The sequence below is a fragment of the Chinchilla lanigera genome, unplaced genomic scaffold, assembly GCF_000276665.1.
Source record: "Chinchilla lanigera isolate Chin_1 unplaced genomic scaffold, ChiLan1.0 scaffold00005, whole genome shotgun sequence".
NCBI classification, from domain to species: Eukaryota; Metazoa; Chordata; class Mammalia; order Rodentia; family Chinchillidae; genus Chinchilla; species Chinchilla lanigera.
In genome coordinates, this window is record NW_004955406.1 from 10,240,873 (window position 1) to 10,295,408 (window position 54,536).

General features: G+C 40.4%; 1 protein-coding gene across 5 annotated transcripts; it reads right to left on the minus strand.

Moving 5' to 3' along the window:
- Window positions 1-8,108: 8,108 nt before the first annotated feature.
- On the minus strand, window positions 8,109-35,335 carry Exo1 (exonuclease 1). 5 transcript variants are annotated; one of them, XM_005374814.2, is made up of 16 exons: window positions 35,057-35,169; window positions 34,240-34,650; window positions 33,153-33,330; window positions 30,311-30,430; window positions 29,747-29,870; window positions 28,496-28,633; window positions 27,250-27,462; window positions 25,306-25,493; window positions 24,646-24,742; window positions 23,574-23,799; window positions 20,824-21,070; window positions 15,601-16,177; window positions 13,068-13,169; window positions 11,450-11,643; window positions 9,353-9,529; window positions 8,109-8,474 (listed from the first exon to the last, which is right to left on the minus strand). In XM_005374814.2, the coding sequence occupies exons 3-15, from the start codon at window positions 33,311-33,313 to the stop codon at window positions 9,394-9,396; spliced, it is 2,523 nt and encodes an 840-aa protein (XP_005374871.1). In that variant the 5' UTR covers window positions 33,314-33,330; window positions 34,240-34,650; window positions 35,057-35,169; the 3' UTR covers window positions 8,109-8,474; window positions 9,353-9,393. The 5 variants fall into 5 exon arrangements, with proteins under 5 accessions (XP_005374871.1, XP_013375951.1, XP_005374872.1 ...); XM_013520497.1 differs by lacking the exon at window positions 8,109-8,474 and having other exon boundaries at window positions 8,984-9,529; window positions 35,125-35,335; XM_005374815.2 differs by lacking the exon at window positions 8,109-8,474 and having other exon boundaries at window positions 8,984-9,529; window positions 20,824-21,067.
- Window positions 35,336-54,536: the final 19,201 nt, after the last annotated feature.

Sequence of the window (54,536 nt, forward strand, 5' to 3'; positions counted from 1 at the left end):
CACATTCTGCACTGGGCAAGTGGTTAGGAGGTGTTAGACGGACAGGAGCAAATTCCAAGTATATGGTGACCCATGAGGAAGGCTTTGCAGTCACAGCAGTTTGACAAACACTGGAACAAACTGCATCAGCTTTCTTGATTCTGGCTGCTCTGGCTTTTCACATGCAACCTGCACTCATAGCTGGCCACAGAACCCGTTTTCATGGAGCAACTTGGAGGGAAGAGAGTGTCTTGAATACCCTTGGAGAAAGAGTGAATTAGATCACTTTGAAGACCCTTTCTGATGTGTCACTGAAAAGCTGTGAGTGTCAAATACAGTGATGTTTCCTACCACTGTTTGGCGAGCCCTTGCTACTTGTCAGGCACTGCATTAATCACGTCAGATAGCTAACGTCAGATGAGTCTCACAACACTAACAATGTTAATATTATCCCTTTTGGGCAACTGAGAAAACAGAGACTCAGAGAGGTTAAGCGGCTCGTGTGAGATTATACAGCTAATCCATGGTGGAGCCAGGAATGTGACCTTGCCTCTCTCACTGAAGCCCTGATCTTCTTGGTCACTGTGCTGTTGTTCTACACAGACTAATTCTTTGTATGTCATGGGGCCGAGTAAACACTGTGCAGAATATCTGGGTGCAGAACAAACCCAGTGTGGTGATTGGCATGACTGTAACAGGGAAGAGCACAGAACTGGAGCCAGGAGACCTGGACTTGGACCCTTGTCTTGTGGCTCCAGATTTTCTGCCCTTTGTAAGGTCCAACACTGGAGTCGGCTCATCATGCAGGTTGTGTTATTTTTGTTTGTGTGTTTTGAGACAGGATCTCACTAGGTAGTTCAGGCTGGCCTTGAACTCACGGTGTAGCCCAGGCTGGCCTCGAACTTGTGGTGGTCCTCCTCCCTCTATCTCCCACGTGCTGGGATTACAGTTGTGCACCACCACACCCTGAGGGCTGTGCTCAGATTGTTGGGAGAATTCACAGCAACCACTGCCGAACCAGAAGTGAGAGTGCGGGCTCTGCCCTAAGTGTCCTCAAGCACTTGATCTCCATTGCTAGAGCTGTCTGAGGCGTGTTGGGCAAAAACGAGGCCTCGGTTTGGGTGAAGCCTGACACACGCTCTTTACCTCCACCTTCATCGGAGACTGAAGGAGAGCAGCAGGTGGAGTGGGTTTGCTCTCCCCCTTCCGGTCCCACTTGACTGCCTGTGCTGTGTGGCTTCCAGGGACCCCTGCGCGCCCGGGGAGTCACAGGGAGGTGAGGCCTGCTGGAGGGAAACTGGGTCACTGTGGTGTGTCCTCAACCGGGGCACTGGGACCCCAGGCCACCTCTCTCTGTCTCTGTCTCTCTGTCCCTCTGTCTCTGTGTCTGTCTGTCTGTCTTTTCTTTCCAGGCTGCCCTGAGGTGAGCAGGTTCCCCTCACAATATGCACACTCCTGCCGTGATGTGCTGCCTCCCCAGAGGTCCCAAAGCAACAAAGCCCGTTGACCATGGCCCAAAACCTCGGAAACTCTGCGCCAAAATAAGCCTCTGCTCCTCTTCAGCTGTCTCTCTCGGGGACCTTGCCACCGCGATGGAAGCTGTGTGCACCAGAACAGCGGGACGCTTCGGGCCGCCTCCCCGAAGACAGCGGCAGCAAGGGCCGACCCCGCAGGTCCCAGCCCAGACGCCAGGAAACAGGCTTCTGCGCTCAGCTCTGCACAACAGGGCGCAGGAGGCATTCACCCCACGGGAGCCCTTGCTCTGGCCTCGGGGGACGGAAAAGCAGCTCTTCCCTGCCGGCACCCGAGGGGAAGATGAGCCTGGGCATGCGCCACTCACAGAGAAGGGCTTATCTTTTTTGTTTCTGCGGCGCCACAGGCCAAGGACTGTGGGCTTTGGATGCTGCAGGCTGTTGCAGGGAAGCCCCGGCATGAGGGCCCTGGGCTCACGGCGGGACCTGCTGCCCCCGTGTGGCCAAGTTGGTGCAGTGCTGACAAGATGGGACACTCAAGGCGGGCCCCAATTGGAAGCCCCCAGAAGCAAGCAGCCGCCTCCAGGGCTCCGCTATCCGCAAATTTCCGGGTCTCGGGATGTCTGTACACCGCAGACACTACTGAGGACGCCCAAGACCCTTTATTCGGTGGATTAATTCTGTCCTACTTAAAAATTACAACTGAGAAAAAATATTTGAAAAATCATGCATCAATTACTTCCAAAATACTTAAGAAACAACAGCTGCGTGTGTCGGGACGCGCCTGCAATTCCAGCGCCTGGGAGGCTGAGGCAGGCTCGGAGCAATCTCAATCCCACCCTGGGAGACTTAGCAAGGCTCTGTCAAAATAAAAAACATAAAAATGGCCCGAGGATGGCGATGGAGCTCAGTAAGAAAGCCCCGGGTTCAATCCCCAGTACCGCAAGAAGAAAGAAAGCAGAAACAAGGCAGATCTCATGGAAGGGCCGGGATACAGCTCAAAGGCACAAGCGCCTGCCTGGCAAGGGCAAGGTCCTGAGTTCGGTACCAAAAAACCAGAAAGGAAGATCTCAACGTTACAAAAGCACCAGCTATAGGAAAATAGCTATCTGTTTGCAAAACAAAAACGACAGTTAGTGCAGTTCTCTTCTGAAAGAAGAGAGCTGGCCTCTCCTCTCTGCTCTGCACTCAGGCCCTGCACATTGCAGACGCGTCTCCAAGCGTGTGTGGAGAAGCCCCAGCTCCTCTTCCGCTCGGCCCTGACAATCTGGACACCAGGTCCGCTGCCTGCAGCCAGGGAAGGAGGCGCCCTCGCTCCTCCGGAACCCGGCCCTCCGCTTCCTTTCGGCTGCATGTAACACATCTGGACTGGAGACGCGAGGCAGAAAACACCTGGTGAGGATATTGGTTAAGTCGGTATTTCCCCCTGGGAGAATAGGACTCCATTTTCCTTCCTTCCAGGCTGGGCTTGAACCTACTGTGTAGCCCAGGCCTGCCTTGAACTCAGAAATTCTCCTGCTTCAGCTTCCCCAGGTGTGGACCACTATGCCTGGCCAGGGACAAGATTTCTAAACTCTCTCCAGGCTGAGAGACAGGGCAGAAGATGAGAGATTGGCAAGGTGAGATGCAGGCCTTGGGTCTCAGGGAAGAGCTCAGGGGCCTGTGGGCCTCTTCTCCTTCTCGAGGCGTCCAGAAGGGGGCGGTAGAATCCCAGGGGACAGAGCCGACCCGCCTGCCCTTCCCTGAGCTCCTTGTGCAGCCACCGCACAGGGGCCTGTGCAGAAAAACCCGACTCCGGGAAGTCTGTGCTCCACCTCCCTGAGCGGGCAAGAGGGTGACACTGAGAGATCAGGTCCCGGGGTGTGTGAGTCCTCAGTAGAGACCACATCAGGCCAAATCACAACTCCATTCACAGCGGCGCCAAGAACTATACTGTACTTAGGAAGGCGCATAACCAAGGTGACAGACTTGTACCCTGAAAACCACAAAACACTGCTGGAAGAAGCCGAAGAAGACACAGATAAATGGAAGGAGACCCTGGGCCCCATACATTAGGCCACTTAGACTCTGAATAGGGAAAACGGTGGTGGAAAGGATCAAAGATGAAAGCCTCACGCTTTCTGACTTTGAAATCTACGAATCTACAGCCGTCAAAGCAGCAGAGTACTAGCGGAGTGAGGGATGTGCGGATCCATGGGTCAGAACGGAGATGACAGAAATGAACCCCAAGGACCTCAGGAAGGGTGTGAGGCCAGTCGGCGGGCAAGGCGAGCCTCTTCGACAAGTGGTGCTGAGGAAACTGGGTGTTCATTTGCAAAAGAGGGAAGCGGGACCCAATCTTTACTCCCAATACAAACAGTAACTAAGATGGGGTCAAAGACCTAAATAGAAGACCCCAAACTACAATATTCCCTGAAGGCAGCAGGTAAAGAATCGTGACGTTGCATTTGGTAATAATTTCTTGAACGTGACACCCAAAGCTCAGACAACGAAAGAAAAAGACAAATGGGAGCTCATCCAGCAAAACTGTGAGGCATCAAGAGCAGAGTGAAAAGTCCACCTAGGCAACGGAGAAGATATTTGCAAAGCAAGTATCTCATAAGGGATTAACATCCAAAATACATAAAGAACTCCTACAACACTGCCGTGCTCCAGTTTGTCCCCAGCATTCAATGGCTGTGTCTCCTGCCACAGCAAGGGGTGCTCTGCTGATACACAAGACCTGGCCTTGTGTGGTCACAGTCCTGGTGGCTGTCCTTGCCTCTCTGCTGCACTCACGGCTGCTTCCCAAGGACCCAGAACCCTTGCTGTCAGTGTGTTACCCTTACGGTTGATACACTGATCAACTTGAGTCTGGAAGCTTACATAAGTAACTCAGCAGTTCTACATGGACATCCCCTTACCACTGCAGAATGTTGCTGTGTCATCTTGAAACGTGTACAAGTTCAACTAAGTGATGCAGCAGAGAGCCAGGGTCCTTACTTTGGGGACATCCTCAGCTTGTGGAGGAGGGCACGGAGATGTGGGTGTGGGTGGGTAGCTGGCAAAAATATAAGTGAGGAAAAGAGGCTTGTTCCTCCCTTTTGCTCTTGCTTTTACTTTTGCTGTCTTCTGCCACCTTGGACTGTTGCCCCTCTGCCATGCCACCCTGCCTCGGAGCCAGATGGGCATGGACCGAAATCTCCACAAACTGAGCTAAATAAACCTTTCCTTCCTTAATTCTGGGCGTCGAGTATTTTGTCTCAGCAACCAGAGAAAAAGTAACCAAGACAGACCCAAATCTTGACCCTAACCCACCTCCCAGCCATCTGCCAGAGGGTCCACCCTCCAGAGGCAGCCAGGGATCTTTTGTAAATAAGGAGGGAAAGAGGGTTTGAAGGGAGTAGATGGGAATGGGGAAAAAAGAAGTGAGACTTATTATGCACAGATACAAATTTCCTATGATGAATGTGATCATTATGTGTATCTAAAATGTACCAATACAATTACTTTTTAAAAAAATTATAGTGTCCTTGATATGCAATACAAAACTTATTGGATTGAAAAATCAGCATCTGGTTCTCTTACAAGTGATCTGATCCTCATTTTTATTTTTATTTTTTTCTCACAGAAAATAAAAACACCAGCAAAGATGAGTTCTCCAATTTTATTGAGGATAGAGCCTGGCAAAGTCAAGGCCTCAGGGATGAGGTAATGGGTTTCCCTGTGGTCAGTCATTCACTTTTGAATGCATCCCTACTCAGAGCTCTAGGAGGGCTCCTTAGTTCTAGCCTTGACCCATTTCAATGCCAGCCTGACCTTCCCTGGTGCACCTGGTCCAATAGGCCCACTGGAGTTACACTGGGGACACAGATCCAAGATGGCCCTAGGGCTCTGGACAGAGCTTGAGACCAGAGGTCACCCTTAAACCTCCCTGAAGGTTGGGATCTGGTTCAGTAAGATCCAGGAAACCATAAATGTAAGGCTGCAGCAGATCTTTTAAAAACCACGCAACTGCTCATGGTGATTTGGTAAGCAAATGACTTTTGGCTTATGTAGTTATGTCAAGCACCAGCCAGATATAGCTGCCTGGGAGCCCGAGATATGAACATCTCAAAGTAGAGGCCAGTTTGGACAACTCAGTGAGACCCTATCTCAAAATTTAAAAAGGGCTAGAGATGGAGCTCAGTGGTAGAACATCCAGGGATTCAGGTTCTAGTAGTTCAAAAAATGAAGAAATAAAGAAACCTTAAAAATGCTGGAGCCATTTAGCAGGTAGAGTGGGATGGGGGTGGTGGTGAAGGGATCTAAGCACCAGTCCACTGGACATCCCGGCTTCCTCCCAGATGGTCAGCTTGCTTCTCTACTGGGGAAACTGCAGCTCAGGTAAAGCAGTCCGGTCAGGCAGGTGCCTTGGCCCGATGGGCTCTGGTCTTTTTTCTTGTTTGTAGAGGCCTTGACCTCCATCCACATAAATAACACCTCACCGAAGCTGGGAAGGAGAGGACTTCAGACCACAAGTGCTGACTGCCATCTGCACACACAAGGTGCTCAGGACTCAGACGGGCAGGACTCCAAGGGCATCAGTGGCCAGCGAGGGAAACGCAGAGGGAAGGGCCGCACGGGGCTCCCTTGTGGGGACTGGGCCTGCGTCTGCGCTCCAGGCAGCAGTGGCCCTGGCAGGCGTGGCTGTTCCTTGATGTGGGGTGAGGAGGCAGCTGGCTCAGCCTGGGCCCCTGGGCAGGACAGAAAGGGCTTTCTAGAAGCAGAGGGGCCAGAGCCACTATTCCAGGGGAAATCAGCCCCACCCACAGGGAGACTGGGATGGCAGCCTTCCAGGGAGGCGCATCTGCCGGGAGAGGGCCCGGAATCAGGCTGAGGCTTCACGGGAAGGGACCGCAAGGCAATGGCAGAGAAGGCCGCAGGGACAGGAGATGGGGACCAGCAGGAGGCTGGGTCCAGTCAGGCTCAGGCTGGAGGCCTGGGGAGCAGAGGGAAGGAAGGGGTCCCAGAGAGGACAGCGGCAGCCAACGGACAGACATGGCCAGGAACAGGGAAGACGCCTGGCTGAGACCCGGGACAGAGAAGGGCCCTGAGTGGATGCCAGTCTGCACCCGAGGTGTCGGCCAAAAGGGGAGGGGCCAGAAAGGGTTTTACTGAAGCCCACCTGGACCGGAGGGAGCGGGCCGAGGCAGGAAGGGGCGACAGCAGAGGGGCAGCAAGTCCTGGTACTTTCCAGCGCTAAGGCAGGCATGGGCCCCAAGGCCGAGGCTCCCAGGAGGTACAGATGCTGTCACGGGAAGCCAGGGGCCACTGGGGGCCCGGGGAACACCTGGGACTGACACCTAGACCAAGTGCCCCCAGGCACCCTCACTCTCCCGAGGGTGAACGTTTCTCCTGCTTCAGCTTCCCAAAGTGCTGGCATGTGCCATGCTTGGCGACAAATTTTTCTTAAAAGAAATCCCCACTTGTACATATTATTCCTTTTCAACCATCATCTATAGTGTTCGTGTTCCCTCTAGTTTTAGCTTCGAGTTTTCTCCCCTACTGTTTCTTGAAAGCTTGCCTTACTTGTGAATCTGTCTAAATCTAGATTTCCTTCGCATCTGTATTGTTTTCTTTCTTTCTGAGACATGGCGTCACTACGTGGTTCAGCCTGGCCTTACGCGTCTACGGAGCCCAGGCTGGCCTTGCCGACAGCGATCCTGCTTCGGCTGCCCGGGTAGCACCGTCAAATAAAATCGCTTTCACCCCCTCTGGAGGCTTACGATTGTTACTTTCATTGTGTTGATGTTCTTTCTTTCTTTCTGATTAACTTTGTGTGAGGTTAACCTTCGGTTTCGTTTTAAATTAAATTCCCCTAAACTTGATGAAGCATGGGGCGCGGGAGGCCTCCCCTTGACCTCCCTATCCCGCCTGCGCGTTCAGCTTCTCTTCACGTCTCACCCAGTTCGCTGTTCTTCAGAGATCCGGCCCTGCAGGGGAGCAAGCTTGGCGCACGTGTCTCGGCTGCTGCGGTTCACAGGGACCCTTGGGTTTTGGGGTCCGCAGCCGCCAGGCTGCCCCTCGCCCTCGGCCACTGGAACCTGCGGCGCGTCTGCCAGCTCCAAATCTCGGCCCGTTCCTCCAGGTCGGCTGCCGTCTCCTCCCTGCTTCACGTGAACACTGCCTCCTTTTGTCCCTGGGCTCATTTTTAACCCTTGTATTTTGGGACTGACATTATGTCACCAAAACTTGAAACTGCGATCTGTCAGCTTGATTTTGCTAACTGCTGCTCCGCTGGAATTTGGAGACTAAGGACCGGCACTGCTCTGTCTCCCCTCCCCACGTTACTCTTGCCAGGTTTCAGAGCCCATCCGTTTCCAGCCTTAGCGGTGCCTCTGGCCTCAGTGGAACTTCAGTGTCTCCCCTTAGTGAGCCCGTCTATAGTTTTTCCTTTTGTTGGCTTCTGCCACTAGGAAAACCATTTAAAAAGTGGAGAGATCATTCATCCCTCATCCACTGGTTTCCTCGTTCACGCTGTTAACCCTTGTGGATTTATGGCACATTTTGTTCATTTCCTGACATTTACTTGGCATTTTATTTTATTTTTGTCTTTTGTGAGATGGGGTCTCACTATGCAGTCCAGGTTGGCCTTGAGCTGACTTTGTAGCCCAGGCTGGTCTCAAACTCACAAGGATTCTCCTGCCTCAGCCTCCCCCAGGGCTGGGATTATAGGCGTGCGCCATCACACCCGGTTTACATGGCATTTTAAATAAGGAGGCAAATATTTGTGCACAATGTCTGATTCACATTCTTAATTCATCTATAGCAGTAAACATTTACAGGGAATCAAAATCTGCTTTTGTTCTTGGGCTAGGCCTTTTCCAGATTTTATATTTATTTTTAGTAATTGAAAAATTAATACACTCTGGTCCTTTCCCTTTATTCCATGTATTACAGATTCCTTCACCACCTTCTTGTCACTCTGGATCTCCACGTGGCGCCTGTCCTCTTGCCAGGCATGTTTCTTCGCACACTGTGCCCATCACAGACCCTACGGCACTTTCAAACAGAAGTCAAGGAATTTTCAGTTCACACCGAAAATACGTGAAGAAAACCTGAGGCTCTTTCAAAGTCTGAAGAACGTTAATGACATAAGAGATCATCTCTTTACATGAAAACAACTATCCTTTGTTGTCAACTCATCACCCACGCACACTCCTGGGGGACAATAGAGCACAGCAGCGTTTGTACAATGATCTTTAACCTTCTAACCACCCCTCCCATCACAGCAACTTCATTTTCAGTTCCATAGGATACACAGGGAAGGCAGCTGGAAAAAAAAATTGGGGGCGAGGGTACTAGGAATCGAACTTAGGACCTCACATGTGCCAGGCAAGAGCTGTGCCACTGAGCCAAACCTCTTGTCAGCTGGAAAGATTTAAAGCCCAGAGAAATAGTGATTTCTTACAGTACAAAAAGATTATAAAAATGTGGCCTTCTATTTACCATCCTTTTTTTTTTTCCGAGGGTCTCATTATGTAGTTCAGGCTGGCCTTGAACTTGCTTATGTAATCCAGGATGGCCTCAAATTCATGGCGTTCCTCTTGCCTCAGCCTCCCAAATGCTGGGATTACAGGCGTTCGTCACCACGTCCAGCTCCATTTACCATCTCATACTGGACATCATCACACAAATGTTTAGATTTTCATACACTCCAGGGAGTTAGCCAATTAAACACTTTTTAAAACTTCCAACAGATTGTCAAAAGACAAAATTATTCTTCTACTTAGCTTTTCATGAAAATATAAAAAGCTGAGCAAAAGAAACAATTACACAGTCAACATACAAAATGTGTTCTATCTTTAAAATGTCATCTAAGAACCAATCTTTCAGGCTGGTAATCGCCTCACTTCCACACAAGGAGTTCCAGTGGATACGATCTTCCTGCAGGCAACAGCCTCCCGGCGGCCAGGTGTGCTTACTGGAAAATCGCTCTCTGAACACGCACACACTCGGGTTTATTGAATATATCCTCTTCTGCCTCTGGAGTTAGCTGGATGTTATCTCTGACTGGAGACAGGGGCTTTTTACAAGAAGGAAGCTTTTCGGAATCTCTGCAAAATAAAAAAGTAAATTTGGTGCTTTTAGGGTACTGATTACTAGAGAAGAAAGAGTCTACTTGGAAAGAAGCAGAAATAGGTATAGGAAGTTATCCGCTTTAGGGTGAGATCTGTCTCAGTTCACTATGGTACACGCTCAGGTTCTCCTCCAAGTACTTCCCAAACATTCTGAGTTTTACTGTCTCTTTATACTTTCAAAATCACCTTTCAATAAGGTGCTAAGCCACTACTAGATACACACTAGCTAAGGCAAAAAGATGCCAGTGAAGAGATTCTAAGTCTTCTTTCATGCAAGAACTCCAGATTTTCAAGTCCCGTTTAAGGTGTTTGTAATATCAAAACTATTTGCACAGTAATACCTAGGCTTTACGTGGCTTCTCCACTGTGCTGACGTCTGTACTGACGCAGCTAAAGGAGAACTGGGGAGACCTGCCAGCAACTCTGCACGAATTAAGACAGCAGCAGGGACAGAGCCAGGGGCGGTGGGGCACACCTGTAATCCCAACCCTTGGGAGGCCGAGGCAGGAGCATCACCTCAAGTCAAGGCCAGCCTGGGTTACACAGTAAGTTCTAGGCCAGCCTGAACTACATAGTGAAAGCCTGTCTCAAAAAACTGGGAGAGAAAAAAAAAAAGGGAAGCAGCACATAAAAACGTGTGATACCACGGTCATTCAAATTTAGATACTCGGAGAAGGCGTCTCTAAAACGAACAAAGACTGCCTGTTATTTCAAATGAAATAACTAACAGTACTTGCTACCAATGATAACTTTAATGTTTTTAAGTTAAAAATTAGAATTTTGGAAAACTTGTACCTGCCATTTGATAGTTTTCCAAAGTTTGAGATTACTGATTGTGATTTTTCCTTATAAATAGGTCAATATTTAGACTGTAAATACAACTCATACATAGTATTTCAAAATCATGGATAAGGAAAAGATGCATTGAAAATGTACTACTGAGCCATATGTGGACCTGTAATCAGAGGACTCTGAAAGGCTGAGGCAGGAGGATCTCAGGTCTGAGCCCAGCCCAGGAAACTCAGTGAGAACCGCCTCCAAAAAAAAAAAAAAAAAGAAAAGAAAGACTAGGGATGTAGCCCTACTTTCAATCCTCAATACTTAAAAAAAAAAAAAAAGAAAGAAAGAAGGGCTTATTGAACTCTGGTATAATAGCGAAGAAGAAAATTAACAATTATGTAAAAGTATATCCAAAATATATACTTTCCAAATACAAATGTGAAGCCAGGCATAGTGGCGCACGCCTGTAATCCCAACACTCAGGAGGCTGAGGCAGGAGGATTGTTGCAAGTTCGAGGCCAGCCTGGAATACAAAGTGAGCTCAAGGCCAGCCTAAGCTGCACAGCGAGACCCTGTCTCAAAAAGACAAAAAACAAAATAAATACAAATGTGTGTGGGGCTATATGTCCTTCCTGTACTGTACCTTACCAAAACAGCACGTCAGAACAGGTGAAATGCAGAAGCAGACATAAAAATCCAGATGAGTTCTATGAAGACAAACAGTAAAAATTTGCAGTATAAAACAGTGCCAATCTTTTTCTTTTTTTTGTTTTGGAAAAGATAACTATTTTGTATAAAATTATATAGTATTCATATGTAATGGCTTATTATTGTTATTTTTAAAATGGAAATTATTTAAATGTCCATTTTCATTTCTAAAATGGTTGAAAGTATTGACAAATACAACTGACATAGACCTAGGTGTTTTGGGGCTTTCAATAATTCTTCAGAGTGAAATTCAGGAGGCCGAGGGAGCAGGATTGCTGTGAGCTTGCGGGCAGCCTTGGCTACATACTGAGTCCAGGCCAGCCTGAACTACACAGTGATGGGAGAAGGGAACTGGAATTACTGAAAAGAAGTTCAACCCATTTCAGAGTAAGGAATGAGGCAACTCACTTTTTAAACCCAAAATTTTTCCAGAGCTCGCTGATTTTTATTTGTAAACCCAGCTTGTTCTCGGCATTATGATGATTCTTCCTCGGGATGCTCGCTGGCTTCTTGCTCAGCCCGCTGACTCTGGCGGGAACCAGAGCTTTGATCTTGGTGGTCGAAAGAGAGTCCACAGAACTAGATTTATACAGACCAGGAACCTGAAGAATAAATGTCCATGTTAGTAATACTCTGTCAAATCAACTACCTTTCAGTTAACTTCAATATTCTTTACACCTTAGAACAGAAAAATAATTAGTAAGCAACATGTAAAAATGTATTATTTACAAATGCCTACTACAGAAATGATAATTATATTAACAGATAATACAAAAGAATAAAGACAAAGTGAGTCTCATTAACTCCCTCTTTGCAAATGCTGTTAGGCTTCCCCATCCACTAAATCTCTCTCTCTCTCTCTCTCTCTCTCTCTCTCTCTCTCTCTCTCACACACACACACACACACACACACAAAACTGGCAGCATTCTACACAGTTATTACTTCCTTTCTCTTGCTTCTACTTAATGATACATCTGGAATATTTTCCCACGTCACATGTGGAACTGAACTTTATTTTTTTTTTTGGTCTTTTTTGAGACAGAGTCTTGCTATACAGTTCAGCTGGCCTTGAGCTCACTTTGTAGCCCAGGCTGGTCTCGAACTAGCAACGATCCTCCTGCCTCAGCCTCTCGAGTGCTGGGATTACAGGCGTGCGCCACCACCCCTTGCTTTGAATTTTATTTTGACTAAGTTTCCTGTCCTTCCACTGTATAAATGTGGCATAATTTCCTTAAATCTCTACCGACATTTTTGTTTCTATTGAAGGATTGATTTTTACCTTGTAGACAGTGTGGAGCCATTTAAATTTTGCTGTTTTTTAGAGAAGAATGAAATACATAAAAAGTAGTTCTAAAACTGATTACTTTGGCTGGGGTTGTAAAAGAATGGCAAAGTTTTAAAAATTGGCTTACTGTGGGATAATTTTTAGCAGGCTTTTTGGCAATATATACCAAGGCTTTAAAACACACATGCCTTGGGACCAGTAATATCACTGTATGGAATTAAATCCTACAAATCAATCAAGAATAGGTATTCAAATATTTACTCGTAAGATCTTGGTAGCAATGCTGTTTGCAACAGCATTTTTTAGAGTAAATAAATTATATAAACCCATCTGATGGGATATTACAGTCATTATAAGTCATGATTATATAACACATGGAAACAGATCTTCACAGTGCAAGAGAAATAGGCTTCAACTTAACACCTTGAATACCTACAGTTAAGTACAAATACTCTATTAGAACGTTTGAAAGCAGAGTTTTTTTTGTAAACCAGATAGGAAATATTTCAATTTTGTTTGTACTTCTTTTTTTGTAATAAGCACGCACAAAAAGCACATACTGCTTCTAAAATTAAAATTTTTTTAAAAACATAGTTGGGTATACTGAAGGCTTCCACATCTTTTATTTTCTTTGTGGTGGTGGTGCTGGGGACTGAACCCAGGGCCTTGTATACACAAGGCAAGAATTCGAGCACTGAGCTAGCCACACCCTGAAGCCCAAGAACATTTTAATGTTTTACCTTATTCCTTAGAAGTGTCTCTTTCTTTGAAAAATGAAATGAATGTTGCTTGGAGTTCTGATTACTTTGATTATCAAGTGACTTAATATTACAACCAGATTCCTAGATTCCAGAGATCAAAAAATAAAGTAAAATTAATTTTTTTTTTAACTGTGTAATTTCTGTGACAACTAACCAATATTTAACAAAATGGAAAATAAGTAAAATGAGAACAGTGTAAATAAAATTTCAAGGAAAGAAAATATAAAAAAAATAGGCTAGAATTAATAGAAGAAAATAAATCTAATATGCAAAGGATGATATTTGCCAGTTTCACTGAAGATAGCAAGCAAGATGTTTTAGCTAGAAAAGTAAACTGCTTATATAAAGTATATTTTTGTAGGCTTTTCTGAACCATTTGCGGAGCTTGTCAAAATGCTGATTCAGAGAAGACTGGTCTCCTACTGTAATAGTTTCACCCAGTGTTGGTGATTGTTTTCATAAATTACTAGGTACAAAAAGCACAACCAGTGCAGCTCCAATGCTATTCCTTTGTGTAACAAGTTCAACGTTAAAGAGATAAAAAGCACAATAAATGAAAATTCAGAAAACTTTACATTTCTCCATTTTTCCAAGGGGATTTAAAAATTATTTAGATTTTATATAATTCTATTATTCCTTGTTCAGAGCTAACAGTGGTGGTGAACCTGGGCTAAATCATTACTTACAATAAAGATCATAAGATCCTAAGATTACTTCAACCTCCAGTGGCGTCAAAGAACTATGGCTGCCGCTTTTCACAGTGAACCAACAGAAGGTTCCAATACGGAAACGTTTTCTTCAGAAGCATATAATGAAAACTGACACTCAAAATAAAGCCTTTGGACATTTTTGCTTTCTGGAACATTTTCTAAATCAAAGATAGATTAGCATTCAATTGTTTGAGAATTAATAATCTATCCTAAAAAGAATTTACTATTAGGCTACAAGAGCAATGAGTTGATGAATGATTCATAGTTTAGTTCATATTCTGGGTGAGGCTTCACATCTCAGTGGGAGATTAGTACGAGAGACGGTTGGCCAGAAGACAAGAGTGTGCCTGTCCCTGTGCCCTGTTGGTAGGACCAGCCCAGCCTGTGGCCGGGCGAAGCTTCTCAGGAAAACGTGACCAAAAGCTTGTAAAGTAAACAAAACAGGAAGATGCACCTTGGCAAAAGACACACTTCAAGCCAACACACTTAAGCCATCCTCACAAATAGATGTTATTATGAATGGCATTCAAGAGACAGCAACTGTGGTACCCAGATGATGTCAAGAGGAAATGCATCATGCAGCACGGTATGAGAAGATGAAGAAGATGAAGATAATGAAGATGATGGAGGAGGACCAGGAGAAGGGGAGGAAGGGGAGGGGGAGGGGGAGGAGAAGTAAAAGGACACTAAAATGCAAAAGTATATTTAAAGAATCAGGGTCTTCTAGATCAGTAAGAACAGTATTTAATATGAACGAACTGAAGGCAAGCCAACACAAAAGGAAAAAAAAAGCAAAAATGTCAAAGGTAGCCAGAGGTTTAGCTTGAGATGTTTCTAAAAATTAGAAGATGTTACAGAAAACCTCAGGGCTTAATATATAAACCAATTTCAGCTTCCTCTAAATGAAAACAATTTACTTCCATATGGTAGCTTGGCTTTCACTTCAACCTGAATCCAATATAACTCGTTTTCTTTGAGAACTTAAATATTTTCTTTTTGATAAATATAAGCTATATACTGATTTATTAAATGGTGCTCAATATTCAGGATTGTCTGACATTAACATTTTGTCAACTATTACAGTGGTTACAAGTCTTTTCAGCTTGGTGATATTTGGTGAAGATGAAACAATGTTAAATATTAAATCTGAGATAATGTCATTATGGTATTTTAAAATGTCATTGGATCTTATGAGTAGTATTTATTTGGAGTTTTGATTTTAGTCAAATCAAACCCAGAAATAAAAAATCAAAGTTAGAATAAAAGACAGAGAAGAAAAAACTGGTTAGGATGCTAGCATTAATTTAAAACAGTAACATAAAATCATTTACATTATTATTTTTTTGTGAACTAAAGGTTAGCAGAAATAATGAAAATGCTTTTGAAGTTCTAAAACTTAAGACGGACAACAGCACATTAGTAGGGCCATTTCTTTATAAAGTCATATCTGAAGTCAAAGTTATGCAGTACTAAGGACTTAAGTAGTAAACTTATAATAATTTTTCATTTCATACACTATCATTCTGCTTAGGTGCTAACTGTGCCACAACTCAAGTTCCTATCAATGGAATACACAGGGATTCAGGAAGTATAATTAGTTTAAATGTACAGGAGTTGAACATATGACATACAGAAAAGTCCTTCAGAAGAATAAAATGTTAACTTTTTACATAGTAGGACTTAGAATAAGATGTTAAGATAGCCAGTCATTTCCATACTGCAGGCAAAATATCTGCAATTGTCTAACACCTTATTTTCTCCTACACATACACTGAACACAAAGGCGTCCTGATTTGACTTACCTCTGAATCGGAATCCTTACTAGAAGGCTGAGAAAGCTCTGATGCATTTAAACTGTGTGGTGATAGCTCTATACTGTTCTGAGACTGTGAAGGCAAATCCACTTCACGTAAGGGCTGAGATTCATCACCTGACTCATCATCACTCTTCGACTGAGACACATCACACAGCTTTCTGTCTTCAGGCAGAGAGGAGGGGGAATCACTTTTTCTTCGGAACTGCTGCAATGCTGTGCTTGGGTTTGGAGAGGTACTCGGAGAGTTTGAAAACTCTCCAAGACTTCCAGACCAACTAAAACAACTTCTTAGTGTCCCCAGAGTGGGTGGTGAAACGGTCCTTGTGAATTTGCCGGTCTTGAAAGGCTGGGGCTCTTCACCAGTAAACAGAGTCACATCATCTGCAAGGTGATCACTTGAATTATGTGCTGCATCTGTATCTACCAGCTTCCTGCCTTCTAGGTCTGGACAATCTGAATCCCTGAGATCAGTCACTTTTCCTTGGACAGCTGTTTCATCTGGAGCCTGGCTGCTTGCCTTTCTCGACACACAGTCAGCAGAATCCAGGGAACTGCAGAAAAACCTAACAGAACCCAAGAAAAACGGATTATTACAAATATAGGATGTCAAGATTCAAGATGGAATTACCCCTAATCTTTAAAAAGTCTCAAAATAGATAATCTCATAAATAAAGGCAATACAGATCTTTAATTATAATCAAAGTTTAAATTCTGATTATGATAAAACGCACATAATTAGAAATTTGCTTTTACGGTGAAGTTGTAGACAAGTTCATTACATGATGTTTTCTCCCCAAACCCTTTCAGCTGCCAAACAGAAAGTAAGCTCTTTGAGGGCAGGTACTGACCATGTCTTTGTATCCTTTGTAGCAACCAACACAGCAGCTAACAGATAGTTGAATATATTAGCAGATATGGAAATATGGCACAGAAATTACCATTTTAACTATTCTCTCATATTTTACCGGAAGCAAAAGTTAGCTATTTACTCCACTGACTGATTTTTTCTGGAACAGGGTCTCCTGGTAAAGTTCAGGCTAAAGTCACTATGAAGCGCAGGCTGGCCTTGAACTCACGGTGATGCTCTTACCTCCACCTCAGTGCTAGGATCTGCTAGCATTACATGCTTGTGCCACTACGTGCAGGTGACAAATACTGAGACAGATCCAAGGAAGAGCTTTTAGATTTAAAAAGAAAACCCCAGAATACCCAAAAGGTAAACATGAAACTTAAAGAGAATTTACCTCCCTAATAAGTACTGATTCAAATCCAAGAATAATAATAGAATATTTACTAAATGCTGGGAAGTACAAAATCCTCATCACATCCCCAGATAAACCTGTGACTACATACAGGCTTGAAGAGAAACTCTTTATTAGGCTTTTTGTTCAACACAACACATAAGATCCTAAGAGCTGATTACAAACTCACCTTTAAATTCATGGTAATTTCTTTCTCTTTCTTTTTTTCTGGTACCGGAAATCAAACTCAGGACCTCGCGCTTACCAGGCAGGCACTATGCCGCTGAGCTATATCCATAGCCCCAATTCATGGTAATTTCTATGATGACCAACTGTTCTCCCATATGTTGCTTCATGGGTAAAGAGAAGTACCCAGGGTTATAAAATTAATCAGCTAGAGAACAGAATTGAAGCCTTTCATGGCTGTTCCTTCTTAATTAGCCTACGGTGCTATTTAAATGATACTGCTAGATCTCAAGGATAAACTGAAATGTTTCTAGAATAAGCATTGACATAATAAAAATAATTCAGGCTTAAAACAGGCTTAAAACAACAGATTAGAGATATTTTGCATGTTTAATATGTTGTTTCAGTTGCACTGTATTAAAAAGAGAGGGGGAGTAATGAATGCTTGCATGTATGTCACTGATTAGGCACTGTGTCGGTGCTTTATATACAGAGCATCCACTGATCTTCCCCACAGCCTATGCATATTCTTGTCCATATTTTGTAAAGAAAGGCTGGGGAAGTTGAACGGCATGTGAAAGATCACTCAGATGATAAGGTGACAATGAAAATAAATTCATGCCTGTCAGGTTGTTCCCATCAACAATAGAATTCTCTTTCCTATTCTTACCCTGGGAAAACGTAACCTTTCAGAGCATCAAACTCTGAACTTGAGATAGTGAGAATAACATCAACTCTATGCTACCTCATAGCACTTTTGTAAGGAATAAGAACATGTAAAAGCATTTTGAAAACTAATAATTGTTAGCTATTATTATGTGGTGCTACATAACCCAGGTCAAAAAATTATACATCATAAACTTACTCCCAACTACTATTATTATTTTTACTCCCAACTGTTATTTCACAGGAAGTTGACAGAGAAAATATTTCTCCAGGCATGTCTTAATGCCCACCTCAACAGTTTACTAGCAAAACATCCAAATAAGCTATATAGAGCAAGTAAGCACAACCTCAAGCTTGGAAATTTCCTTAAACTCCTTCAGTGATTAAAAAGGTAAGTGCTGTTAGTCATCTTCAAAGACTAAAACTAAGCAGCATAAAGGGGAAGCTTGAGTCTCACTCAAAAGGAACACAGAAACCAAGCTCCAAAAACGTCTCCAAATGAAAAAGGTCAACTTTCGGTATATGAACCAGTATCCATCTTTTACAACCTACTTTTTCAGAATTCCATGCTAAAGAACATCCCTATGAGGTGACTAGCAAAACAAGAATCAAATAATCATTTAAGGGAATTGGATTTTGACTTCAGAAGACTTGAGAAGGGTTTGAAACATCACCTAAGGGGAGGCTGAAGCGTTCCCAGGGGCGTATTCTCTCAGATCCGCCTCTCAATGTGCAGCCTCATTTATTGAACACGAAAAACAAAGCCCCAAAAGTATTTATTCTAAGTCTTCCAGAAGAACGGAGGTGCTGGCGAGTTTTCTTTTGTAAGTTACTATGTTTTGCCTAGTTAGTGTCTCACGTTTACATTTCCTCTTACACACTCTGGTACCTGCTGTGATTTCAATGTGTTCCCCCAATTCCTGAATTACTTTGGGAGATAATCAGGATTAGATGAGGTCATGAGGACGGGGCCCCCTTGATGGCATTAATGGCTTTATAAGAGGGGTTTGAGGTAGCGGCTGAGCTCTACCTCACCATGCGATGCCCTCTCCCATCCCATGCTGCAGCAAGGCCCACATCACACGCTGAGAGGATGCCACTCCACCTCTGGGACTTCCCTGCTTCCAGCACTGTGAGCCAAGCAAACATCTTTTCTTCATAAATGACTCAGTCTGTTGTATTCAGTTAAAGCAAAAGGACTAATGTACCACCACTCAAAGCCAACAGAACAAGAACTATCCACTGTGTGTTTATCATCTATTATCTATCAGGCACTGTCTCAGCAGTTCTCTCAAAGACCCAAGGTTGTTACAACTGTTAGCCTTTTCTTCTTTTCATTTTGTAGGCTGGGAGATAAGTGAATAGAGTAATACTTTCTATCCAGTAGTTTCCTCCAGCCCATTTCAATGTCCCAAAGTTTAATTGACAGAACAGGAAGTTGCCTGAACTGAACTCAACACTTTGGAAAGCCCCATTTTTTACAACAGGAGAGCAAAACACCCAGAAGGTAACCTGCTTAAGGCAAACATCTCATAAATGACCATGACAAGATTCAAACTCAGGGGACTGGGGATTTAGCTCAGGGGCACAGCACCTGCCTGGCAAGTGCAAGGTCGTGAGTTCGATTCCCGGTACTGGGAAAAAAAAAAAAAAAACCAAAAAAAAAAAAAAACCACCCAAACTCAGTGGGTTTAAATTCCTATCTCCAAGTTATACTAAACTCTGAATCTGCAAGTCATCATCATTTGCAGGTGTTATGACAACAGCATCGCTGATCGTTGTGCTCCACCTTTGGCCCTGTCCAACCCACTTTCACCGGGTGCTCAGAATGATCTATCCATATCAGGAACTGAACCATACGCCTCCCTTGGTTAAAACCCTTTAAATGTTTCCCAATATCTTTAAAGAAGGCTATAGGTTGTGAGTTTGGCATATGTGACCTCCATGACCTGGTCTCCTGTCTCCATCTGTCTTTCCCCAATTTGCATTTTGGAAGTAGCAAGGACAGCTGTGATCAACAGGAAGTAGCTGCCCCAGGCTCCATGCTGTCCCCCACTTCACGCCTTTGCTCAACCTGTCTGACTCCACTGAGAGGAGACTTGGCTCCAGTCTTGGTCTGCTTTGCACCATCATTCATTTAAACCTCACTAGTGACATTCAACATCATCTCTTCCCTCTCACCTTTTCCAACCACTGCCTCAGCATTAGATGCTGCCTTAGTCCCCTCAAAAATCTGTGTATATGTCTTTCTCACTATACTTACCATACTACCTGGAAAAATTGCTCATGCACCTACCTTTCCAATTGTACTGGAAGTATTCCAAGAACAAAAACTCCGTCTTTCTTATTTTTGTAACCATAGCACCCAGCATGGTATCAGGTTTTGTAATACTACAACTCTTTGGTTATCTGTATTTAAAAATACTTCTGCAAATACTCTGTAAAATTGCATAAAGCCCGCCAAGAAATGGAAAAGGCAGGAACAATAAAAAAGGGGAAGGAAAATTACAGAATTTCTCAAAGTAACAGAATTTCTGCAAAGCATAATGTGATGACAGTGGCTATGAACCTCTTTTATTTAATACTGTATACAGAGATAACAAAACTAATAGAAGCTGATGGAAACAGCAACTCCTCAATTGACAAAGGGCTTTATGTCTTGATAAACCCACCATAAACAGAACATGCTGTTAAATTTCGAAGTGCATCAAATATATCTAACCTAGCAAACACCTTGACTTAGCAACACAGTGCAGTGTAGAGGATCAGCTGTTTCCCCTCATGAGCACACACCTAACTGGGAGCTGTGTCTTGCCGCCCCTGCCCATGTCCTGAGAGAGAGAAGGGTACCACAGCTCACTAGTTCCAGAAAAGAGAGAAATTCAGAATTCAAAGTACTGAACTGAGTGTATCACTTTTACAGCATCACAGATCCAAAAACCCTAAGTCACACTATCATATGCTGGGAACTGTCTGAATATGATGCAACTGTAATTAGGCCAAAGCAGGTCCTACCCCTGCCCTCCCCTAGAGTCAGGGTTAATTCAAGATAAAATAAACATCAACGCAGTACATAATACAACAGACAAACCCACATTCTGAAGATATAACTATACCTGCTTCTGGTCCCTGGGACTACAACTGCACCACTCTCTTCTTTTTTTCTCTGTAAAAATGTTGCAAATTTATTTCTTGTCCTAGGTAGTGTGTTTAAGCTTTTTGTCTGAATAGTTCCATTTCCCAGGTCAGGCACAGACATTTCAGAAGAGTTCAATGACTTATTATTTTCACAGCCATTTTTCTTGGTCTTCTTTGTAAATGAAAGAGAATACTGATTCAACAGGTCATCTTCTGACAGCTCTTCTAAATAGAAACAAAATTACCTGTAAATTTTTGTTTCACTTAATAGTTGGAGATCTGACCTTGATTTCAAACTATATCCCACTGTCCTAAAGGTAAGATCTTACTTATTTTTAACTATGCCTCACAAAAGGAAACAAAGATAATCCAAAAATAAATCCTCTAGATGCTTTAAGATTTCACAAATTGCCAGACATGGTGGCACATGCCTGTAATTCCAGCACTTGGGAGGCTGAGGCAGGAGGATTGTTATTGCTGGAGGTCAGCCTGGGCTACAGAATGAGTTCAACGCCAGCCTGTACTATATGACAAGACTCTACTCTAAAAACAAACAAATAAGAAAATATTCACAAATTAAGATTTAATATCAATTACAGGAGCTATTTATCTGTTCCTTATATATGTTCTGGTTGCAGACTGTCATGGAATCAGAAATAATTCACATTCTAGCTGTGACCCTCACCCCAGACTACCTCTATCTTGTTAGAAGGTTGTTAGCCTAGCTTTTTAGGAGAATCCCATTAATTAAGCCTATCTTAAATTCAGCAAGAGCTCTTAGTGTTTCTCATACTATCCTAGTAGACAGTGTAAAGTAATACCTATTGTATACTAGTAATGTGGATTTGCAACAAGTTGTACAGCCTAAGAGACTACTGCCAACTGTTAGTCTCAAAAGAGGCTACTGCAGACTGTTAGTCTGTCTCATGTGCTCTAGATCGCTGTACTCACTTACTCTAATTCAATTATACACAATACAACCAAACCTATTGTAACCAAAGCTTTAAGATATAGGGTGTCATATTTATCTAATTTCCAAATGACTCATACGAGAAATACCAAGATTCAAAAAACAAATATATTGGTATTCAGCTTAACAGCAATTAGTAAAATGAGATTATAAACTCAGCAGATCTCAATAAAAAAACAAGAATACTAATACAGTAAAAGCTAAAGCAATCCTAGTTTGCAATAGTAAGGCACAATCCTAGATGAGGGAAAGTGTGCCAAAACTGTGAATATTTACTGTATCCTATGGTAAGCAGACTACAGCTTAAGAGTCATATAGACTTACTGTAAGAATTACACAATTACCAAAAAAATGGTATTATATTTAAAGTACTTCCTCAACAGATGAAGAACTTGTTAGCTGGGTGAGAAATATAGAAGGGTTAAAACTGCTGCTCCTAAGTATCTGAAAGGCTGTCAGATGCAATACAGACTAAACTTACTCCAGTAGTTTTGGTTTGTGGGTCTTTGTGTGCATACAAACACACATACCTAGGTGACAGACTACACTGCTAAGTGGTATTTATACGGAAGCAGACTTAATTTGACAAAAGAAACTTACCAGTAATGACTCATCTACATAAAATTAACTATCTTGATGGTAATGGAAGAATTAATATGTAAAGTACACTTGCTATGTACAAGGTGCTTTTACATCTTGTCTTACACAACACATAAAAAAACTTGTAAAATAGAAATATCAACCCTATTTCATATGAATAAACAAAGGTTCAGAGGAATTTTCATGAAAAAGATTCTTGTTCATAAAGAATCAGAATGTTTTGGTCAATTGTGTATAACCTGTGCCTAGTTAAAAAAATAAAAAGTACAAACTCAAATTTTACAAAAGGCCTTATTTTTGTTGCTCATGTTTCATTCATTGATGTAGTTATCTGAGGGAAGAAAATAAGACGAAGTGAGGCTATAATTATTGTACTTCTAAACAACTAAGACAAAAGGAAAAACCCACTTTGTAAAGCCTGGTGCTCCATTCTCAGTAGTTCTGTTCAATGTTTTACTGGAGGTTCTAACAATTAAGAAAAAGAAAGAAGGGACCTACTAGAAAAAGAGGTAAAGATGCCTTTACCTATAACTGCTGTGATCTACACAGCAAAGTGCAGAGTTTACAAAAGAGACACTAAAATTAATGCCATTTTATATAAAATTAATGTATAAAAATTAATTGTATTGCTAAGACTTAAACATCAGAAAACAGTACTGTTAAGATGCTAAATCTCTCCAAATTGATCTACAGACTCAATTAAAAAATCTCCATAATCTTTTTTTTTTTTTTAAAGAAACTGGTAGGCTAATTCTTCTACTTAAATGGAAATAGAAAAAACAGTTTAGCCAAAATACCTTTTCAAAAGAACTCAGCAGACTTATACTGATTTCAAGGTGTACTATAAAGCTAAAGCAGAATAATAGGGTTCAGAAAAGACTCACATACAGTCAACTGATTTCCCACAACTGTGCAAAGGCAATTAAATGGGGAGAGGAAAACGTATTAACAGTTGGGGTTGGAACAACCAAACTGCGGTATATAAGGAATCTTGATCCTTACCTCACATCATTTAAAAAAAAAAGAAAAAAAAGATTAAAATGACTACAGATCTAAATCTAACAGCTAAAACCATAAAGAGGACAAAAGTTTGACACCTTGGCAAATTCTTCAGTATGACCAAAACTTGCTGGTACCTTGCCAAAATGAAATACATACCACTTCTTGGTCTTTTCACCCCGGAGGACTTCCTTGGAAGATTTAACCCTTTAGTACCAATCACATGTTTAATGCCCACAGTACTTGGCTTTTCTCCCAGTCGTGCAACATCTGAAACAACATCCGTCTTAAATGCAGGGCAATAATTCCTACGCCAAATGCTATTAACAGAAGATGACTTCTGGCATGTTTTTTCATCCCAACTATGACTTCTTAATAGGGAAGGCTAAAAAAGTAAAAGGAAAAGGGTTACTTGTAGGAGGAAAATAATTGATTCATTTTCCCTTATATGAATCACAATATATTATATTACCCTTGAATATCTGTCCTTTAATACCTTCTACTTTGCTGGTTTTGTACTTCTCAAATAAATCTACCTTGTGTTCTTAGTTCTTAGGTCTGTTTCTTCTTTAAGAAGAGTCAGGCTACCCAGTTGGCTCATTTCTAAGAAATAAAAAATAAAGCTTCCCAAGAAGAACAGTGCAAAAATTAAGTTTGGGTTTGAAGGAATGTGGCGAGGAAAAAAGTACCTTTAAAATGTATTATTTTAATATTAATTAAAAACATCATCTGGTAATTTACCCTCAAGCAATTATTTATCTATCTTGTAATATTTACCTGACAGTTAAATTATGTACTTAAGGTAACCTCAAGTATTTCTAGAAATTGAATGAATTCAAATCAAAATATTCTAGGCTATAAAATACTGGTTTCTATTAGTACCAGGCCTGGTTCCATCTTCAGTAGACGTACATACTGACAAACAGAAAGCTATTTTGTTCTATACTGAGTTTGGTACAAAACTTTCTCAGAACACACAGAAGAAAACAGAATAGGATTCAATGACACATAGCAGGGTTGTTGAAATATTTGCTAAATTATGAATAAATAAAAATAGAGCTTGTGCTTTTAAGGGTAATATTTCTAGGTTCAGGTTTTCAACTATGTCCTATATCAAAGATGCTGAATAGGGTGAGGTGAGAAAAAAGGCATCATATGCTTGGTATATTCATATGAAATGCTCATACTGAAGGTTCCATAATATGTAACGTAGTTATTTCTTTAATGTTACCATAGCGGTGTCTGGATTGTAGTCATCAATCTGTTCAAAAGTATTTATATCTTTATTTCCAAGTGCTATTTGAAGAGCTACAGAGTGATCAATGTACCTAGGTTTGTAAGATTAAGGAAAAACACCTTTATTAACAACCAATCAAATGATGCTGTTCTAAGATAGGAAAACGCTGCCTATTTTCATAGAAACTCTTGAAGGTTTATGACTTAAATGCATCGTTACTTTCTGTATCACTGGTACTGAATCACAGGCATAGTTTACAAGTCCCTACTCATCCCTGCAGGAGTTGACCATTTTACAAAGCCCTGCATCACCACTTACTCTGTCTTTCAAGGGACAGACACGTGGAAAAAAAGTCCCGGCTATGTAACCTACGAGGCTCAGGGTCTCAGATCAGCCTGACTGCTAGTGGCCAGTGGCCACATCCTTTCACGTTGCATTCCCTTGTCCAGCCTGGTTCTCCCGCTAAGTTGAGCTTGCTTTCCCATAAGGACTTCTCCCGAATGCCGCTTCTGGCATGTGTATCATAAGTGACTGACCCAGTGCCTGCTCCTGTTGAATCAATCCAAATAATTGTATGCTATAGCAGATGAGCCTCAGGCTTACAAAAAAAACTTGTTTGAAATTTTGAGGAATTAAAATGAACAAAAAGGATACTGTCCAGCGTAGGTTAATGTTTCAGGATCAATGTCATCTTCATAGGCATTCAGGGGGACAAGTTTCCTTTTGATGGGATCAAAAACTAGTTGATAAAGAAAAGTATTGTTGGCTCGAATAAATCCTTTGATGTAATCTTCTGGCACTGTTATATTCATCTTGAGATAATGCCCAATTTTCTTGATAACCTAACAATGGATGCAAAAGTTTTTATCTGCAATTAATGAATAGAATCCCTAAAGTAGACTGACTTACATTACCAGAGCAAGAGAGGGGACTGAAATATCAATTACATTCATCTACATTAAAAATTGCAGGAACAAACATAACTGTATCATATCATTTAAGATTCTAATTCTCATAACAAGTATTTTCTTGGTTTTTCTATTATTAACCCAAAGGAACAAAAATTCAGTTACAGATCAAATTTATGTTCCTAGGCATAACTTCAAGGTATATTATTCATCCTCAAAGTTCATTTCACCTAGGAAAAAAAAAAAAGAAACATGAGAAGAAAAATACTCTTGGATATTTCTACAATGTAACTGACACTGTAACTTCTGCTGCCCATGGATTCTGAAGGTATCTTACTATATTACAGTTATGTACTACGTGATGATGCTTCTGTCAACAACAGACTGCATATCCAAATGTAGTTCCTTAAGATGGTATCACTTAAGTGACATCATAACCATCTTTGCTTGTCTAAATACATCTGATCATGTTTGCACAATGACAAAATTGCCTAAGGACACATTTTTTAGAATGTATCTTCATCATTAAGCAATGCATGACTGCTTCTTTAAATTCATAGGTGAAAGGAAGACCTACAGTGAAGATCATGGAGTCATGGGCTGTTTCTCTATTTCCAGAGAAGCCACCATCTTCCAACCCAGGGATCTTTCCATAATATCGCACCACTTGCATCCTGAGAACTCACACTTTGTACTCCTGGAAAACGGGATTTCTACTCTGCAAACCCCAAGGGTTTCAGAGAACTGTCTAAGTAAGCTTCTTAAATGAGAGTTCATTTTATATTTACTTTTTTTGTGGTGTTGGTGATGGAACTCAGGACTCAGTGTATGCAGGTAGATGTTCTTCCACTGAGCTACACTCCCAATTCCAATGTAGGTTTATTTATTAAGATAAAGGCAACAGAGAAACTACCATAGTGATGATCAGTGTCTTAGTTTCTCAGAGAATACAAAACACCTGCTATTGAATGAAAATATATGAGAATATAGCTGTCTTTCAGCCATGTTATAAGATTTGTGTTAAATATACAGTTCCTCTCTGGGCTTTTATGTTTTAAAACTATGGCTATTTTTCAGAACAGCACTAACATGTTAACATGAAAGTTTATTATGTTTAATTAATAAGTATTTAAATTTTTGTCTTAATTTCTAACTTTGTAAATACGGATAGCTACAGCCCATACAAACAAAAATTACTACTGAAGAGTTTTTAAGAGTGTGAAGACTGAGGTAGGAGAATTACAAACTTAAACCCAGCCTGGGCAACTTAGTGAGACCCTGACTCAAAAGTGCTGCAGATATAGATCAAAGCAAAGGTTCAGTGTCCAATCCCCGGTACTGGGGGTGAAAAAAAAGAATGTCAAGAGATCCCTATCCTTAGGCCAAAAAGTTTAAGAATACTACTAAAGGGCAATAGTAGGACAGAGGTCAAAAGATGGAGTTTTACCACTAATTACTGTTAATTCCACCCCAGATATTTTGCCCTTAAGTCTAGTAAAAATTGTTACTTAAATTTGTCAATTGATGAAAATATGGTTCTTCCAACATCTGTAAGTTGCTGAAAACAAACTTCTAGTGTTTTAGTTATTTGTTCAATAAAATAAGAACATTTAAAATCCATATTCTGAGTAGCTTATTACTTAAAATATGTTTCGGACATTGAATGTGGCATTTCGTAAGTCATTCTTACCTTTACAATATCTGGATTATTGGCCAGTCTCAGCACTTTGCATGCCTTTGCTAATCCAATCCCACGCAGAGATGGGAGATAGTCACAGCCGGAAAGAATACACATGTAACGGAACTTCTCTTCTGTGAATACATCCCCAAGCTGTCGGCACATTCCTAGCCGGGTCTGATCAATTTCCAGTCCATTTCCAAACTGGTCCATTTTTAAAATTACCTTCAAAAAGAGTGGAAATTATTAGTAGTTAGAAAGATCACTATGATTCATGATTATTTAACACATTGCAATAATGCTAAGAAATCCTTGTTCTCCCCTGTTAACACTGAGGTACAGGACAGATAGGTAGGCTGGGCCTGACTATTACATCTGCAAATAAATTAAACTGCAGCATAGGACACAGAGTCAAGACCCCATTGCCAACTGGCATAAACACTGGATTCAACCTCTTTTCTCCTACCTTTGTCACAAGGCTGTCATAACGATCAAGTAGTAATGTACTTTCTCTTACCTCCTTCTTTTACATTTGAAGTAATCAATATTTTCTTATTATTAAAGTAATATGTATTTATTGTGGGAACTTTGAGATACATAAAAATTCCAGAAGAAAAAGAAGTTGTCCATAATTTCTCATTTATCACTGTTATCCAGAATTGACCTTTTAATATATATCCCTCTAGTCATCTATGAATGATAGACAATATAAATAATATTGCTAATAACAAAAATTAGATCATCCTACAGTTTTATATCTTAATTATCCCTTTAATATATCATGATCAAGTTTTTCATTAAAGTTTTAGACATAATTCTAAGTAACTGAATAATATCCTCATAGTGGATATGTTAATTTACCTAATCTAATTAAAAAATATAAGGCATATGGTACCATTATTAAAAAGTAAAGAATTTACGGATTTGGAGTATAGCTCACTGGCAGAGCACCTGCTAACATGCGCAAGGCTTTGTGCTTGATTCCCAGGACACCCCTGCCCCACTAGTTTGGCTAAAACAACAAAACCTTAAAGGCTTACTCTGAAAAGGTGTCCAGATTACACAAACGTTAAGCAGCAAAACTTTTCTCTTTATTTTAAATAATTATGAACATTATAAAAATCGGAGATACTGTATTTAGATGTAAACTGGAGACAGGAAATAAAATAATTATTCCTGGAAAGGAAAAACTTCAGCTCCTCATGTATACTAACTACTTCTATCAATATAATGATATGTAGTGGTCATAGCGAAGTACCTTTTTACAGCCAAAAGCTAGGAGATCAGAGTCCTCTGTGATTATAGCTTGTACAATACCAGTTTTGTTAAGATAGGCCAGCTGCGCATCAGCTTCATAGGGAGCGACAAGGCAGTCCACCCCCAGAGCCCGGGCTGCCTGGAAGAGAGACCATAGTGAACGTCCAGCATGGCACCGGGAAAGCTCTAAGCAACTTCCGGCTCAGACCTATTTTATTACTAGCCTCAACTTACATTTGCTAATATTACTTACAGAAATCAATTTTTTTGAAGTAGTTTTTCAAGTGTCAGTTCTAGGATATTTTACACTATGTGTATAGTCACTAAGAAATTTTAAAACATCAGTGTATAAGTTTGCGTAAGAGAAATATTGCTATATATACGCAGAGGGTGGGGAAAAGCCTACAAAGATATAAAACTATTTCAAATTAGAATTCCATTTTAAGAACGATTATGTTCCAAAAGTATATAAACTGTACTTATTTACAGTTTTGCATATAATTTCCCCATTTAAAAAAACATGTCCTGTTAAGTTACAAAAGTCTATCTATATTGTATTGATAAAATTCTAGACTCTACTCACCATATTTAAATGAATCCACTAAGAAAAGTACTTTAAAATAATTGCCAAAAATAACAATTCCCCACCACAGGTATCGTACACAAACTTCCTTGTTCCAAATCATAGGTCATAGCTTCCAAGGCCCGAGAAGTTTGGGGAAGTTAAGAAATAGGGAAAGAGGCATCAAGATCCACTGCACCATGTGCAGTTTGCTATTTTTCTTTCTTTTTCTTGTCTAGCAAGTGTCCTATGCTCAATTTTTGGTACCAGTATTTGTGCCCAATCATGGTTTCTTATCTACTACCCAAGACGGAACTCTCTCTTCCTGTGGCTATAGAGTACACACGTTCTATACATACACTCTCAGGTTAAGTGCTGAAGACTACCAGAAGGTGGGGTGAGGATGAACACTCCAGGAATCTATCCTTCCATCTCTATAGAACATGCCATGAGATCATCTAAGCACTTACTGCAAAAAGGACAGCCTCACCCTCACTTGACTGGGGGGAACGGTTGGACCCTTCTTCTCTCTGGGCACTGTTCCTTTCTCCTCTGATATCCAACCTTTACTTGTGATCAGCCCTAGAACAATTATCCTACCCTGGTTTTCTTCCCTGCCCATTAGTAAGCAACTTAGAGGGAGTTAAATGAACTTCGCCGTTTATTTGTTCTCTTAATTGATTTGCTTACTTTGATAACTTTGTGGGCCATAGCATGTGTGATATTGACACAGCGAGCAAAACATTCTCGGGCTTCTGAGACTTTCCCCTCACGAAGAAGCTGCTTTCCCTTAAGAAGATTGGACTGCCGCCTTCTGCGAGGGAAGAATATTTTTAAAATATTGACAAAATATTTACATGGTTGAGCCAAAAAATAATTTAAAAAAATGTAATTCTACCCATTTTGCTAAAATGAAAGTTTGACTTATTTGGAAGTATACATTGAGTCCTGGATAACATTAACCCGGTTCCTTTGGGATTCTATATACAAAGACAGAAAGATTTGTAACACATGCACGTGTACATGAGCACAATTACTGTCAGACTCTTCCACAGCAATGCTTTGTGTCAAAAGAAAATGCAGCAACTAAGGTTTTTATTAAAAAAGTGATAATAATCTAATACAAAATATTTAAAGAAATCTGTTCACATACTAATTTCTAAAACAAGCTTCAACAAATAAGGTTTGAAAATTTTGGTATCAATATAGAGCATCTGAACTTAGCACAAGTTAGATATTAAGTAGTCAACTTACTCTCTTCTAGACCTCTCTACTTCCTTTTTAGAAGGTAAAGTACATCCATCAAATACAAGAATAGGTTTGATGCCATGAGACAGCAGCATATTTACAAATTTCATACAAAATCCTACATACCTAAGAAAAAAATAAAGAAAAACACATTTAAGTGGTTTGCATCTCATAAGTAGTATTTGGCTCTAATACCAGATGAAACAATTTGGAAGATTTTATTTTGTTTTGTAAAACAAATGTTTCCATAGAAGACAGAAGCTTTAACTTAGACTTGGGTTGAAATCCTGCCTTGGATAATTTTGGGCCATGTGGTAAGCTACTTCTCCCTCCAAGTTTTGGTTTTCTTTGATAATCTTTTCTGGATTTGACATTTCGTTGTTCCAAATCTTATTTTTGGATGAGTCAAATTTGGATGAGTCAAAATGTTGTGCCAAATCTCATTTTTGTCTCTATTTTAAGAAAACTTTGAATATATGATATTTTTATATCTACAATATATATTATATATAAAATATATTTTTCCATATATATTATATATATGGAACAAGAACATTCTGAAACATTTCAAATCTATTGAAAAATTGAAATAATGCAATCATTTCTCCAACAATACCAAACCACACCAAGAAATTCAACAGTGCCACAATATTATCTGATACAGTCTACATTAAAATTTGTCCAGTATTCCACATAATGCTTCTTATAACCAGTGATGCTCTGGCAAATGTTTAATAACTAGTTCTAGGGGTAGGGGATTCTGTCTATGAAGCAAATATTCCACAATGGTGGATAAGCTCCTTGTTATGGTTTGTGTCTGGATGTCCCCACAAAGCCACATGCAGTCATGGGGCGGACTTCTAGAGTTTATGATTGATTCATGGTCCAATGCTGGAATTATGGATGTGAGTGCTACACCTGCCGTGGGGCAGGTAGTTTACATACAATGTAAGGGAGAGAAAGAGGGTGCTTGCCATTTTGTTCTTGTTGCTTTGCTGTTCTACCTCCATGAACTGTTGCCCTCTGCCATGTGCCACTCTGCCTTGGAGCCAGCCAAGTATGGTCTAAAACCTCCACAAGCTGTGAGCTAAATAAACCTTTCCTTCCTTAATTTTGGGCATCAGGTATTTTGTCTCAGCAATGACAGAAAAGTAACTAAGACACTCCTGGGGGTGGAGTCAAAACACACTGAGCTGGGACGAGGTGACATGTGGTGAGCTAGGATGAGCTGGCTCTAGCAAACCATTGCTACTTAGCTTTTCCAAACCCAGGATCCAATCAAGGATCATGTATTGCATTTAGTTTTTTATTCTGAGAAGTCAATTAACAAAAGCAACTGAATTTTCATAAAGAAAAAAGACATCTTAGGTCAAAGATAGGAATAGAAAAACAGAATCTTAATAGATAATTTTCTAAATCAAATGTACTCATCTTAATTAAAGAATCACTACACTACCCTCTTTGTCTATTTGTTGTAGATCACTGACAATGGACCTGCTTTGGTACGTAACAACGACTGGGACCTGCTGATTAAGAAATCTCAAGCAAAAATTAGAAGAAAGTAAATATGAAACTACAATTTTGAAGAACTTTTCTTCTTAACTAGAGAATACAAGCATATCCAGTGCCCTCATTTTATATATTTCACAAACATCTTTCCAAGTTAGCACACATAGATCTACCTCAATTTTTATGATGGTCATAAAAGATTATTATAAGCTTATCCAAACTTTCTGAGGTGGTTAACTTTTCTGACTAATAGCTCTACTCAAAGGGGGAGAAGAAAAGGAAAATCCATTATATGAAACATGAATTCTTAACTGCTAGAGGAAAATTAAAATACATAGCAAATAGTTTCTTGAAAGTCCTAAAACATGTTATTTCAGTTAACATTTGCCATACACTTACAACAGAATTTCATCTTTCACTTTTCTAATAAAAGATACTGCCTGTTTTGAACAACTCTTCCAATTAATAAAAAATCAAAGTCAAATATAAAAATTTGAAGGTTCTCTCCCTGATGAACTATTCATAGAAACACTGAAAACAGCAATAAAAAACTTAGCCTTAGGGATGCAACAATTTCAACTGTTTATATTGCTGATGGAAAAGTAAGTGCTTTCAAAAAATTATCTCTGGGATAGTGAATATAGCTAACTGGTAGAGCAGGTACTTCACATGCAAAACTGGTTTAATTCCAGAGTTCTGCAAGTATGTGCAAGTGCACGCTGCTTTAGTTCTCACCTGTACTATCTGATAGGCCTGAAAGTCCCACACAATTATCATTTAGTACCTATTCCCATTTTTTCTAGGAAACAAACAAGGTTAACACCATTTATCCACTATGCATTATGCTTAAATAAGTGATGTTAAGATCTGTGAGCTTTTCCTCCAGGAGATAAATTATATATTGCAAACAAACAAATAACAAAAACAAGGATAAAAACCAACATTGGCCAAATCCTTTCCTGTGTAGAAATTATACTTGCTTGGTTTTCTAGTGTTTCTATTTGAGAAATAGAACAACACATCAGCCTACTGAACCTGCCTCCAGTGAGGTCAGAGTTGGGACTGGAGGTCAACATGGCCACCACTTACGGCTACAAATGAAATAAAAGGAAGTAAGAATATCCTGTCCCTTTGTTTCATTTTGCTAACAGAGATAGTAGTATGTTTTCTGTAGCCAAGAATATAAAAGCAGTAAGTCATCCCTGATTGGCAATATTTTAAAACACACATTCTTATTTCTTAATAAATTCTGACGTTGAGTGAAAACAATCTTTTGGGAAAAAAACCTCTTAAGTCTCATTCTTAATTCTAAAAGAATTAATATCACACCCAGACTTACTTATCAGTAGGTTCACCTTTGGCTAGTTTTTCAGCACAAGCAATAGCTCCTTTGTGAAGCCAACAGTAGGTATCCACAGCTACTACCTGCCCTTTATACTTCCTCACATGGATGGGTTCAGCAGCTTCTTTGATAAATTGTAGCAATCCTTGTATCCCCATTGTGCCAAATTAACTACCTAGTGTGAGGGTAAAAACAGCAATATTTAAAGCAAAAAATATTTACCAAAAAGCTTTAGAAAAATAAAGAGAGCTTGTAACCCAAAACAATCTGTTACTATTAGCTAATAAATGAACTTCTCCTTGCCAATTTCCACAGCCTAGGATTTACATTAATCGTTAACATACTACCTCTGTTGCTTAATGTTTACTCTTTCTGAAGTGTTTTTACATTTAGGAGAATTATGATGTGCTTTCCAAATTCTTAACAGTTCCAGGCACATAGAAGGCACTCAAACATGAAGAAGGTCCTCCTCTCTTCCAAAACCCACTGTCAAAGTCAGCCCTGTTGGCAGTCTCTAATCCCAGCTGCTCAAGAAGGTCAGGCAAGAGGTTGGCAAGTTCCAGACAAGCCTAAACAATTTAGCAAGGTTTTATCTTAAAAAATAAAAAGGGCTGCAGACAGCTTAGTGGCAGATTGCCCCTGGGTTTAATACCCGGTACCACACATACACCCAAAAGCATTGTGAAAGTCTACAAAACTGTGCATGCTACTTACAAATGTAAGTGCCTACATGCAAAGTCACATACTAGAAACTTGAAAGTTTGTAGGAAGGTAGGCATTTCAATTGAAAGATAAAAGCCACTCCTGAGAAATGCGAAACTATTTTTGCTGCACACATACAGCTTGACGACAAATGCTTTAACTGTCCACTCTCCTTCATCCAAGTTGTAGCCCTAAAGCCCTTTCTACAAAAAAATACGGGAGCTAAAACTACTACTACACTCAAATCCCCACTCCTGATAAAAAAATAAGACAGCACTGGGGACTGGGTAGTGGCTTGACATTTAATAATACGAGGCTCCCACTACACATCAAATTTGGAAGGAATGAAAAGAAAGAATTCGGGATCTGAAGTCTGCCTTACCCTGCTGACACAGTATTAGAGTTCTGATGTTCTGGTCCAGCGGTCTGCAGACTTTCCACTGCACCCCAGTGACTATGAGTCACTAGTTCTGGGGTGTCTCAGGCAATTTGGATGCAGTGGTCTTCAAGCCACACTTTGAGAAAAACAATCTACTATCACGCTAAGGAAAACAGACGTAATAGACATTTCCTGAAACTCAGGCACGTGTCTTCTAGGCCAGGTAAATGTCCTCGAGTAAGCATCTCCTCTCTGACACGGCAAGAATGGCTGTGTACCACGTGGCACATATCAACTCAGGAGGTCACAGGGCACTCGAGGAACGAGAACTGCAGCTATGTCCCGCGTCACTTTGGTCCCGGGGGATGCGCAGGCGCAGCTGCAAGCTCATTCCACACGCTTCTTTCCTTTGGCCTGTAGGTGAAGGAAAAGATTTCCTTGTCATCATTTGAAAATGGGGGCGACTGCGCGTGAGAACTGTACTGCCAGCTTCTGCAGAAACGTGAGAAGCGGGACAACCCCGTGCCCGCTCCGGCCGCGAACCGTCCGCAGGAGGCGCTCACCGGTCTAAGCCCTGGCCGGGTCACTCGCTCCCATCAGACTGAAGGCTGCGTGCAGGGTCGGGGAGACCTTGCCAGGTGCCCCCTTTGCTGCCCGGAGAGCCTGGGGTCCCCGGCGGAGAGACGTGAGCGGCGCTGGGTTCGACCCCGCGGGGACCCGCCCTTTAGCTTCCGCACAGTCCGCTCCCCTCACATTCCCGGCCCGCTAGCCGGCAGCCGGAAGGGGACTCCGGTACCCGCCCGCGACACCCCCCACTCACTTGGGTCAGAGCAAATGAGGCCCGCGGCGAGCACAGGCCCGACAGCAGCTCCACGCAAAAGGACGCACCTTTCAATTTGCGCGGGATAGCTGAGACCCCGCCCAGCGGAAGTGACGTCAGCGCGCCGCTACGCTGCGGCGGCATCGCCTCCAGAGGTCTTCCGCTCAGCCGGAACGAAGCAGCAACGCTTTGCTTCGCAGAACTGCGTTGCACACACTGCCCTGCCTGCCGACGCTTCCTGGTCCAACCGGCTTGGCCCTCTGAAAGCGAGGGCAGCTCTGGCGCTGCGCGTCAAAGGTCCCTGCACCCGGGATCAAGAGCACCTGGGTCCCGGAAGTAGGGCGTTTTCTCTCTCTCCCCGTGGCTGCTGGGAGCCGTAGTTCTGGCCTGAGCGCAGCGTCAGTTCCCGGTGGTTGCAAAGAGCGCCGCCTAGTGTTTGCGATTTTTGATTTTTGAGAGGAGAAAGGCGAGGTCGCGGGGGCAAGCTGTGGAAATTAGTGCCTTAGTCCCTGGCCCATTCCTCATTGCCTCTAGAGCATCCCATCGGGGCTGGGGGTTTAGCTCAGCGGCACAGCGCCTGCCTGGCAAGCGCAAGGTCGTGAGTTTGATTCCTGGTACCGGGAAAAAACAAAACAAGACAAAAAAAATCATTCATTCTAAAATGTCCTGTCGTCCCCACAAGTTGAAGTTGAGTTCAGTTTAAGCTGAGCTCTTTTCTCTGTTGTAGTAATGCTTCATCCACTTTTTATGGAAGTTGAGGAAATTTTTACCTTTATAAATTATAGTGGGCCGTGGGACACAGAGTTTAAAGACATTTTGCATTTTAGGGACCTCTTGGGGCTGGACTTGCAGTCCCCATATTAACCCCAGGCCTGGTAAGTGTGTTCGCTTTTTTTGGAATACTGTGTTGAAAAAATGGGGCTGGGGGGGGCCCTTAGACTAGACTATAAAGTATCTTTTGTGTCCAAGGGTAACAGAGTGGTAATTCAGACCTGATTCATTCAGTTGAAGAGGAAGAAGCACAGATTTTAAAATGCCTCCTTGTTTGTTGTCAGTGTGCTACGGTTCTTTTGTTCAATTCAGATAGAAGTGCTGAATATGCGAAGTGCAGCTGCCTTAACCTTAACATCTCTGAGCTTTGAGTATCAGTGGATCTCAGCTCTTAGAGACCCTCTCAGCCGCTCTCGTGGCAGCTGGAGGGAGCAGCTACTGGCGACTTCTAGAACTCTTGGTGCAACTGGAGTCACAGGTCTGGCTGCTGAATGCTCTGTTATCAGCCCTGGCTGCTGGCTGCTATGGGTGTCTGCATCGTTTAGTGTTTCTAGCTAAGTAAAACTAGCTCAGCTTTTTGTACTTGAGCTAGATAGCAGAAATAGCCAAAGTAAAGCCGTTCAAAGAAGCCTTACTGGCCTAACAGAGATACTGTAACAGAAGGGGAAGTAGTCCATAACTGATTCCAGTGGACTGTGGGGAAGACGTTACAGAGACCAGAAAAGTGGGCTCACTTTTGTCCAGTGTCCTTCCAGCTCTCTGTGGACTTTCTTCAGAGTCATGGGTAGGGGAGGGGCTCCGCACAGACCAGAGTGGGGATGTCTGTCTTCAGAGCGGGGTTATCCAGAGCAGCTGTGGGACGGAGGCATTTGGAATGGAAAAGTCTCCCAGAGCAGTTGTGGGGCATCTGATGTAGCTGCTGCTGGCGAGGAAGTGTTTGGGGGCCTCAGTGGCTGTCAAAGATGAAAGAATAAAAAGTACCTCTTGAACACTGAGTCATCCTCTGTTTTATTTTGACCATCTTCTACACGTTTCTCACATACTTCTTTTAAATCTTTTCATGATCTGCAAAATTAACATCCGTTATGCCAATATATTTCCTTAAAAGTTGTAGAAAAGGTGCCACTTTTGAGGAACATGTTTGGAGGAGCAGGGCTGCCTTCTCCGCACTCCTGGTCTTTAGAACTGAGACTAGAAAAGGAAAGGAAGTAAGTTATTTTCCCTCCCTCTTCTTGTGTCTATGGTCAGCCTTATGCTGCACTTGGAGCGTGGAGCCAGCTCTAGGGAAGGGTAGGGCTCAGTTCTACCCTGCAGGAGGTGAAAGAGAACTTAAATGAGGGCTGAATTTGTAGAGAACCTGGTCTTAAATTCACTAGTCTACCCAGCGTTGGTAATTGCTTTAATGCCTTGGGTTTACCAAAAAAAAAAAAAAAAAAAAAAAAGGCCATAAGTGGGTGTGTTATACAGAAATTCAAAAAGACACCCATTCCAGTCACACTGGATCCATCAGGAAACCAACTTAAGAGGCTTTTGCACTACAAAGAACCTATGTGTTTACCCTCTGACTCCCAGATTTCCCAAGTAGGTTCTTGGCTGCAGTGTTTGAAGATTAAAACTAAAAGTGAAAGTACAAGTTAGAAGAGATTTCACTGGAGAGAATTATTTTTACACATGAGAAAAGCATTTGAATCAATTTGTGCAGTAGTGCCTCCATGTGTTAGGTGTGGTTGTGAGTGCTAAGTGGTGTGGAGGACACTCAGAGATCACCTCTTTCTTCAAGGAACTTAGCATCTTATTCTGCACACAGATCAGGTGTTCATGAAAAACAAATCACAAACCATGATGGTGTTACTGAATTCTGAAATAAGCAGCACAGACCATAGATTCTGAGTTTAAGACTAAGTTCTGGTGTTACCAGTTCTCTGAAGTCTTCACTGAGCTGGGTGTTTGTTTGACAAGTGTCTAGGTATCCTCTGATGGTTCCTTCCTCCTGACACTTCTCAAGTTTTCACATTATTTTACTTGACTCTGTCCCCCAACATTCTGAAGACCCTTTGAGGCAGGATTGCTAGATTTAGGAAATCTGAACAAAAATGTACAGCAGTTACATTTTTAGTGTATGTCTAGTGCAATACTTAGGACATATACTAAAAAGTGAAATTCCATGTTTACCTGAAATTCAAATTTAACTGGACATTTATTTAGCATTTTTATCTGACAACCTTACTTTGAGGGCAGGGGTTATGTCTATGAATTTTCTTGTCACTGGTGTATTAGTCTGTTTTCTGTTACTATAAAGAAAAAAAAAATCTGGAGCTGGGTACTTTATAAAGAAAATAGGTATATTTAACTGACAGGTTTGGAGGCTGAAAGTGTAATCTGGAGTAGCCTCATCTATTCGGCATCTGGTGAGAGCCTCGCAGTACATGGCATCATGGTGGGAGGGCATGCAAGGAGGAGAGAGCAGTCACATGGGAGGACAAGAAGCAAGAGGGACTCAGGGGCCAGACTCAGAGACCCACTGTTTCAGGAACTAATGTGGGTTCCAAAAGAACTGCATTAATCCCTTCTGAGGGCTGTGGCTCCAATAACCTAATGCTTATGACCGCATGAGGCTTTGGGGGACATCTACATATACATTTTTTCTTTTTTTAAATTTATTGAATGACCTTTGTTCATTGTATTTAACATTTAATTATATTATGGGAAGTGATATTTATAGTGTTAATGTGAAATTTTGTTTTTCAATTTAAGTTGAAAATAAGCGAATTTAGAGAAAAACCTATAAAACCAGTAAAAGGACTGGTGTTTCTCATTAACAACAAATATGAGTAAGCAAAATTTCCAAAAAGTACTTTCTCCCATCTAAAAAGAATCCTTCAGCTGTCATCCTATTTCTCTGTTTTTCTTACAGTAAAGTACTTTGAAATAATTGTATATTTGCTATCACAAATTCTTCTGCTTCATTCATACAGATAGATAGGTAGGCAGATAGATAGACAGGTAGATAGATAGATAGATGCTAGGGATTTAATCCAGACTGTCATGCATGCTAGGTAAGTGCTCGGCTACTGAACTACATCTCCTGTGTGTGTGTGTGTGTGTGTGTGTGTGTGTATGTAAGAAATTGAGGCAGTACATACACACAGAAAGGCACACTAATCCTAAGTGAGTTGCCACAAAGAGAACATTTTACCTCCACTGTTTTCCCAGAAAACTCCTTGTCTCTCCTTTCTGATCAAACAAAGCTCTGTCCTCCTATACATGATCTGTCTTCTTACTGCACATATTAGTTTTGCTTTGTGTGTTAAATTTAAACAAATGGAATTGTGCAGTTTGTATTCTTTAGCATTTGACCTCTTTTACTCAGTATTGTCTTTGTGAGATTCACCCGTATTGTCCTCTAATTTTTCTTTTTCATTCTTTCTTATGTAGAAGGACATTACACAGATGCACTGCAGTCCATTTGTTCTACCGGAGTTCTCTGTTTCCAGATTTTGGATACTATTAGTAATGCTTCTATGAACATTACTGTGACTTCAACTCCTCATACTCTTGCCCACTCTACTTTAGCCACGCTAGCTACCTTGTTATTCCTTGAACATTCCAGGTACATTTTGAACTCAAGGCTTTTGGATACTCTATTTCTTCTTCCCAGAATGCTTTTCTACTGGAAGCACATGGCTTTGTCCTTTACTTCACTCAGCCTTTTGCTGTTAGACTCCTCCTCAGTGAGGCACTCTTCAATCATGCCACTTAAACTGCACATTCTATCCCTACCTTAGGACACCCAATTTTCTATTCTTCAGTTTATTTTTCTCTATGATACTTACCACAATTTGACACAGTATATATTTTATGTATCTTACAGTCTCCCACTCCACTACAATAAAAGCTTTATAAGAAAAGATATTTTTATCTGTCTTCTATAACAATGCCTGGCACATAGTAGATTTTCAGAAAATACTGGTTGAATGAATGAATATTGAAATTTGCTAATAGTCTGGATCTAAAATAGTAATTGACAGTATTAGGGCTTAGGTATTTGGGTAATGTAGCTATTTGCCAGGCTGTTTTATATAAATTTTAGAGAAACTGGCATAGGTATTCTTATAGGATATTGAGATATTAGTATCAATATCTATCTATCTAATAAGTGTTACTGTAGAAATTTTGAATTGTAGCACTTAGAGAGGACTTAACATATTTCAGATTTATTATATATATGTTTCACATATGTCACCTATTTAGCAGTCATATCCATACTCTGAGGTTGGTACACTTATTATCCCCATTTTACAAGTAAGACAGCTGAAGTACAAAGAGATTTGAACTGCATGTTCTTTCACTCTGGATTCTGTGCTTTCAACCATTATCCTTGGACTGCCACTGCACATAGGTATTAATAAATAAACAGAAAGATATTGAGAACATTTTCAAAGTTATGAATTTACCGATCCCCTTTTATAATGATGTAAATTTACTTTTTAGATGACTTGAGAAAAAGAAAAGGAAAAACATTTATTTAGAATCTAATGTGTTTTAGCTGGATATGGTGGTGCATGCCTGTAATTCCAGCACTCGAAAGGCTGAGGCAGGAGGATCTTTGCAAGTTCAAGACCAGCCTGGGCTACAAAGTGAGTGAGCTCACCTCAAGTCCAGCCTGAACTGCATAGTAACACCCTGCTCAAAAAGACCAAAAAAAAAAAAGAAATGGATCTAATATATTTGGCACGTGTTACACCAAGGAATCCTCCAAAGAGCTCTGGAAAATGATGATTATTGCCCTATTTACAGAAGAAAAAACTGAAGCACAGAGAAATAGGTAATCTTGTTATGGTCCAGAAACTATTATAGAACATGACTCAACCTAAATTTGCCTGACTGAAACCCTTTGTCCTTGACTATGACACAGGGGGGCTGCTATTCCCAAGGAAGAGTGATTATGCAGAGAGCAGCAATGCACAGTTCTAATTGATAGCAGGCTCTCATGGGGCTGTGGAAGGCAGTAGATACAATCCCAATGAGAATTTCTGGGTGTCTTTTTCTGACTCTGTCCTTCCAACCTCCCTGTTAGTTGAGATTAGAATAAATGAGTGGGACAGACCCTCCAAGATCGTAGTCAAGTGTATTAGTTTGTTATTCATTACTCTAACAAAAATTCCAAGGCCAATCAATTTATAAAGAAAAGAAGTTTGTTTAGCTTACAGTTGCAGGGATCTCAGAGCGGGGCACCAGCATCTACCCAGCTCTAGTGATGGCCTTCTGATTTTATCATAATATGGTGATGACGTCATGACTGGTGTGTAAGCAAGAGAGGGAAACCACATGGGGAGACAGAAAGCCAGAGAATGGGACACGCCTCTCTTGTTCTTTTGTAGCAAACCTACTTGGGAACTAGCTGGGATCCCTCAAGCACTACATTCATTCCCTCTGAAGACAACTCCCTCAATGACCTAAGTTATCTTAGAGGAAGTCCCACTTCTTAAAGATTCCATCACACTTTAATACAGCCACACTGGAGACTAAGCTTCCAACCCCTGGAACTTTGGGAGACAAAGCTTATCCAAACCATAGCACTGTTCATTCTTATATGAGATCTCTAATAACTTGTAGTGAGTTCAGAGTGAGGAAGGTGCTTCTCCTACTGTTGGAGCAGCACTTCCACCTCTAATAATTTTCGGTGATACCACAACTTTTGCATGGTCCAAGAGAATTCATTCACATCAGTGCTTCAAATGTTTGGTTATATTTTGTTTTGATAAAAAACGGAAGCCTCAAAAGTTCAGAGAATGCTATTCATTCTCCTGGTGAGCTTTAGACTTACTCATAGGCAGAAAATAGATACTGTTTCTCGGATTTTTAATGGAGAGTGTGACTTGCAATAAGTTATTAGAATAATAGTTCTAAGGTACTAAGCTGATGAAGGACATTCATTCACCAAATAGCTAGAAGGGACACTTCTATTGAAATCTCAGTGAAATATAACCTGAAACAATGGAACAGACATCCATACCTCAACAAAGTAAGAAAAACAACCAGGAACAGAATGCTTAGTGAGTGGAAATACAAGATGGAGAGGCTCAGTGACACGGAGGGGTCACATTGATTAGAAGGCAAAAAGTGGTCCTTGGGTGGTAAGTGCCAAATTCTGCATGCGGCAGCTGCTCTCTGAATGACAGAGTAATGAATTTCTGGCCACTTATTGGTCTTTCAGCCTCCAGGGGACTTACTGAGCCAGTAGTTCTGTTTTTAGAAACAGAGGATAAACACAGGCCTTAAGCCCACCATTTAAAATCTAATAAGCATTTTCACCAAAACACCTGTGGCCAGTATTTCCACAGTTCTTTTGTGAATTCAAATGTGTATATGTATCTGTATCTGTGTATATATCTTCTATTATCCTTTATATACTGCTTCACTTGGTTAAGATCTTAAGCTCTGGATAAACATTACTCTGATTCAAATATGGGCTATACTACTTATTATTTATTAATTGGATGGCTTTAGATAGAGTTTTATCTGATTTTCACGTTCTTCATCTGAAAACTAGGATGAAAAATGGGTCTTGCCGTATCCTGTACAAGTTCCCAGGAGGAAGGATGGTGAGAAGATGGAGAAATAAAGATAAGAGACAGAAAGCTGAGGTCAGGTGGCACCCTCTCTCCAGCTGGGATGAAAGGAACTGCTCAACCACCATAGTGTGCTTATTTATACTCTCAGGAGGTTGATGTCCATAGCAACTCTGTATGCCTCACCTGAGCACCTCATGTTCTAGGAACAGGAACAGTTTGTTTTTGTGGCTCACCTTGAGCTCTCCATGTTTTCAGGAGTGGTTTTACCTCACCCTAGCACATGTGATCAATTTCCAGCTTCCTGCCACTCCCTACATCTCCCCCTTTTCTGTGCTGTATTTGCAAGCAATGCGTGGTCAGTTGAAGTTGGAGGAGATATGTTTGGAGGACTCTGGAGAAGACCCTTTCATACTTGAACCCTTTCCGTTCTGAGTGAATTTTCTTGCTCAGGCTAAAGATTCCCAGCCCAAAGATTTTAGGCACCTGTATTCAGCAATTTAACCCGGTACAGTCCTTTAACCCATAACACTAGCCAGTTACCAGTGTAGCTGGCAATTGTCAGAAGTTGTCAGTGATTTGAGTTTCTTTTATAGCTAACATATTACTATGGCATTTTTTACACATCTTATGGTTATACTTTTCTACTGTATGTTTAAAGCCAAGTTAAGGTGAGACCTGTATTAATCAATTTTGCTATTTATTAAGGTCAGTTAAGTCTCCCTAGGAATTACCCTGAAATAAAGTATAGCACCTCTTAGTTCTTCTGTCAGTGTAACCTGCCAGAATGAGTCACAGCCATTACTTAACCAAGTTGATTGCTGTAAAAGCTTGGGAGATTTTTTTTTTTTATCTCCTCTTGACTCTCATTAGGCACACTACACATCATAGAATCACTTTCCTTTGTGGTCTCACAATCTTCTTGATCAGAAGGTCAGGGACTCAACTGAGTTATAGAGTGTTGTAGCAGAGGTTCTCTTATATCCTAAGTGCTCATTGACCTCAGCATGCTAGGGCTAAAATATTGGCTACCCTCTTAGCCCATCTATCTTCTAATTTTTGGTCTCCAAACTTCAGTTGTTGTACATCCAGAAAAGAAGATTAACGACATTACATTGTAATAGAGGCAGTAAGCTTAATATTACTATCTTATCTGAATACCAAACACCTTAGAACATAAAATGGAACGATTATTTTCTACCTACTGTGGATGTCCTAGTATTTGAGTCCCTACAGAATATTAACAGACAATAGTTACCTATTTTACACAGAAAATTAGAAATCAAAAGCCATACATAACATTGCAGCATGACAATCATGATGATATTTTTAACATACTTAAATTTTCATTTTGACATAACATAACCCTTTTAATCAATCGTCTCTATCTAAGAAGCTTTTTACCTAACTTGTTGACCTTTAATGGATGTACATCACATAAGATTATGTTAATGGCAGAGGTCTGAATCTGAAAGAAAAGTCTATCATCATAAACAAACCTCATTCCACACCTCGGAAGACCTGCACATTTGCAGGCATGAATATATTCAATACACTACAAAAACAATAGCAATCAATTGTTATAGCCATATGAAAACCTTTATACCAGAGCACCTTTATGTCAAAAACCTTATGGTCTAGAAAACTTAATCTTTTTGACAATGACCAGTGCAAATGTATCATAATAATATATTTTTAATAACATTTATTGGGGTGTCTCCATAAGGTTATGGAGTTTGCTGTGGATTCCTATTAATGAATAAGGACTTGATAATTATCTAGGAAGCTGCTTCCTTATTCATTAACTGTCCAACAGTCTCCCTCCACCCCAGGAGATTTTTGTTTAATTATCTTAACTTTTTGATAACTTATGAAAACCCAATCACAACATTTAGCACATAATTTTTGAACAATGAGAGACTCTCAAGTCATAATATATAAACAACAACATATATTACATTTACACAACCAATTTTAACATCATTTTGACCAGCTGGGAAGCTGGATAGGCCCATGCTTTTAAACCTATAACCCAAATTAAATTATGAACAAATGATACAAAAAATGCAGAAGAAAAAAGGAAAAGAGAAAAATTATTGAGCTCAAATAAAAAAGAACAGTTGTTCATGAATATGACAAACAGACAAAGAAACAAATACACTGCTTAACTGACTAGACAAACAGACACACATCTTACAAAATCAGAGTGCACTTACATATATTTATGACCAAATTGAACTATAGTAACTCTTTCTTGATATTAGAAATTTATAATTATAAATAGGCTAGTCATATTCTGTTGTAGGTCAATTAACAGAGATCTCTTATAAGAAGAATTTGGAAGGAAAAAATCTTTTATGTGTAATTAATGTATGTATCTTTTACATTTTATTTTATCTTAAGGATACTGGCAACCTTCAGCTCAGTTATTTCTATATACTCTATCACCTACTCAGACCTTCGATTCCTATTTTTAGTTACCATCTACTGGGCATTCTGGATCAGTTCCTTTAACTGGCCCCAGGTAAGGTTTAGCACCATCCTTGTCTACTGACTGTAGAGCAGTCTCTGAGGCATCACTGTCATAGGGCTGTGAGAATTAGAATCAACTTCTTCTCTATGTCTGGGTCCATGATACAGCCAGACAACATGCTCTGCCACCCAGATAGGCTGTTTGGTATTCTCTGGAAAGACATAAACGTACCCTCACCCCAAATTAGCATTAGGCTGGGTCCCTTCCATTGTCCAGTATGAAGATCTTTCTGAAAGACCCTTCCTAGCTTTCTTTACTTTACCTGATTGAATTGTGTTTTTGTTGTTGATGTTTTATCCACAGTAGAATTTAAAAATTTAATAGTATATACTGCCAAATGAAGTCTATTATGCAGTATAAAGTTTGTAGGATTGATTCCTCCTTTTGCTTTGTATTTGAATTTTGAGCATACAGTGAGCATCTTTAATAATTTTTTAGACCTTGATGACTATAAGGAATTTTTGTGGTAGAGGAAATATGAAAAGTTTTACAAAATATTTGGAAGGCAGCACTTGTACAGGTTGAGCAAGCCACTGTCAGTCTTAAGTGTAGAAAAAAAAAATCTGTCCTCCTTTTCTCCATACATTGTAAGCAGGCTACCCCACTAGGGCGGGTGCAACATGTGCACCATCTCTGCACCCTTCTCTTGCCCAGGATGAGGATGTTTATGAAGTGAGGACCCTGGCCCCCTCATGAGTCACTCTCAAATTGACACAATGTATCAACCAATCCAATCCACCCCTTGTCAACTTAAAACCAGACACATTTTTAAAAATTTAAATTGGTTTTCAGATACAAAGATATGCTTACTTTTATCATTTCACAACTTCACCTTCACAATACAGATTTAACAGTTCTTAAGAACCAGTATTAAGTCTATCAACATTACATTACATTAGAACCGTAACAACATTTCACCTTTGCAGCTGAAACAAACGACACTGTTCCTCCCACTTCTCTTGTCTGGGCCAAGCTCCAGGCTCAGTGGAACTCTTTGGTTCCCTCCCCGACCCTGGGGTCTATGAGAAATGCTGAGAGGAGCATAAAGCAGCAGTCTCTCCCCGTAAAATAACCCTTTTATACAATCGGTAATATGAAAGGGAAAGAAATTGCTCAAAGGAAGGAACAACTGGGGTGAGGAAAAGAAGAAAAAGAAAGTGCTAAGGCTATATACATATGAATAGCTGGGATATCTGTACTGCTAATGTCTGGTGGTTTCTTGAGGGGAACAGTCAATGCTTAAATTCTTTTTATATATTTTGACCAATTTTGCATGCTTGTATCTGGTAATCTGAGCAATTTATGTGAAGACAACAATATGCAGTGTAACAACCATTGGTGAATTTCTACCATCCTGTCTAGTGAAACTATGTATTGTCTCTAACATTCTTTTAAATTATTACTTTCTTATTCTCTTTAATGGTTTGGTCAATCTTCCATTCTTACATCTGGTAATCTGAGCAACTTCATTGAAGATAACAATATGTAATACAACAATGACCGTTAATCCCTATCATTTGGTTTGAAACCCCATATCATTTTTAATGTCCTTGCTTTGTTTTGTTTGTATTTTGCTATCGTTCTTTTTTTACTGTTCTTTTAAAAATAAAGTTAAAAAAACCCTTTAGAAGTCTGTAGAGGTCCAGATAGATTTGTGCTGTTTTTCTTTTTCCCTAGCCTTTCTCTAAGCCACTTTCTCATTTCCTCTCATATATGTAAATTTACAGCTCCTTCTTCTGGAAAAAAACAAACAAATTCAAGAAATTTAGCAAGCTGTACAGTCTGAATAGGCATATAATTATTGGACACTCCCTGTTCCAGGTCCACAATAAAAAGGTAAATACAGGAATCAAGCATGCAACAAATAATTCTATATATATATCTATAAAACGTATGTTTTTTTGAGAACTTGTTTGCCCCATATTTAACCACTGGTAAAATCAATAAACATCTTTCTGTTTTGCTTCTCTTAAGCCTGTTTATCTCATTCCCTTTGTTTCTCATGAGCTTGTTTCTCTCTCTGGCCCTAGTGAACATATTTCTCTCTCTGGGCCTAGTGAGCCCATTTCTTTCTATGCCACAAGTTTTAGACCTGACGATGTCAATATCAATGCACCCCTGTGTTTAGTATTGATGCTATCAATGCACTTTTCCCACTTTTGGTGCACAGTGAGACATATCCCCTCTCCCACTATTTCTTCTTACCCTCGCCCATGTTCAGGCACTATATGCTGCATTCTGCACAGCTCTTGAAGTTCCTAAGGGGAAGAATGGTGAAAGGATGGAGAAAGAAAGATAAGAGACAGAGAGCAAGCTGAGGTCAGGTTGAGCCCTGTCTCCAGATGGGAGGAAAGGAGCTGCTCAAGCACCATAGTGCATTTATTTATACTCTGAGGTTGATGTTCATTTCAGCCCTTCTGCTTAGTGACTTTTTATGTCTCACCTGAGCACCCCCTGTCCTAGGAGATGGAATAGCTGTGTTTGTGGCTCACCTCAAGCTCTCCGCATTCTCAGGGCCTCGCCCTGGCAGGTGTGATCAATTTCCAGCTTCAGCTGCTCCCTACAGGGCTGAGTTGTGTTATAGAACTGCAAAGATTGAATGGGACAATGTGCATAAAGTGTACAGTGTCTGAATTGTGACATTCAATATCAGTTAACTGTTGTGTAGAAAGCTTTATAGTTTGGCAAGAGCTTTTACACACATTTCTCACCTGGTCTTCACAAAGACATAGTGAGGCAGGGCAAGTTTGCCCTTTGTTGAAAATGAGGAGGATGAAGCTTTCAGTGCCACTCTGTGGCTCACTCCATGTCATAGAGCAAGTGGTAGAGGCAAGATCTTCTATCTAAAAATTTTTTTCATTCTAGTTAGTGTTATTCTCATCATCTCATGCTTTGTCTCTTTAAAATGAAACTGCTATTCCTTTGGCAGTTAATTTGGCCAACTTCATTCATAATGTAATAATTCAAATTAGAATTTAGATCTTGTCCCGCAGGACCTCATCCTGAACCTTGGTTTTCATCAAGAATGGCTCAGAAGGAATGAAATAAATTCAAATTATCCCTATGCATATTATCATCCATTTCTGGAAAATTGCTGAGATTTAAAGGAATGTTTAGTTACCTATGGAGAGAAAAGTCAGATTTTACTGAGCAGAAGTAGCCTTGATTATAAATGACCAAAACTCCACTCTAACTGGTCTTTGTAAATAGGGAATTATTTTCTTGTGTTTGAAAACATAAGATTGAATTGTGTCTTTTTCTAAAAATATATGACAATCACAGATCCCAGTACCCCAGGATGTGACTTTATTTGGAGATAGGGTCTTATAGAGGTACTGTGGTTAAAAGAGGTCATGAATAGGGGAACCCTAGCCCTGTGTGACTGACGTCCTTACAGGAAGGGAAAACTGTGATATGGATACGTGATATAATGCACACACAGGAAAGACAGAAAGAGATACAGGGAGAAAATGTCTATCTGTTACCAAAGGGGAAAGGCCTGAGTCAGATCCTTCTTTCATACCCCTTGGCAGAAATCAACCCTGCCTACACCTTGACTTTTGACTTTGGTTTCCAGAATTGAGGCAATAAATTCTTCTTGCTCAAGCCAATAATTGTGTGGTACTTCATTACAACAGCCCAGCAGATGTGCCCTCCTGTATCTGAGAGGTTCAGGAGCAGCTCAAGGATCTAGGCATAAATAGATCTAAGGGAACAGTGATATCTTGATACATCTCTTCATTGCTTTTTCTTCTATGCTGGTATTTTACCATGTTTCGGCATTTCTAAAATGGATGTTTTCCGTCTATTTTTCACACCTGAAATCAAGATGAAACTTATGATTTCTTCATTCTCAGTGTCACATAAAATCATAATATATCTTATAATCAATGGCTTTTTAGGAAACCTTGGAAACTGAGTGTTCACAGGCAGGCTATTCACATGGGCAATCCTTGCAGCTCAAAGCTTAACATCTATAATTCACTTTGTGACCTCGTAGAACAAGAGAGCCTTTTAACCAATTTTATCAGCAAAGGGCCTCAAGTGAACATTCACTGCCTATAACTATCTGGATTGGGGCACTGTCTGAGTTGCTTTTCTCTCATAGCTGAGAAAAAAACCCCAACAAAGTTAAAGGAGGAAAGGTTAATTCAGCTTTTAGAGGTTTCAGTTCATAATTGGCTGGCTCCAAGGCAGGGTGGCATATAGCAGAGGGGCAACCATTCAAGGTGGTGGAAGACAGCAAAAGCAACAAGGGGCCTGAATAGCATTTTTCTGCCCCTTTTTTCTTACCCAGATTACCCACTAAACCAATGAGTGGAACGAGTTAGTAATCACATACCCTTAATCCAGCATTGCATCATGAATCAATCACACACTGTAGATCCAGTCACCTCTGAAAAAATCCACCTATGACCACTTGAGGCTTTGGGAGGACATCTAGACACAAGCCATAACAGGCACACTGTATTATAGAAAGCAAGCTTGGGGAAAGGGTCAGGAAGACTTAGCACCACTAAATCAAATGCTGAAAGGTGATTTCCCGAAAACAATTGCAATGCTGTAACCACATGAAGGAGAGATAAATGCTTAAAAGGCCTGTGTTACCTCAAGTATCTTGGAGTCAGCCAAAAAGGGGAGCCAAAATAAACCTCTTCTTTTTTAAGTTAGGGGTGTCAGATTATTTTGTTCCAGAAATGAAGGTGTGACTAAGGCAATTACCAAATAGTTACAGAGTGTTTACAGTGAGCAAGACACTCCCTCAGGATGAGAAGTGCGAGAATGACCATCATCCTTGTGCCATGCTCAGAGACCAGCGGGGAGATGGACCTAAAGCACTAAACAGTTTATTACAAGATAAAAGGATACCGAAATACAAATAGGAACACAGCACTATGAAAATAGTCTGCTTTGGCAGAAAAGGGGACCCAGTTTGGAATAGAAATTGGGAAAGGTTCTTTTTGCATTCTTTAAAAAAAGTTTCTTAAGACTTATGGCAAAGTAGAACATCAGAGTTCTGGGAAACAATACTATTAGGATGTTGTAAAGAACCTGGTACATGGAAAGTACTTATTAAATAGTCACGGAACAAGCTGTTGGAAATGTAAAGTAGATCACATTCTGAGAAGCTGCATATCACAGGGACCTACCTGGTCTTGCCTTAAAAGACCTTGTCTCCTAGCTCTGTGTTCATTTCCAGGGTCAGTCCTGACCTCCAAGTGCTCCATCTTGCCCATTTCTGTCACATTTGCACGTAGGGCAATTCACAGCTCAGAAATATGCACTCTTTCTTTCTGAACTTTGAACAACCTTCTTTGGGTCTTTTCAGTTGCTTTATTATGAACCCACTTGCCATATTAATAGAGATTTACTTTCAAATAATTTTTAAATTTCACTTCCAAAATTTTTACTAGATCACAGTATAGTTCACTACCTCTCCTTGATTAATTTTCAGAAAATTTGAAAAGTGGTGATTTTATGAAATTCATAGGTTTTGACAAATCTTTAGGTTTCAGTCTCAACAAGGAGATGTTTGTTTTTTATTTCTGTCCTACTGAGTTTTGATGATGAAGTGGTAACTCTAGCTACCCTACATAAGCCAGGGTTGTCTGACACCAGTAACCGCTATTGCTTCCTTATTTTTCCTCCCTTTCTTCCTTTCTGGAATGTCTCTTTTCCACCTATAGGATACACATACTCAGTTGTACCTTGTAATGCCCAGGGTCCTTGGAAGGATGTTTATCTACTACCATGGCTGATAAGCTCAATTCTTTGTACAGAATTTAAATCTAAATTCATTAATTATCAGAGTTATTTAGAAAATTATGTTTCTTTTCTATACATACCTCTCTAGGGCCTGATCTTTCTAGGCTGAGATACTGTTATTCACTGGAGACTAGATCATTAGCCATACAGACTTGGTCAAGGAGTATCTCAGCTGCAGGGAACCCATCACACTCTACTATGTGTCTCTGTTGGGCATAAATTTAGATTTTATTTTCAAAATCCTGTAAGACAGTAAAGAATCTGGAAAATATACAGCAATCCTGGATTTGCATATCCCAGGTGTAAATGCCATTAATTTTGTGCCAGTTTTTTTTTTTTTTTTCTTTTTTTTTGAGACAGAGTCTTGCTGTGCAGTGCAGGCTGGACTTGAACTCACTATGTATCCCAAGCTGGCAACCCTCTTGCTTCAGCCTCCTGAGTGAGTGCATGGGTTTTGGCCAGGTATGGGCCACCACGCCTGGCACCATTTTATTTTCGTAATCCCATCTTCAGTAGATCTTCAAACAATATAGTGACTTTTCCTTCAACTTTGAATGTTCAGATGTATCTCTGATTTGTATTGGAGAAATGCTGGTGTATACATTCCTAGAAATTATCAGAACTACCTAGAGATCTCTTGGGCTAGAAATTATAGTGCTGTGGAACATAAAGCACCCTCATGCTTGAAAAGGGCATTGGCTGTATTGATTAAACACTCCTTGTGTTGCAATGACCTTTTGAGAATGAGTGGGAGCGGACACGGACTCTCCACTTCTCTTTTGCCAGCCTGTCACAGTGCCTCTAAATGATCTGACTGTAGCAGTGGGAGTCCTGCCCACCTTTCTTTACTCCCGTGTATTTGTAAAGGTCTTACACCTAAAGGACAGCAGCTTCCAAAATGATTCTGGAAATTCCTTTGTCATCTTAGGATTTAGGCAGCATTTCTACTTAGGCCAAACGTCATGTCCTTCTTTCTCAGGTTACCTATTCATTGCAAGTTATACCTCGTAAATCAATGTATATTTTCTCATTGCAGAAGCACATATTTTTGTTATAACCTTAGAAAATACTAAAATGCATACAGAAGAAAAGAAACCCACAGTAATACTACTACAATACTGCGATTCAGAAACAGCTACTATAATTCACATCTTATGCATTTTCCAATACTATTTTTAGTGTGTATGCACATTAATTTGTTTCCATATACTACTGGCTTTTCAGGGCATGTTTGTGCATAATTTTATATTTTTTCTATATCATTATTTCATGAGCATTTTCTCTGCATCACTTAATCTGAATATTTCATAGTTTTCATTCTTTCATTATGACTATATTATAGTGATTTAACTTTTGACCTACTCTTGTAGTTTGCTTTTATTTTTATTGTAAATGGTAGATACATCTTTATCCTTTTCTTTAATGGTCTACTTAGGATAAATTCTTGAAAGAGGATTTGCAGTTAGTCTTTAATTTTCTTTCTTTTTGGTGTTCTTGATATATACTTCCAGATTGCCTTTCAGGAAAGGATAATTGGTTTAATCCCCCCGCACTTTATGAAGATCTCTTTCAACATTCCCCACAAACTACAAGTTATTTTTATTAAATTTTATTTTTGCTGTAAGATAGGTGAAAATGTTATCACACTTTTTTTTTTGTCTTTTTGAGACAGGGTTTCGCTGTGCAATTCAGGCTGGTATTGAACTCACTTTATAGCCCAGGTGGGCCTCAAACTCACAGTGATCCTCCTGCCTCAGCCTCCCGAAAAATGGAATGACAGGGGTCCACCATCTCGCCCAGCCTCACACTTTTCTTATACATTTGATTTCTGTGAATATTAAGAAGCTGAGCATAGTATCTCATTTTCTTTTTTCCTTATTTGCATTTATTTTATATTTTCACTCTTTGTCTATGTTCTTTGCTTATCTTTTTTCCATTAAGTTGTTAAAGTTTTTTTTATGTTGAATGTCTGCAGTATAAGATTGAATTAATGATATTCCATCTTACATTGGCACTACCAGCATTATTCTCTTTTTATGCTGATTCTTGATTCCCATTTTACTCCCTCTTCCCACATACACATGTGCAATCTTCTTAGCATGTTCAGTGGATATCCTTTCATTCATGAGTTGTTATAAAATGTAGATTATTATAAATATGTATTTTTAATTTACATAAAACAAATATTGGCATTACATTTAATTCTGTTTCTTATTTTCACCTAGCTACTTCCAAAGATTCACGGATGCAGTTCTGGGTACCTCTGGTATGTTATTTCTGGGGGCTGCAGAGTGCTCCATACCGGGTGTTTGGACCAGCTATGTCTTTAGTGAGGGTCATCCTCACTCCCCCAGATTCCCTAGCTCCTCTGCTACTGCAAATGATGCTACAATAAATATTCTTCTATATAACCCTTTTGAGATTCTGTGAGATGTTTTTAGAACACACACACACACACACACACACACAAAGTTGAGGTGATACTTAATTTGACTAAAGTACAGTTGCCTTTCAGATAGCTTCCAAATTCTCAACCACAATGAATGAGAGTTCCTAAGTCCCTATATCCCTTCCATATGCACCAACAGGTGAAAATGATCAACTATATTTCTTTCAATTTCCCTTATTGCTAAGGATTTTAAGCATCTTTTATTTGAATACTCTTTTGCATGTATTGCCTGAGGATGAACATTTTCTCATTTTCCTGAGTAGTTCCTGATACTTTCTTGTAGCTTTCCAAGACTTTTTTTTTTTTTTTTTTTTTTTTTGGTACTGGGAATTGAACTAAGACCTTGTGCTTGCCAGGCAGGCGCTTGTGCTGCTGAGCTATATCCCCGGCCCTCCAAACTTTTTGTATATTCTACTCTCATTAGTATTGTTAACTATTAGCCACATATATTACTTAAATTTAAATTAAAGTTAAGTGAAAAATCCAGTGCTTCAGTCACACTGCTCACATTTCAGTTGTTCGGTAGCCACATGTGACTAGTTGCTACCATACTGGACAGTACAGATTTGAACATTTTCCTCACTGTAGAAAGTTTCACTGGGGAGAACTGCTCAAGATACTAAATGAAGATTGATTTTAGACCTGACGGATGTCTCCTATTGCATTACCTGTCGGCCAAATTTGCCCATTGCTGTATAGGAATCTCCAACTTTAATGTAAACACATTTATTAATTTTTCTTGTGTTTCATGATTTGAAATTTTAAGTCTTTTCTCATTCTAGTTCATCACTTATTATGTTATAATATCTTCTATTAATTTATATAATTTTTTTTTGGTCTTTTTTGAGACAGGTCTCATTATGCTGTTCAGTCTGGCCTTGAGCTCACTTTGTAGCCTAGGCTGGTCTCGAACTCACAGTGATCCTTCTGCCTCAGCCTCCCGAGTGCTAGGATCACAGGCATGCGCCACCATGCCTGGCTTATGATTTCTTTTTTACGTCTAAATTTTTAGCTTCTTTGAAGTTCAGTTCATCTTTTGGTGGTAGGTGAGAATCTATTTTTTAAAAATTGCTATATGTGAATAAGTTTTGCTAACACTATTTAAAGATGTGTCTCATTTGTCATAGCTGTTTTTCCCAGTTTGTCATTTGATTTTAATTTTATGACATTTCTTGCATTTTAAGCTTTATACTTATCAGGGAGTCAGTTGTATTAATACTAACCTGTGAGTTCAACCAGTGCATTTATGCAATGTCTTCCTTTTGTCCTTCTGCGCTGGAAATCCACTTTCCCCGAATATCCAGGGCTCAGCAACAGCCAGTTAAAAGGTGTGCTATCACTTTTCATCCACTAGGGGCCAACACTCGCTTGAAAGAAACCCGTACGTCT

Bases quoted from the DNA above. Each gene is read 5' to 3' on its own strand.
- Exo1 (XM_005374814.2), bottom strand. From the start codon at position 33,313: ATGGGGATACAAGGATTGCTACAATTTATCAAAGAAGCTGCTGAACCC. The intron at 27,463-28,495 runs GTACTTCGCTAT...CTCTTTTTGAAG, and splicing joins TAGCTTTTGGCTGTAAAAAG to GTAATTTTAAAAATGGACCA. The intron at 25,494-27,249 runs GTAAGAATGACT...ATCCATTGTTAG, and splicing joins ATAATCCAGATATTGTAAAG to GTTATCAAGAAAATTGGGCA.